This window comes from Lissotriton helveticus, chromosome 10, assembly GCF_964261635.1.
Source record: "Lissotriton helveticus chromosome 10, aLisHel1.1, whole genome shotgun sequence".
Classification (NCBI taxonomy): domain Eukaryota; kingdom Metazoa; phylum Chordata; class Amphibia; order Caudata; family Salamandridae; genus Lissotriton; species Lissotriton helveticus.
In genome coordinates, this window is record NC_136071.1 from 884,052,056 (window position 1) to 884,123,937 (window position 71,882).

General features: G+C 45.6%; 1 protein-coding gene across 1 annotated transcript; it reads right to left on the reverse strand.

Moving 5' to 3' along the window:
* Nucleotides 1-16,116: 16,116 nt before the first annotated feature.
* LOC144784132 (uncharacterized) lies at nucleotides 16,117-60,481 on the reverse strand. Its single transcript, XM_078662814.1, has 5 exons — nucleotides 60,453-60,481; nucleotides 20,461-20,788; nucleotides 18,727-19,164; nucleotides 18,157-18,372; nucleotides 16,117-16,404 (listed from the first exon to the last, which is right to left on the reverse strand). Exons 1-5 carry the CDS (start codon nucleotides 60,479-60,481, stop codon nucleotides 16,117-16,119), a joined length of 1,299 nt encoding a protein of 432 aa, XP_078518940.1.
* Between the last annotated feature and the right edge of the window lie 11,401 nt (nucleotides 60,482-71,882).

Genomic DNA, 71,882 nt, shown 5'->3' on the forward strand with positions numbered 1-71,882 from the left:
GGTAATCTTCCTCTCAGACCAGTACTGTTCATTGCTAAAACTCATAGAAGGATCTTAAGATGAGCAAACACAAGTGACTCACATAGGAAGTCAAAGCTATAAATTAACATGGGTCAACTAGAGGTCAATGATTAACCTGCTTTTAAATGTGACTGAAGGTAGCTCTCGTTACCAAATAGTAAGATTGCATGTAATAGTCCCACTACTCATTAAGCTTCTTGCACTAACGTAAGCAGCCCTAACCTGCACTGGAATTTGTACTTCAGAAGCAGTTCATTGGTTTATAGCCCCAAGAAAAGAAAAGTGTCTAATGGAGCACAGTAAAAGTGATTTTTTTAAAATATTTTTTTCCCCAGTTTCGAAGTCAGCAGCTCTGACATAATGCCACAACGTTTTCAATTAATTATAGTTATAAAAGCGCGCTACAACAAACTTTGTAAATCACGCATGAAAATGCCCTTTCGCTTGTAAAGTGTCCTCGCGTTTTTTGCACTGTACTTAGCTAGGCTGTGTGCTTCACCTATAAAATGACGATGGCACTGAACGCGAATCCTTCAGAGAAAGCCTTCCCCCTCCCCTCGGTACGTGCTACCCTGAGACCTGCTAATTTATTACAGATAATGGTGACCTGCCACTCTGTATTGCTATAAGGAGTTATTTTATCATGCATAATCCATAGGGTGAAACGCCATAGGCTACAAGTTCAACTTTACACATCTCGCTAATTCATTAAATCCAGCTTCCATTTTAAGACAAACCAAGCATTTGCAATGCAATGCAATAGGTCTGGCATTACTGAATGTTTGAGCTAATGGAGTTCACCCCTGTTGAGCCTTTTCTTAAATATAAGATATCTCGAGAGGGCGAGGAAGCACTAGCTGGTTATTGTCCAGGATTTGATTAACGTGGGTGTAGTGGAAGAGGTTCCCTATAATACCTGCAATAGCCCTATCCTTCCTATTTTGTACAGGTGGGATAACCATTTGGCCCACATCAGTGTCTGATCCAGCCAACAAAGTACAAGGTAGGGACGCCAGAGTGGCATCCTCATTGATAAGGTAAGATCTATCAATGATTGGAGAGTTGTCATTAAGGATAACGCGTACACCTGCTGTGGAACAGCGTATTGTAGCACGAAAATATTTTAGCATATCGATACCTGCAATGTTATCTGGAGTTTTAGGGGAGAGCAAGAATGGAAATGTTGAAGTGAATTTATCTAGTCCGAAATCAAGTGGCTGTGATAGTGGGCTAGGTGTAGGTGTTCCTTAAGACCCTATCGATGTTATCAATGTGCCAGACAGAGGAGCCCTAGGAACTAGTCTTTTAGACAGGGCACTACAGGTAGCCCATGTATCAACCAGAAATTGATCAGTAGATCCCAAGACATTTTCATCAATATAGGGACCCATTTGATCTACTGGCACCTCAACCGGTCCCACACCCTGTCCTAGGCATCCCTATGCATGATCAGAATCTATAGGCATATCAGCAGAGTAATCAGTCATTTGGTACTGGTGTCATTTGTCAAAGGTATTAGGATAGTTCGGTCCCTGTTTGACTGCCTCAAACCGGGGGAGAGTACCTGCACCTCCCCTGCTTCCTATATTCTCTGGGCGCCCTCTCATGCTTCCCCTTCCCCGTTGATATTGTTGACCTTGCAAACGGGGGACTCAGAACGCCAGTGCCCAGTCTCTTTACAATAGGCCCACTGATCAGGAGACAAATTTGCCTGAAGAAGAGGGAGTATTCCGGGTGTATGCATTGGGGGGCAAAATAAGCCCAAAGAACATATCTATTGTCATAGTGCAAGAGCTGATGGCTCCTTCCACCTCCTCATAGAAGGCGGTGGGATTTTTCCAGGGGTCGAGCAAGGCCGTCTTAATGAAATATCCCTTTGCATCATCAGAACCCTTATCATCACTTGTTCCTGCACCCTTTGGGGAAACATACAGAGGTGCGGCTTCACGCATTGCTTTCATAGCAAGCGTACTACTACTTGTATTATTCGCATCGATCAGGACATCTGCATTCTCCGTCTGTGACTTTTCAATTTCTACACTTTTATGCTGCTGTTTAGCTAATTCTTTTTCCTTTTCCAGTTTTAATGTGTCATCCCGCAGTTTAACCGCTTGTCTAATTGTATCAGTTATGTTTTTAAAAGGGTAAGTCCTATCTCCTAACTGCTTATAATCTGCATTCAAGTCTTTTGGGCCTGGTTTATCTGAGATATGTTGCCCATTATATAATACAACCCAATGGAATTTTCCTAAAAAATATAACTGTTTTGCGTCTTCCAAAGCCTGAACCATAGTTGTGAGGACCACGCTATGGTGTTCCATCGAGATTCCTCTCTAGCACTGTCCTTTAATTTATCTTTCTCTTCGCTAGACAGAGTGGAGAGAGTCTGTCATATGAGTTGCTTATCTTTGTCCACCTCTTTTGAGGGAAATATTTCCTCATCTGAAGTACCACCCTCAGGGGCACTCGGTTCAGGAGATTTATACAGGATGGGGGGTGCTCTAATAAGATACAATCATCCTGAGGCTTATTAAGTATTGGATAAACAGGACGTCTAATAGGGTACTGATCATTACCGGTAATCAACGTTCCCTATCTTTCTTTTCTATTTCTTCCTGCATCTCTTTATCTCTCAATTCGACACATTTCTGATATATCATTTTCCGCTGCTCTTTCTTTGCTATAGCTTCCGCTTTCCTCTCTCTCTCGCACTTCCTTATCCCACATACGCAAACTATCAAACATATACTGTCTACTCTTCCTTTCGAACAAACACTGTTCCACACACTGAACCTTCTTAGAATCAAATGACCCATTCACTGGCCACTGTAGATAGGGTTTTTAATTTGTATATTTGTTCCACAATGAGCCAAACATTATGGGAGAAATACCATATTTTAATACATACATATCTCTATTTGGCGTTCCCTCTGGAGGAGCCAGTTGACTTTGTTCCAAACCATTGTTTGTACTGCACCAGCAGCACCATTTACAAAACTTGCTAAAAACAGGCATGCTTTACAAATATGTGTAAAATATTACTATTCAAAACGAGTTTGAAAAGGAGAAATATCCCCACAATACCTGCCATCAATCTTTGCAAAGAATGAATATCAAAACCAAACCAAACAATCAAGAGTGCCACATCAGCAAACTTACTAAACTGAAGTCTTCAACTCCCACCTGCCGATCTCTGGTCGACCTAATGGTCACTGCAAATTCGCCAAAGAAGCCCCAGTGGAGACCGGCTACCACCCGGAGGGTCAAGTCAAGAAAACCTTAAAGTTCACGTTGGCTGCAAAGACAAAAGTCTTCTCATGCAGTGCATGTCCTTAGTGATTATTTCGATCTTCCGCTAACAACACTGCTTCAGACGGCCACGTCTCCGATGGGGCCCACATGCTGGCCGCAAATTGTAGAAATGTACCCCCGTGAGGGCACATTGGTGCAGGGTCACCCTCTCGTCCACGTGTCCGAAGACTAACAAAGAGAGATCGGCACCGGAGTTGAAGTAAAAACAAACCAAGTTTATTAATCACTGATGAGTGGGACTGCATCTGGACAACACTCTGAAGTGTTGTGGGAGGAGGTACATTGAACACAGAAACCATCACTCTTATATACAGTTTGCTGCAGTGTAATCGCATGGGAAGGAAAACTGGAGGAAACAGGTTTAAACACAGAAATAGCTACAGGCAAACAAGTGCAGATGGGTGACCAGGTGGTCAGGAGATGAGGAGGGGGAGTAAGGAATGTTTATGGCGGAAATAAGCAATCAATTAATAACATCTGAGACCAGGTGCACCGGCAGCTGCGTCCCCCCAGCACATACATCAGATTGACCATGTCAGAGAGGTCAGCTAGAGTTAAGGACACAGGCTGGGTGAAAAGGCGAACAACAGAGAGTAAAATTAACACAACAGAAATGAAATGGATGCGACAGTCAAAAATGGCTACCGCTTATGCAAACATAGAATTTACACTTTTCCACAAGGCAGCTGCATGAAATAACAAACGCCGAACAGCTACCACATAAACTGCAAAAAGCAGACCTGTGAGAATACAGCGCGATCCCCCACAACAAGCTGGGACTATGTAGTGCCTATTTAAGGGCACCAGACTCCAGAGAATGGGATGCAGAGCGGCATCTCAGGGTCAGACTCAGACCTCCATCCTTGGCGGGACAAACTTCTTCCAAACTCCCATAAACAACACAAAAGGGCAGATGCAGATGCTCTCTAAATGCCACTCCTTTGCTTTAAAGTACAGAGAACCACAAGGCTGAGCACGAAAAGTGGGAGCACAGCTCATTGGGACTGGGTAAATGCAAAATGAGCCCCTTAAATCACTGTAAAATCATCAGGAGTCGCATCATATGCCTCACACCTGCCTCCATGGGTGGTAATGAGAAAGTTCCTTAAGGTAACCCAGGAGAGGACTGTGACCATAGTTCACCTTAAAACATTCACCTCTGGCAAGAAGAGATTCAACAGGGTAAAGATGTGCTGTCCCTTCACAGCAATCCCATCCTCGTCACCAAAAATAAGTAATTGTGATGCAGGAGGTAAATCCAAAAGCTTTCTTCTTGTTCACACGATAGACCTCTTCAGATTGCCAGGGCAAACACCACAAACCCAACATTCTTAATAGCCTTCTTCTAAAGGTTCGACAGAGGAGACAACTACACAAAAGGAGAGGGGGGAGGAAGAGAAAGAGCAAGATTGCCTAGATTATAACAGTGCAACTGTGTGGTGGTCTGCCCAAATCTGCCCGAAACATTAGGCAGTCTCAACAAACTATAAAAAGTTATATAACAGGAAGTAATGCTACACATCTTTTTTCACCGATGACGCCATGTGACATTTAGAAAAGGATACCTCCAATCGGTCTAAGATAAATACACACAGCCATAAAATAAATACAGTATCTTAAATCTCACTAAATTCAGAATTTCAAAAATTGATTTAATTAACGAAGTTATACTGATGCTCTGTTGACACTTAGGGGTCCATTATGATGACGGGCGGACAAGGGGAACGGGACCGCCCGCCATAAGGGCGGGGGTCCCGTGGGGGGAATTAGGATGTGCCCGCCACAGTGGCGGGCACATCCTGTAGTTTAAGCATTGTGGCGGGCGGTGCACTCTGCACCGCCCGCCACAATGCTAAAAATGCTTTGTTGCATTTGCATATGCAAAGCGGCAGGCACCGCGCGGTGCCTGCTGCTTTGCATATGCAAATGTGGGGGGGTACCATAGGTACCCCCCATGTGCCCCCCGACAGTGGTGGCAACCTGGGGGCCCTGCAGGGGGCCCCCGCAGCAATCCCCGCCTGCCTTTCCGTGGCGGCATTGCCGCCGCGGAAAGGCCTCTACTTGGTGCCATTGTAATATGGCTGGCGGTGTCCATTGGACACCGCCACCATATTAATTCATTACCGCCGCGGTCGCACGGCGACCACGGCGGTAAAGCGGCGGACGGTCTTTCCGTCTGCCGCTGTCCCCTCCGCCATCCTAATCTGGCGGAGGGGAAAACGAGAGTGCTTGTCGGGCGGATTGCCTCCGCCAGGGTGGCGGTGACAACCGCCACCCTGTCGGAGGCAATCCGCCCATCATCATAATGGACCCCTAAGGCTCTTATGTACTTACGTTTTTAGCATTCGCACACCCCCTGATTCGGAAAACCGGAGGGTGTTTGATTGCTAAAACCCTTTTTAAAATGCACAAAACCCATTTAACATTTCAGAAAAGGTTTTCTGATTCGTAAAATGGATTTAAGAAGCCATTATGAATTGGTATTTGGAAGCAGCGTGTTCCAAGAGTCTCTTCCAAAGACCGATTTCTTATGGCATGTATTAATGTTTTGCAACCAAATACAGTCACAAATGTATTATATTTTACCACCACTTCAAAGGAGGTGATAACTGATTCACAAATGGGAAGGGTTCTGCTTACTAGCAAAACATGTTCATAAAATCATTTCATTTTCATTTTAAACATATTCCTTTTCTATTTAAGAAGATGGGCTGCATTTCAAAATAAAGATTCCTTTATTGAAAAGCAATCACAGACATGGTGGTCTAGAAGGCCACCATGTCTGTGACTGCAGCCTATTCAGTAGGGGTTCTGAGCAGGGTGATGAGCTGTACATTAGGCTATCGACTTGCATAATATTGACAAGGTAAAGAACATAAAGGGCAGTGTAGATTTACTCTTCTAGCTCCACATCTTCCTCCCTAGATTATATTGTGCAAGCAATATCTAGCAGCTGGTATTTTTACAAGTCTATATTTAAACGTTAGCATTGTGGTACCACAGGAGGTGATACAGCTAAGGGTGCTATCATTCATGATGCTGTTTAGGTTAGGTCTAGGAATGGTATTGCACAGTGGGCTGGTGCTTCTGCTTATGGTGCTGTTCACGCGAGGGAAGTGCAAATAAATTGGCAAAATCCTTCTTCCTACTTCTACAGAAAAATCTCCTTGTCTGTCTTGGTCACATCTTTCTGTAGCACACAGTTGCCAGGATGTGTGTCACTCTGTTTTTGCTTGGGAAGAGAAATCAACAGTTCTGGTCTAGTTATTTCCTAATTTGTTTTGGAAATCTAAAAAAGAAATGGCTGCCCGTAAAGGTAACAGCCTCAGCCATTTCTGACATATTTACTGAGCCAATTCATTTTTAGCTCAGTCAACTATAAGTGGTGAATTTCAATAGCTCATGAGCCAAAAGAAAGTAACAAATTTAAACCCCAAAGATATACTACACATTAACATTTAAACGCACTAAAAGAATATACCTCACAAACCCAAACAATAATGTACCCCAAGGTAAAGATGAAACTCACCTAACACAAAAAAAGAACCCAGCATATCCTCAAACTCCATTATTAACACCTAAACCTTTGAATAATAATTTCAAATACATATTCACATTAAATCATTGCCCACCAAATGCCTCAATAAACCCAATACCCCACTGAATAAATAAACAAGCATTGAAAATGCAATAGGTCTCGCAATAGAAGAGTTTGACATTTTTCGTTTTGCAAATGGATGAGTGGCGTTGCGTGGATGAGTGGCGTTGCGTGGATGAGTGGCGTTGCGTGGATGAGTGGCGTTGCGTGGATGAGTGGCGTTGCGTGGATGAGTGGCGTTGCGTGGATGAGTGGCGTGTGTGAGTGGCGTTGCGTGTGTGAGTGGCGTTGCGTGTGTGAGTGGCGTTGCGTGTGTGAGTGGCGTTGCGTGTGTGAGTGGCGTTGCGTGTGTGAGTGGCGTTGCGTGTGTGAGTGGCATTGCGTGTGTGAGTGGCGTTGCGTGGATGACTGGGGTTGGAATGCAATAGGTCTCGCATTAGAAAAGTTGTAGTTATTGGTCTTGTAAATGACATAATTTATTTATTTTTTCGTTGTTAAAATTGCTAAATTGATGGCTTTGTCATTTACAATGCCAATAGTTATAACTTTCGCGAATGTGACACCTATAGCATTTGGAATGCAACATGTTTTGTATTTACGTGACTTATATGGCAGCTCTGGTCGTTATGCTACATCTCTAGATAGTTTTATCTTTCGCAAATGTGACACCTATTGTAACACAATATGTGTTGTGAGTGAGGGTGAGGGGTTGAGGGTGAGGGGTTGAGGGTGAGTGAGGGTGAGGGTGAGTGAGGGTGAGGGGTTGAGGGTGAGGGGTTGAGGGTGAGTGAGGGTGAGGTGTTGAGGGTGAGTGAGGGTGAGGGGTTGAGGGTGAGTGAGGGTGAGGGTGAGTGTGGGTGAGGGTGAGTGAGGGTGAGGGTGAGTGAGGGTGAGTGAGGGTGAGGGGTCGAGGGTGAGTGAGGGTGAGGGTGAGTGAGGGTGAGTGAGGGTGAGGGGTTGAGGGTGAGGGGTTGAGGGTGAGTGAGGGTGAGGGGTTGAGGGTGAGTGAGGGTGAGGGTGAGGGGTTGAGGGTGAGTGAGGGTGAGGGTGGGTGAGGGTGGGTGAGGGTGAGGGGTTGAGGGTGAGTGAGGGTGAGGGTGAGTGAGGGTGAGTGAGGGTGAGGGGTTGAGGGTGAGTGAGGGTGAGTGAGGGTGAGGGGTTGAGGGTGAGTGAGGGTGAGGGGTTGAGGGTGAGTGAGGGTGAGTGAGGGTGAGTGAGGGTGAGGGGTTGAGGGTGAGTGAGGGTGAGTGAGGGTGAGGGTGAGTGAGGGTGAGGGGTTGAGGGTGAGTGAGGGTGAGGGTGAGGGTGAGTGAGGGTGAGGCTGAGGGGTTGAGGGTAAGTGAGGGTGAGTGAGAGTGAGGGTGAGTGAGGGGTTGAGGGTGAACGGTTGAGGGTGAGTGAGGGTGAGGGTGAGGTGTTGAGGGTGAGTGAGGGTGAGGGGTTGAGAGTGAGTGAGGTTGAGGCGTTGAGGGTGAGTGAGGGTGAGGGTGAGTGTGGGTGAGGGTGAGTGAGGGTGAGTGAGGGTGAGGGTGAGTGAGGGTGAGGGAGGGTGAGTGAGGGTGAGGGGTTGAGGGTGAGTGAGGGTGAGGGGTTGAGGGTGAGTGAGGGTGAGGTGTTGAGGCTGAGTGAGGGTGAGGGTGATTGAGGGTAAGGGGTTGAGGCTGAGTGAGGGTGAGGGTGAGGGTGAGGGGTTGAGGGTGAGTGAGGGTGAGGTGTTGAGGGTGAGTGAGGGTGAGGGTGAGTGTGGGTGAGGGTGAGTGAGGGTGAGGGTGAGTGAGGGTGAGTGAGGGTGAGTGAGGGTGAGTGAGTGTGAGTGAGGGTGGGGGTGAGTGAGTGTGAGTGAGGGTGAGTGAGGGTGAGGGGTTGAGGGTGGTTGAGGGGTTGAGGGTGAGTGAGGGTGAGGGGTTGAGGGTGAGAGGGTGAAGGTGAGGGTGAGTGAGGGTGAGGGTGAGGGGTTGAGGGTGAGTGAGGGTGAGGGTGATTGATGGTGAGGGGTTGAGGGTGAGTGAGGGTGAGGGTGAGTGAGGGTGAGGGTGATTGAGGGCGAGTGAGGGTGAGGGTGAGGGGTTGAGGGTGAGTGAGGGTGACTGAGGGTGAGTGAGAGTGAGGGTGAGTGAGGTGTTGAGGGTGAGGGGTTGAGGGTGAGTGAGGTGGAGGCTGAGGGGATGAGGGTGAGTGAGGGTGAGGAGTTGAGGGAGGGTGAGGGTGAGTGAGGGTGAGGGTGAGTGAGGGTGAGGGGTTGAGGGTGAGTGAGGGTGAGGGTGAGTGAGGGTGAGTGAGGGTGAGTGAGGGTGAGTGAGGGTGAGGGTGAGTGAGGGTGAGGGTGAGTGAGGGTGAGGGTGAGGGGTTGAGGGTGAGTGAGGGTGAGGGTGATTGAGGGTGAGGGGTTGAGGGTGAGTGAGGGTGAGGGTGAGTGAGGATGAGGGTGATTGAGGGCGAGTGAGGGTGAGGGTGAGGTGTTGAGGGTGAGTGAGGGTGACTGAGGGTGAGTGAGAGTGAGGGTGAGTGAGGTGTTGAGGGTGAGGGGTTGAGGGTGAGTGAGGGGGAGGCTGAGGGGATGAGGGTGAGTGAGGGTGAGGTGTTGAGGGAGGGTGAGGGTGAGTGAGGGTGAGGGTGAGTGAGGGTGAGGGGTTGAGGGTGAGTGAGGCTGAGGGTGAGTGAGGGTGAGTGAGGGTGAGTGAGGGTGAGGGTAAGTGAGGGTGAGTGAGGGTGAGGGTGATTGAGGGTGAGGGTGGGTGAGGGTGGGTGAGGGTGAGTGAGGGTGAGTGAGGGTGAGGGTGAGTGAGGGTGAGTGAGGGTGAGTGAGGGTGAGTGAGGGTTAGGGGTTGAGGGTGAGTGAGGGTGAGGGTGATTGAGGGTGAGTGAGGGTGAGGGTGAGTGAGGGTGAGGGTGAGTGAGGGTGAGTGAGGGCGAGGGTGAGTGAGGGTGAGTGAGGGTGAGTGAGGGTGAGGGGTTGAGGGTGAGTGAGGGTGAGTGAGAGTGAGGGTGAGTGAGGGGTTGAGGGTGAACTGTTGAGGGTGAGTGAGGGTGAGGGTGAGGTGTTGAGGGTGAGTGAGTGTGAGGGGTTGAGGGTGAGTGAGGGTGAGGGTGAGTGAGGGTGAGGGGTTGAGGGTGAGTGAGTGTGAGGGTGAGGGTGAGTGAGGGTGAGGCTGAGGGGTTGAGGGTGAGTGAGGGTGAGTGAGAGTGAGGGTGAGTGAGGGGTTGAGGGTGAACGGTTGAGGGTGAGTGAGGGTGAGGGTGAGGTGTTGAGGTTGAGTGAGGGTGAGGGGTTGAGAGTGAGTGAGGGTGAGGCGTTGAGGGTGAGTGAGGGTGAGGGTGAGTGTGGGTGAGGGTGAGTGTGGGTGAGGGTGAGTGAGGGTGAGTGAGGGTGAGTGAGGGTGAGGGTGAGTGAGGGTGAGTGAGGGTGAGGGTGAGTGAGGGTGAGTGAGGATGAGGGGTTGAGGGTAAGTGAGGGTGAGGGGTTGAGGGTGAGTGAGGGTGAGGGGTTGAGGGTGAGTGAGGGTGAGGGGTTGAGGCTGAGTGAGGGTGAGGGTGATTGAGGGTAAGGGTTGAGGGTGAGTGAGGGTGAGGGTGAGGGTGAGGGGTTGAGGGTGAGTGAGGGTGAGGTGTTGAGGGTGAGTGAGGGTGTGGGTGAGGGTGAGTGTGGGTGAGGGTGAGTGAGGGTGAGGGTGAGTGAGGGTGAGTGAGTGTGAGTGAGGGTGGGGGTGAGTGAGGGTGAGTGAGTGTGAGTGAGGGTGAGTGAGGGTGAGGGGTTGAGGGTGTTTGAGGGGTTGAGGGTGAGTGAGGGGTTGAGGGTGAGAGGGTGAAGGTGAGGGTGAGTGAGGGTGAGGGTGAGGGTGAGGGGTTGAGTGTGAGTGAGGGTGAGGGTGATTGAGGGTGAGGGGTTGAGGGTGAGTGAGGGTGAGGGTGAGTGAGGGTGAGGGTGATTGAGGGTGAGTGAGGGTGAGGGTGAGGGGTTGAGGGTGAGTTAGGGTGACTGAGGGTGAGTGAGAGTGAAGGTGAGTGATGTGTTGAGGGTGAGGGGTTGAGGGTGAGTGAGGGGGAGGCTGAGGGGTTGAGGGTGAGTGAGGGTGAGGGGTGGAGGGTGAGGGTGAGTGAGGGTGAGTGAGGGTGAGGGGTTGAGGGTGAGTGAGGGTGAGGGTGAGTGAGGGTGAGTGAGGGTGAATGAGGGTGAGTGAGGGTGAGGGTGAGTGAGGGTGAGTGAGGGTGAGTGAGGGTGAGGGTGATTGAGGGTGAGTGAGGGTGAGGGTGAGTGAGGGTGAGGGTGAGTGAGGGTGAGTGAGGGTGAGGGTGAGTGAGGGTGATTGAGGGTGAGTGAGGGGGAGTGAGGGTGATGTGTTGAGGGTGATTGAGTGTGATTGAGGGTGAGGGGTTGAGGGTGAGGGGTTGAGGTTGAATTTTTTTTTTTAATTTAAATGTCGGACGCAAAGCGCCACGTTAACGCTACCTACATTTAACAGGTTAGCGTTCTAGTTTTTTTTTATTTTTCCTACCGTTACGTCTTTTTTTTGATTGACTTTTTTTTAGCCAATCGGAGCGCTACGTTTTTGACGTCGCGTTCCGATTTGCATACGTAATCGGTCGAATTCTCCAGAACATGGAGAATAGCGGGATGCGGAAGGCGTGTTCCTGTTCGTGTGCTGTTGGTGCGTCGTATGATAGGTAAGAGATTTCCTCTAAGTGTTTTTTTAATCTAATTTAAAGTAGTATTGATAGTATGCATAAATTAGTTAATAATTATGAGTGTATTTAATAAAATAGTGACATATTTTGTTAGCGATTGTAATTATTTTAGTTATTTATTTAATTTATATGTAAGTAAGTGTTTTTATTTACTACCTATAGTATGTTTAAGTTAACGAATGAATAGGAGTGTATTTTTAATAATGTTGACATTGTATTTTTTTGTTTGTAATATTTCGAAATGAATATTATGTAATGTAATTAAAGTCTTGTTTTTATTCTTCGATATGTAATGTATTTGATTTCTTAAAGTGTTATGTAATGTATTATTAGCAGTTGTTTGTTATTTGACGTACAAGAGCTGTTCTTTGAGTTTCTAAGTACTCTTTTCGCCATGAATATTGTACACTTAAAAAGTATTAATTGTATTACGCGTTGTTTTGTGAATCTAAGAGACATATGTAATGTTTATTGATGATGTTAGCGCTGAATCCAAGTTGCGTAATATGTTTTTTATATTTGATGTAATTCCGTGTGATGAACTGCTATTGTTATATGCGTACGGCTTTTTGTGTAACTCTTGACAATTGTGTTTAATCCGTCCCATTTCCCGGATGAATAGTGCTTGTTTATTACGCCAGTTAAAAATAGGCTGTTTCACTTTTGTGTTTGTACATCCTCGTCCTCGCTTCCTGACAGATATTTCTTCGTTCTTTTGTTGGTGTTATTTTGTCCGAATAATTTTTGTTTGGTGACCTGAAGCCTGATAAACATCATTGCATGCTGTAGCTCACATTTGGGAAGTAGATTTTGTGTGTAACGTATCTGATGCACGACTCCGTTGCCCCCCTTTGTTTTTAATTGCGTGCAAAAATTTGTTTTTGTCTCAGAAAATGGCATAAAACTTATCTATCTGTTAAATGCACAATCATTTCTTTGAATAGGGTGGAATAGGAGGCTATTTTTTGAGTCTTTACTTATATTGTGTTTTGTTTAGTTTTATTTGATTGTTTATTTGGCTGGTGCATTAGGATGGCGTATTTTTCCTTTGGTTTTTATTTTCTAGGATGTCTTTCTGTTGCGTATCTTGAGGGTGTATTTGTAGGGTGAATTAGGCTGTTAGTTTATTAGGGTGAATTAGGACTCCGGATTTCTATCTTGGAGTTAGAGTGTGGATTAGGATAGTTTATTTCTATTCTTCCTTTTGTTGTTGTATGTGTGTGTGTGTGTGTGTGTGTGTGTGTGTGTGTGTGTGTGTGTGAGGGTGAGTGAGGTTGTGTGAAGCTGAGGGTGTGTGACGGTGTGTGAGGGAAGCTTGCACTGCTGCTGTCGGTGCTGTACCTGTTCCATGTGTAAGGGAAGCTTGCACTGCTGCCGCCTGTGCTGTACCTGATCTATGTGTGAGGGAAGCTTGCACTGGTGCTGCCTGTGCTGTACCTGCTCCGTGTGTGAGGGAAGCTTGCACTGCTGCTGTCGGTGCTGTACCTGTTCCATGTGTAAGGGAAGCTTGCACTGCTGTTGCCTGTGCTGTACCTGCTCCGTGTTTGAGGGAAGCTTGCATTGCTGTTGCCTGTGCTGTACCTGCTCCGTGTGTGATGGAAGCTTGCACTGTTGCTGCCTGTGCTGTACCTGCTCTGTGTGTGAGGGAAGCTTGCACTGTTGCTGCCTATGCTGTACCTGCTCTGTGTGTGAGGGAAGCTTGCACTGTTGCTGCCTGTGCTGTACCTGCTCCGTGTTTGAGGGAAGCTTGCATTGCTGTTGCCTGTGCTGTACCTGCTCCGTGTGTGATGGAATCTTGCACTGTTGCTGCCTGTGCTGTACCTGCTCTGTGTGTGAGGGAAGCTTGCACTGTTGCTGCCTGTGCTGTACCTGCTCCGTGTGTGATGGAAGCTTGCATTGCTGTTGCCTGTGCTGTACGTGCTCCGTGTGTGATGGAAGCTTGCACTGTTGCTGCCTGTGCTGTACCTGCTCCGTGTTTGAGGGAAGCTTGCATTGCTGTTGCCTGTGCTGTACCTGCTCTGTGTGTGAGGGAAGCTTGGACTGTTGCTGCCTGTGCCTCACCAAGATTTGTGTAAGTAAATGGAGATGGAGGGAGAGAGTTGGAAGAGAGAGTGAAAGAGGCAGAAACGTGGAGAGTAAAAGAAAGAGCGAAGGAATCTGTAAGCTGAGAGATGTGGCATAACAGAAGGCTTGGTAGTGCGGGCACAGCTGCTTGGGGTATCTGCGAGATTTGTGTAAGTAAATGGAGAGGGGGGAGAGAGTTGGAAGAGAGAGTGAAAGAGGCAGAAACGTTGAGAGGAAAAGAAAGAGCGAAGGGATCTGTAAGCTGAGAGATGTGGCATAACAGAACGCTCGCTAGTGCGGGCACTGCTGCTGGGGGTATCGGCGAGATTTGTGTAAGTAATTGGAGAGGGAGGGAGAGAGTTGGAAGAGAGAGTGAAAGAGGCAGAAACGTGGAGAGGAATAGAAAGAGAGAAGGGATCTGTAAGCTGAGAGATGTGGCATAACAGAACGCTCGCTAGTGCGGGCACTGCTGCTCGGGGTATCGGCGAGATTTGTGTAAGTAATTGGAGAGGGAGGGAGAGAGTTGGAAGAGAGAGTGAAAGAGGCAGAAACGTGGAGAGGAATAGAAAGAGAGAAGGGATCTGTAAGCTGAGAGATGTGGCATAACAGAACGCTCGGTATTGTGGGCACGGCTGCTCGGGGTATCACCAAGATTTGTGTAAGTAAATGGAGATGGAGGGAGAGAGTTGGAAGAGAGAGTGAAAGAGGCAGAAACGTGGAGAGGAATAGAAAGAGAGAAGGGATCTGTAACCTGAGAGATGTGGCATAACAGAACGCTCGCTAGTGCGGGCACTGCTGCTCGGGGTATCGGCGAGATTTGTGTAAGTAATTGGAGAGGGAGGGAGATATTTGGAAGAGAGTGAAATTTGCAGAAACGTGGAGAGGAATAGAAAGTTCGAAGGGATCTGTAACCTGAGAGATGTGGCATAACAGAACGCTTGGGAGTGCGGGCACTGCTGCTTGGGGTATCTGCGGGAGGGTAGGCCCTATCACGTAGTTGGGTCATTCACATCACTACACGGAGTTTTGTTTTCTTTAGCACAATGTTTTGATCCCCTTTACTTTTACGGTTGGCAACTGCTGATGATGATACAGTGGGGAGTCAAGCGAGTACCAGTTTGACACATCCTCCATGGTAGTTGCTCCCGTGAGGCGTTGCCAATCCCCCTCCCCCTTTTTTCACTAGAAAAGGGTTGAGGGACGGTGAAGTACAGCACCAGGGATTAATGGGCACACACACATATGGCTTTAGGAATGTATAGTTCAAAGTAAATGTGACAATAGACACTGAAACTAGTAGTAGGAGCTAACACATCCACTACTAGGCTTATCTCAATTTATAGAAAGAAAGGGATAGTTCACCTTGCAATAAGGTCAGGCACATTGTTCAGAGCTGCCTGTACTGTACCTGCTCCGTGTGTGAGGGAAGCTTGCACTGCTGCTGTCGGTGCTGTACCTGTTCCATGTGTAAGGGAAGCTTGCACTGCTGTTGCCTGTGCTGTACCTGCTCCGTGTGTGATGAAAGCTTGCACTGTTGCTGCCTGTGCTGTACCTGCTCTGTGTGTGAGGGAAGCTTGCACTGTTGCTGCCTGTGCTGTACCTGCTCTGTGTGTGAGGGAAGCTTGCACTGTTGCTGCCTGTGCTGTACCTGCTCCGTGTGTGAGGGAAGCTTGCACTGTAGCTGCCTGTGCTGTACCTGCTCTGTGTGTGAGGGAAGCTTGCACTGTTGCTGCCTGTGCTGTACCTGCTCTGTGTGTAAGGGAAGCTTGCACTGTTGCTGCCTGTGCTGTACCTGCTCCGTGTGTGAGGGAAGCTTGCACTGCTGCTGCCTGTGCTGTACCTGCTCCGTGTGTGAGGGAAATAAAAAAGTGGGTGAAAGATGCAGAGTGGGTGCAAGATGCAGAGTGGGTGCAAGATGCAGAGTGGGTGCAAGATGCAGAGTGGGTGAAAGATGCAGAGTGGGTGAAAGATGCAGACTGGGTGACTGAAGCAGAGTGGGTGAATGAAGCAGAGTGGGTGAATGAAGCAGAGTGGGTGAATGAAGCAGAGTGGGTGAATGAAGCAGAATGTGTGAATGAAGCAGAGTGGGCGAATGAAGCAGATTGGTTGAATGAAGCAGAGTGGGTGAATGAAGCAGAGTGGGTGAATGATGCAGAGTGGCTGAATGATGTAGAGTGGCGGAACGATGCAGAGTGGCTTAAAGCATCGGAGTTCGCGCAAGCTACAGAGTGTGTGTGTTATTGCCTGATTGTTCTATGTGTGTGTGACTATGTTGTATTAGTTGAGTGTAGTTGTAGTTGTATGTATCCTTCCTTTAGCAAAACAAGTCCAAAGAAGTTCAAAGTTTGTATTTCACACCTTTTAATTTTTATTAAAAACAATAATAATTACTTTGAAACTTTGTACAAAAAATGTGAGATCATGGCAACATGAGATTTTTAGTCGGAACATATGTCTTCATCGTCTTTCTCTTTTACAATGTTTATGATTTTCCCATTACAAAACACCACTTCACAAGTTTGTGGCAAATAATGTACAAGTGCATTTCCAATGTTGTCCACCTCATCATCCAACATAAACCATTTAATTAGTATGTCATTTTGAATTGGCATCAATTGATAAACGTCTGTGTTTGTCACCCTAATAGTTATAATACTTGTTTCATCTTTGGTGCTTTCGACGCCATGAATTTGTATGTCAATATTTTCCTGTGGTGGGGCTGTTACCTGTTGAGACAAAACAAATGCAACAATTAGTCCTTAGATTCTTATACTTTATGTTTTAGTAAGTCCAGTCTGAAAGAGAGATTTTTAGTTTGAGAGCAAGAGTGTGTGTGTGTGATAGAGAGTGCATGAAAGGTACAGAGTGGGCGAAAGGTACAGAGTGGGCGAAAGGTACAGAGTGGGCGAAAGGTACAGAGTGGGCGAAAGGTACAGAGTGGGCGAAAGGTACAGAGTGGGCGAAAGTTACAGAGTGGGCGAAAGGTACAGAGTGGGCAAAAGGTACAGAGTCGGCGAAAGGTACAGAGTGGGCGAAAGGTACAGAGTGGGCGAAAAGTACAGAGTAGGCGAAAGGTACAGAGTGGGCGAAAGGTACAGAGTGGGCGAAAGGTACAGAGTGGGCGAAAGGTACAGAGTGGGTGAAAGGTACATAGTGGGTGAAAGGTACAGAGTGGGTGAAAGGTACAGAGTGGGTGAAAGGTACCGAGTGGGTGAAAGTTACCGAGTGGGTGAAAGTTACCGAGTGGGTGAAAGGTACAGAGTGGGCGAAAGGTACAGAGTGGGCGAAAGGTACAGAGTGGGCGAAAGGTACAGAGTGGGCGAAAGGTACAGAGTGGGCGAAAGGTACAGAGTGGGCGAAAGGTACAGATTGTGGGAAAGGTACAGAGTGTGCGAAAGGTACAGAGTGTGCGAAAGGTACAGAGTGTGCGAAAGGTACAGAGTGTGCTAAAGGTTCAGAGTGGGCGAAAGTTAAAGAGTGGGCAAAAGGTAAAGAGTGGGCGAAAGGTACAGAGTGGGCGAAAGGTACAGAGTGGGCGAAAGGTACAGAGTGGGCGAAAGGTACAGAGTGGGCGAAAGGTACAGAGTGGGCGAAAGGTACAGAGTGGGCGAAAGGTACAGAGTGGGCGAAAGGTACAGAGTGGGCGAAAGGTACAGAGTGGGCGAAAAGAGTCAGAGTGGGTGAAAGCGCCAGAGTGTCTGAAAGAGGCAGAGTGTCTGAAAGAGGCAGAGTGTCTGAAAGAGCCAGAGTGTCTGAAAGAGCCAGAGTGTCTGAAAGAGCCAGAGTGTTTGAAGAGGGCCTGATTGTCTAAAAGAGCAAGAGTGTCTGAAAGAGCCAGAGTGTCTGAAAGAGCCAGAGTGTGTGAAAGAGCCAGGGTGTCTGAAAGAGCCAGAGTGTCTGAAAGAGCCAGAGTGTCTGAAAGAGCCAGAGTGTCTGAAAGAGCCAGGGTGTCTGAAAGAGCCAGAGTGTTTGAAAGAGCCAGAGTGTCTGAAAGAGCCAGAGTGTCTGAAAGAGCCAGAGTGTCTGAAAGAGCCAGAGTGTCTGAAAGAGCCAGAGTGTCTGAAAGAGCCCGAGTGTCTGAAAGAGCCCGAGTGTCTGAAAGAGCCCGAGTGTCTGAAAGAGCCCGAGTGTCTGAAAGAGCCAGAGTGTCTGAAAGAGCCAGAGTGTCTGAAAGAGCCAGAGTGTCTGAAAGAGCCAGAGTGTCTGAAAGAGCCAGAGTGTCTGAAAGAGCCAGAGTGTCTGAAAGAGCCAGAGTGTCTGAAAGAGCCAGAGTGTCTGAAAGAGCCAGAGTGTCTGAAAGAGCCAGAGTGTCAGAAAGAGCCAGGGTAGTTGAAAGCTCCATCGTGCTGGAAAGATAGAAAGTGCTTGAAAGGATGCAAGTGGGTGATATGTCCAGAGTGGGTGCGAGAGTGAGAAATTTGTATATAGTTAGTGAAATATTAGTTCTTATTTGCAAATAAATTTTTTTGTCTGCTTACCTCTATTTTGCTGTGCCTCGTTGTATTCAATATTTTCTGTGCATTAAATTCATGGACAGTTACATGAGTTAGCGTGACATAATCTCCAAGATGTATGTTAAATAGTGTAGCTTCTCTCCACAGTGTCACTTTGATGTCATCTGTTGCATCTTTTAAAGTAATCGATTTCAGTGGAGTATCTTCTCCATTGATAAAGACAGTCTTTACGTCCTCTTCCTACACCAAAGAAGCATTGTATTAAATTCCGAAAGAAAAAACACTTAGTAATAGTGCGTTGTATGAATGGCAATCTAAGGTGTCATATTTAAGGACCCAACAGAACCTCCTTTAGAAAAGATAGCATTGTTTATTTCCAAATATGGATTTGTAGAGAGTGCTTGTATTTATAGTAGACAGCGAAACACTGGCATATTATGGTTTAAAGACTTCGTGCTTTCTACATAGTGTGACAGAGTGTATAATGCTATGTGTTTTTAGCTTGTTAGTGAAGTTAGCAAAGGTGTAATGTGTGTGTAAGCTAACTAGGCATTTTTAGTTGAGACATGATGACATATTTGCGTTGATACTTACGCCACATATTGTCCCTGAAACGGTCATAAGACTTTTTAGACTTGCACGTTTTATTTCCTTAATGGGAGAAGCAGATGGTGCAGGCGGATGCAAAATGTTCTTCGCTTGTTGGATAAGGCCCTCCTCAATTTTCATTGCCGGAAATTTTGTAACTTTTGTTTGCTTAGTAATTAGAATTGTTTTGTTTTTGATGATGAAGTTGCGTATCAGTAGTCCACAGTTACTTTGAGTTTGCTCGTATAATTCTTCTTGATAACAAGTACATTTCATAGTACCAGTTTTATCTGCTAGAGCCAAATGAAATAGAATTTTTTGTTCTTGTTTTGCATTTTTGTAAGTAGTTTTTCCAGAGCAGTTGATTACATTAACTCGTATGGGTTTCTGATATGGTTTGTTGTCATTGGTATTAATGTTACTTAGTTCTTCAATAGACATCATCTGAAATATAAAATGCGTTATAACATGTTAAATACAAACCCATATTGCTTTATGATCACTGTAATAGCATTCTAATGTACCATAGTTGTGCAGTTTTCCATTTGTATATATATGATCTAAAATGGATTGGTAGTTAGTTGTGTAACTGGAAATGAGTTGTTTACATTGTAATTTAGCTTCAAAGAATCCAATTAATTGCTTAGTGTATGAATTTTGTTGAGATAGATCCACATTGAAATCCCCTATAATGATAAATTTGTGTGTGGGGTAAAAATCCGTAATATTTTTGATAAAATCCAAAAGAGAAGTTATACTTTTTTGTGGTGGTTTGTATAAAATAATAATAAGGTAATCCGTGTTATGAATATGTACAGTAAAATGTAAAATGTCTATCCCTTCATGTGTCTCATAAATAGGCAATATAAATAAAAAAAAATTGTAGTACATGATCATTCCATGGTTAGTGTTGTATGTATGAAATTTATCAAATATAATGTGATGGTATTGTTGTATCGTAAAATCACTATCTGTAGCCTTCCTTGGAGTGTTGATCTCAGTTAAGCAAATAATGTCTGCTTGCAATATATTCCTATCAGCTATCATAGAAGTAAAAATTTTCTGTAGTGATCTTATATTGTGTGCAATTATATTGAAATGTGCAGTGTATGTATGTAACTGTGGGATATGTATTTCAAGTGGCATTTCTGTCCTTAATCTGTGCATTTCATCATTAACTTTTGGATGTACTAAAATTTTACCTTCATCAAAATTCTGTACATATACATTTTGTATTGATTTGGCCCTGCTAATAGCAACATAATGCAAATGATGAATTTTGCTGTTATTAAAGTGTATATAAAGTGGTTCGATTGTTGCACCTTGTGTGCGATGTATAGTCCGTGCTGATGCTTGGCGTAAAGGAAATTGCTTCCGTATAATGGTAATAAATTTCTTAGTGTATTGAAAATGTCTAGCTATAGCATGTATTGGTGTCCATGTGTTTTGAATTTGTGAATGATATAAGTGTTTATATTGTTGTCTGGTTGTTTGTCCTATACTCTCATTCTCAAATAACAACCAAACAATAATAGGTGTATTGTTAATCAATTCAACTAATTGTACCACACCAGTTGCGCCATTTGTTAAACCATCATTTACATCCACATTGCAACTTAAATCATAACGAAGTTGTAAGGCTATGTGTAATGTATGTGAAAGGCCCATTGTTTTCTGTGGATCTTTGGGCAGTTGCTTCAGAATAGTTTTTTTCACATTTTCTGACAAATCAGAACTTACGGTATCGCTTGCTACTGTTATGTAGACTGGATAATGTTTGCTATGTTTTTCCAAAACATTTTGGTTAATTTCATTAACTTCTCTATTAGTTGACATGATATATGGGATTGTTTCTAATAGACTCTCATCAGGTTGTATTTCCCTTAGCTTAATTTGTGAAATATCTTCTTCAGTATGCTTGCCTTCTCTCAACCGGTTTAGTAGTTGAGCAAATTGAAGATCTTCTTTTTGGCGCATAATTTTTGTTAATTCAAAAATTTTAAAATGTTCTTTCCATAAGTTTGCACTTAAAGGACCATACAACTGTGTAGAATCCTGAAAAATGTATCTGTCAAATACAGGTTTTAATTGGTAAAAGTCACCAATGGCTAAAATAGAAATGCCTCCAAATGGTTCATTAGAAGATTTTATTTCTTGTAGCCTGTTATGTATAAAATTTAACATATTGTGCCCTACCATTGAAATTTCATCTATAATAACAACTCTAACATGCATCATTTCCATTTGTAGAGCAGTTCTATGTTCATGACTCAGTTGTTTATAAGTCAAACTTTGCGACACAGGTATTTTGAAAGTGTTATGCAGTGTTTTGCCATTAATATTATGGGCAGCCTTTCCAGTTGGAGCAGTAAGTAAGATATAAACATTGTCTGGATTTTCACCTGCCTTTGTGTTATAGTAACGTAGTAAAGTTTGATATAGTGCAGATATTACAAAACTTTTCCCAACACCAGCCCCTCCGGTGCAAAAAGTATAGCATGGAGTGCTTGTAGTTTTAAACCAATGCAAGTGATGGTAAACAAATTGTAGTTGTTCTTCCGTTAAGTTTTGCATAAGTTGTTGGTATTTCTCATTGGGTAAGAAAACGTTAGTTGAGCTTTGTTCATTGGTGGTAGTTCTAATTCCTAAATCTAGCTCCAAATCATATATATTATTTATTTCATTATTTTGGTCTTCTCTCTGTATATTTACTGTTGGTGATAGAGGAGGTGAAATTACGTTTTCATGACACTGTTCATGAAGAATGTTTGTAACTTCTCCATGCTGTTTGTTATAGATTTTTAGTTGTGCGTCAACAAATGTTTTAACTTCCAGATACCTGTCATAGTAAGTTTCCTTGTTTATTCGTATTTTATGTTCTTCCCTCCATGGATAGTGCAACATTAATATCTCTCTATAATACTCTTCTGGTTCATTATTTTTGTTAAATCTGCAAAAGCGTATTATTTTCCCTTGTGTGCGCTTATTTAAAGCATAATCATAATTTGTTTCTGTTGTTCTTTATTCCCGTGACTACATGCTATTTCTAATTCTTCCTCATCTGAGCTGTAAAAGTTTTGTTCTGCAAGTAAATCTTCGCTATCATTTATTTCTCTCCCATGTGTTTTTTTCTTCACATAGTTAAAATTAGCTGCATAGTCTGCTAACGTGCACATCTCTAATGATTGTGGGCGTTTGCAGTACTTTATAATAATATTTTCGCATTGAATGTCAGTTGAATTTTCTGGCAAGTTATTAATCGTTTCCATATCACGCATTAAATAAGTTCTTTTTTCTGGACGGCTAGTATTAATAAATACAAATGATCGTGAGCTTTTCCTTAATGGTATTTGAAGAATTAGATATGCTGCTTCTTGAGCACTAATTTCTGTGCAGTTGAGGAATTTGTTTCCTATGTGTTTAAGTTGATCTTTGACATTACTATTGCTTGGTACCTCTTTAGCAGCTTGCGCTAGAAGTTTGCTAATTCCTCTTTGAGATTTACTGATATATGAGATAATGTAGACAGCACAAGCATAAGGGTCCAGTATAAACTGCAAGTCTATGTTTGCTCGCCAAGCTTCTAAAAGAATACTATTGTAGTTATTGATGAAGCATTCGGCTGGTGTTCGTTTAAAAAAAATCGTTGTTTTTTGTAAGCTAGTTTGTATTGAAGTAATATATTCGTTATCATCCATTTTAATGAAGTCTAAAAATTCGTCAAAAGAAAGTGTATTAAAAGTAGTACTATTCATAGCTTCATGTATTATTTTAATATTATCTTGCCATTGCTTATTTGTCGCCTCAAGTGTTAATGGCTCTAATATAAGCGTTGTTGACATTGGGTATTTAGGATATTGATATTTGCATGTCCTTTGATGTTTACGCCTGCAATTTTTGGTATGACCATGCCTTTGTAGATTTATTAACGGTTGTAAACTAGGGTTCTCAGACTTATGACAAGTGATATATTTGTCAATGAAGCTATTGACTTCTTCCACTGGTGAAACACCATACAGTGGTGCTTTGTTTACCCAGAGTAATGCATGTATATGTGGAGAACCTCTTTGTTGGAATTCGACTCTGTAAAAGTAGTCTACTATTTCCCCAATAGGATTAGTGCCATTCATCAAAACACAATTAAATAATTTCCTAACTTGATAGTCAAACTGTCTTGCACATGTTATCGGATCTTCTTGTATTAATTTACTTTTAGTTTCCCAAGACATGTTTAAGAATTCTTCCTCTGTGCATTCCTTTAAGTTTCTAACTCTCAATAGTACATTTATTAAATGGTGCCATTTTGTTTCGGCAGCAGATAAAGTCAAAAAGAAAGTAGGTTTGCCAAGTTGCCTTATCATTGCAAAAATATCTTTTTTGCAACCTTCCCAATATGGAGGTGAACTGCGTATAGTTTTTAATACTTTGTAACCCTCATTAAACTGTAAAACATTCTCAATATTATATTTTATGTCTTTAGCAGTTATTTTATTTCCATCTGTAAATTTTTTCCTGATGGAAATGTTGATTTTACCGTGGATCTGCTTAATATGTAATTTCTTCAGTTTAAAAAAGACATTACTAATAGATTTAGCGACTCTTCTATCATAACTTCTTAACTCTGTTTGGCAAATAGTACTATAATGTACCGGTATGTGCCTTTCCTTATTGTTTGGCCTTCGTTCACCACAAAAAATAGTAGGGAAAGCCAAAAACTCAGAATCTTTATCCTCATATAAACCTCTTGGCGTGTTATGTTCAGCTGGAGCTAAACTTAACACATTCACCGAATTAGTAGTAATAGTTTCATTTGTTAACATAGTATCCAAATTTCCAGCTTCTATGTTGTCTGAACTATCAGATGAATTGTTTGTCTCCGAAGTCTCATTGTGAGATTCTATTTCTGGAGGTATATACTCCCAGTCAGGGTTAATAGTAACACCATATTCATTAAACATTGTACTATTTTTAGCTAGCCATGTAGCTGCCTTTTTTACTGTATTTGGTCTAATATTTTCATAATGTGTATATGATTTATAGACTAATTTCCTTTTTAATTTCACTGGGATTGTCATGGCGTCATTAATTTGCCTTGGTAAAATGGTAACAGTTGTCATAACATCTGCAGGTACATTAACTACTGCACCTGATTTTTGAAAACCGCGTGGCAGAGTCCGAATTTGTAAGAATGGTATCCTAGGTGAAACTAATCGTTCTTCTAAATCATATAATTCTAATTCAGCTGGTACATTTGGGAACCCCATGCCATTTAGAATTGAACATGGTGGTATTTTATCTTTGCGAATGTAATAATAGCAAGTCATACAAATTAAATTTGTTTTCTTCTTACTAATGTTACACTTTCTGAAAATTTCGGATTGGCTAACACTGCGTGTATTTTTCACCGTTGGTTTATGCCACAATTGATTGCAAAGAGTACAAATGTATTCTGGCCCATGCAATATTTCACGGTGGAATTTCCTAATAATTGTATGGATTTGTTTACCTCGTTTCTGCCTTTGACACTTCGTTAATTTTGGTCTGTTTTGATCAAGACCAATTTGTTTACTGTTGGTATTGTCTTCTTCAGCTGCATTAATTTGTTTCCTTTTTACAACTTTTTGTGGACATGTACTTGAATCCCTTTTTCTTTTCAGAGAGTGTTTCTTTGTTCCCTGTATAGATTTACCATTTGCTGGTAATTGTGATAAATTGCTATTGCCTGGCTTACTTTGATTCAGTAAATTATCTGAAGACATTGTAGTTGATGTTATAGTCTGATTAGGAGTACATTCAGTAGTATGTACCCAAATGTTTCTTTCTTGCGGTAGGTGACTATTTTTCTTGTGCACAGTAAGTGCTTTAGTAAAAGATTTCCTCTGAATGACTTTTATATCTATTGGTGTTAATTCAAATTGGACACATTGCTCAGCCTGATGTGTAAACTGATATGCTAGTTTCACAACATATTGAATCAGCCCTTCAAAAGAATGAAATGCAATTGTAACACATGTTCCGTTAGAATGAGGCATGCCTTCATCGTCCCTGCTATGTGAATCAAATACAAAGTATGTTTGCATATGTTTGAAAATTGCTATAACATATACATCCATACAAAGTATAACACCACAGTGCTTATTAAGAGTTACATTTAATGCTGTGCTAATATCTGGGTACGCTTTATCAAAACGTTTAAGGACATCACCGTAGTAAGCGTTCCGTAGCGTGAGTGAATATATCTCTTGATTGTGGTCTATATACCTTGGCAAGTCATCTGGATGCATAAGTGTTTCTTTGTTAATAGAATGCATTTGTAGATATAAAGCGTCCCCACGGTCCATGATATAATGCAGATCATTAGAGTTCCAAGTAGTTACTGGTTTGCATAAATTGTGCAAGACAGCAAAAACACTATTTGGTAAGCATTGCTTACCTTGTGATTTGCTATTAAATTTTCTATTCCCTTGATGGTAACTTGCTTTCAAGCATCTATGCATCTTAGATGTTATAATAAAAGTATGTTTGCACCAATTTTAAATTAAAAACCTTTACCGAGTACCTAATTTATTGGGGGGACTGTAAGGTATAAACTTTTGACAATCTTTCCCCTAACTGGCAAAGTAGTATTTACCTTAACTTGTGTTTCTTTCGTTGTTGTTTTAATAATCTGAAAGGAGAAGAAAGAAATGTTGGTTATAATATATCTTTTGTAAGTCTTCACGTGAAGTACTTAACATTTTGTTAATGCAAATCTTTTAAAAGAAAGAGCGAAGGAATCTGTAAACTGAGAGATGTGGCATAACAGAACGCTTGGTAGTGCTGGCACTGCTGCTCGGGGTATCTGCGAGATTTGTGTAAGTAGATGGAGAGGGAGGGAGAGAGTTGGAAGAGAGAGTTTAATAGGCAGAAACGTGGAGAGGAAAAGAAAGAGCGAATGAATCTGTAAGCTGAGAGATGTGGCATGACTGAACGCTCGGTAGTGCGGGCACTACTGCTTTGGGGTATCTGCGAGATTTGTTTAAGTAAATGGAGAGGGGGGAGAGAGTTGGAGGAGAGAGTGAAAGAGGCAGAAACGTTGAGAGGAAAAGAAAAGAAAGAGCGAAGGTATCTGTAAGCTGAGAGATGTGGCATAACAGAACGGTCGGTATTGCGGGGACTGCTGCTCGGGGTATCGGCGCCATTTGTGTAAGTAAATGGAGCGGGAGGGAGAGAGTTGTAAGAGAGTGAAAAAGGCAGAAACGTGTATAGTAAAAGAAAGAGCGAAGGGTTCTGTTAGTTGAGAGATGTGGCATAACAGAACGCTCGCTAGTGCGGGCACTGCTGCTCGGGGTATCTGCGCGATTTGTGTAAGTAAATGGAGAGGGAGGGAGAGAGTTGGAAGAGCGAGTGAAAGAGGCAGAAACGTTGAGAGGAAAAGAAAGAGCGAAGGAATCTGTAAGCTGAGAGATGTTGCATACCAACGCTTGGTAGTGCTGGCACTGGTGCTCGTGGTATCTGCGAGATTTGTGCTGTACCTGCTCTGTGTGTGAGGGAAGCTTGCACTGTTGCTGCCTGTGCTGTACCTGCTCCGTGTGTGAGGGAAGCTTGCACTGTAGCTGCCTGTGCTGTACTCTGTGTGTGAGGGAAGCTTGCACTGTTGCTGCCTGTGCTGTACCTGCTCTGTGTGTGAGGGAAGCTTGCACTGTAGCTGCCTGTGCTGTACCTGCTCTGTGTGTGAGGGAAGCTTGCAGTGCTGCTGCCTGTGCTGTACCTGCTCCGTGTGTGAGGGAAGCTTGCACTGCTGCTGTACCTGTTCCATGTGTAAGGGAAGCTTGCACTGCTGCCGCCTGTGCTGTACCTGATATATGTGTGAGGGAAGCTTGTACTGCTGCTGCTGTTCCATGTGTAAGGGAAGATTTGGAAGAGAGAGTTAAAGAGGCAGAAACGTGGAGAGGAATAGAAAGAGCAAAGGAATCTGTAAGCTGAGAGATGTGGCATAACAGAACGCTCGGTAGTGCGGGCACTGCTGCTTGGGGTATCTGCGGGCTTTTTGTAAGTAAAGGTAGAGGGAGGGAGAGAGTTGGAAGAGCGAGTGAAATTTGCAGAAACATGGAGAGGAAAAGAGAGAGCGAAAGGATCTGTAAGCTGAGAGATGTGGCATAACAGAACGCTCGGTATTGTGGGCACTGCTGCTCGGGGTATCACCAAGATTTGTGTAAGTAAATGGAGATTGAGGGAGAGAGTTGGAAGAGAGAGTGAAAGAGGCAGAAACGTGGAGAGTAAAAGAAAGAGCGAAGGAATCTGTAAGCTGAGAGATGTGGCATAACAGAAGGCTTGGTAGTGCTGGCACTGCTGCTCGTGGTATCTGCGAGATTTGTGTAAGTAAATGGAGAGGGAGGGAGAGATTTGGAAGAGAGAGTTATAGAGGCAGAATCGTGGAGAGGAATAGAAAGAGCAAAGGAATCTGTAAGCTGAGAGATGTGGCATAAGAGAACGCTGGGTAGTGCGGGCACTGCTGCTTGGGGTATCTGCGGGCTTTTTGTAAGTAAAGGTAGAGGGAGGGAGAGAGTTGGAAGAGCGAGTGAAATTTGCAGAAACGTGGAGAGGAAAAGAGAGAGCGAAGGGATCTGTAAGCTGAGAGATGTGGCATAACAGAACGCTCGGTATTGTGGGCACTGCTGCTCGGGGTATCACCAAGATTAGTGTAAGTAAATGGAGATGGAGGGAGAGAGTTGGAAGAGAGAGTGAAAGAGGCAGAAACGTGGAGAGTAAAAGAAAGAGCGAAGGAATATGTAAGCTGAGAGATGTGGCATAACAGAAGGCTTGGTAGTGCGGGCACTGCTGCTTGGGGTATCTGCGAGATTTGTGTAAGTAAATGGAGAGGGGGGAGAGAGTTGGAAGAGAGAGTGAAAGAGGCAGAAACGTGGAGAGTAAAAGAAAGAGCGAAGGAATATGTAAGCTGAGAGATGTGGCATAACAGAAGGCTTGGTAGTGCGGGCACTGCTGCTTGTGGTATCTGCGAGATTTGTGTAAGTAAATGGAGAGGGGGGAGAGAGTTGTAAGAGAGAGTGAAAGAGGCAGAAACGTTGAGAGGAAAAGAAAGAGCGAAGGGATCTGTAAGCTGAGAGATGTGGCATAACAGAACGATTTGCAGAAACGTGGAGAGGAAAAGAAAGAGCGAAGGGATCTGTAAGCTGAGAGATGTGGCATAACAGAACGCTTGGTAGTGCGGGCACTGCTGCTTGGGGTATCTGCGAGATTTGTTTAAGTAAATGGAGAGGGGGGAGAGTTGGAGGAGAGAGTGAAAGAGGAAGAAACGTTGAGAGGAAAAGAAAAGAAAGAGCGAAGGTATCTGTAAGCTGAGAGATGTGGCATAACAGAACGCTCGGTATTGCGGGGACTGCTGCTCGGGGTCTCGGCGCGATTTGTGTAAGTAAATGGAGCGGGAGGGAGATATTTGGAAGAGAGAGTGAAAGAGGCAGAAACGTGGAGAGGAATAGAAAGAGCAAAGGAATCTGTAAGCTGAGAGATGTGGCATAACAGAACGCTCGGTAGTGCGGGCACTGCTGCTTGTGGTATCTGCGGGCTTTTTGTAAGTAAAGGTAGAGGGAGGGAGAGAGTTGGAAGAGCGAGTGAAATTTGCAGAAACGTGGAGAGGAAAAGAGAGAGCGAAGGGATCTGTAAGCTGAGAGATGTGGCATAACAGAACGCTCGGTATTGTGTGCACTGCTGCTCGGGGTATCACCAAGATTTGTGTAAGTAAATGGAGATGGAGGGAGAGAGTTGGAAGAGAGAGTGAAAGAGGCAGAAACGTGGAGAGTAAAAGAAAGAGCGAAGGAATCTGTAAGCTGAGAGATGTGGCATAACAGAAGGCTTGGTAGTGCCGGCACTGCTGCTTGGGGTATCTCCGAGATTTGTGTAAGTAAATGGAGAGGGGGGAGAGAGTTGGAAGAGAGAGTGAAAGAGGCAGAAACGTTGAGAGGAAAAGAAAGAGCGAAGGTATCTGTAAGCTGAGAGATGTGGCATAACAGAGCGATTTGCCGAAACGTGGAGAGGAAAAGAAAGAGCGAAGGGATCTGTAAGCTGAGAGATGTGGCATAACATAACGCTTGGTAGTGCGGGCACTGCTGCTTGGGGTATCTGCGCGATTTGTTTAAGTAAATGGAGAGGGGGGAGAGAGTTGGAGGAGAGAGTGAAAGAGGAAGAAACGTTGAGAGGAAAAGAAAAGAAAGAGCGAAGGTATCTGTAAGCTGAGAGATGTAGCATAACAGAACGCTCGGTATTGCTGGCACTGCTGCTCGGGGTGTCTGCGCGATTTGTGTAAGTAAATGGAGCGGGAGGGAGAGAGTTGTAAGAGAGTGAAAAAGGCAGAAACGTGTATAGTAAAAGAAAGAGCGAAGGGTTCTGTTAGTTGAGAGATGTGGCATAACAGAACGCTCGCTAGTGCGGGCACTGCTGCTCGGGGTATCTGCGCGATTTGTGTAAGTAAATGGAGAGGGAGGGAGAGAGTTGGAAGAGAGAGTGAAAGAGGCAGAAACGTTGAGAGGAAAAGAAAGAGCGAAGGAATCTGTAAGCTGAGAGATGTGTGAAAGTCATGTTGTGCCTTGAATTAGTGGTAGAAATGTTCTGTGTGGTGAGTTGAAGTGTTATGAACGAAATCAAAAACGTGTAGCAGAGTGAACAGTTGGATGTACTTACATGATATATGTTTGGGCGCCGTTTCTTTTACCCTTTCAAGGAAAAGTTGAATGTGTCCGAATAACCTACAAGATATAACGATAAAAAAAAAAAACATATGTATCGGTATGTTCAAACAAAGCTATGACCTGCTTGATAAATTACGTATTCCTTTGATAAGTATTATCAGAGAACATTTAGTGTTCCAAAATAACATGTTGCACAATAATTTGACACAGGTGCAATGTGGAGATAGTAAACGTTATAATAAACGGAAGTTAATGTATCAATGCTGTCCCTTAGGGGTATTGAAATAAAAGTTCCATGCACTTACTTTCGAAGATTGAATGGCGGAGTTTTTCAGTGGCTGTTGGTCGTTATCAGCAAGTACGGCGTCGTTCTGTAAGTCCGAGTTCTGTTCTCGCAGGTAAAAACAGAGTCTGACTGAAAGTGATCCGTCCACCTGCTTAAATAGGGGCTAACGTTGAATAACATTTTTTTTGTTGTTTTTAGTTTAAGAAAGGATCAAAGGTTTTAGTCCTTCCCTTGCCCCAAGGAAAAGTCACACTAGATGATGTGTGCGACTTGGAAGTGTGAATGTTTGAATGTGTATGCAGATGGAGTTTCGACATTGGCGCGACAGTAGACTTCCCTGGGCAACTCCCTTAATGGCTCCTAAGAGTTCGCTCTCAACTGACAAAGCAAACGCCATTCTTTTTTCCCTTAGTCTAATTCGACTTGAACTGTGTGGTGCAAGTTACCCGTAAAAATGGCATATATAAAGCTTCCAAAGTATACAAAGTTGGCCTTTGTAACCTACAACTCTTGTAATATTCTGCCTCAAAGTTGTGACGTTACCTTTATTAGGAAAATAGAGAACATTGCAGCGGATGCGGACCTTAATGTGTGTGTGGCTACTTTTAAATACTGGAATCGTTGTTGTTGCTGTGTGTGTACGTGTTGTAAGTATGCATTAACAGTTGTTTGTATGTGCGTTGTTGAGGCATGCAGTAAGAGCTGCAGTTGTGTGTGGCGTGTGTTAAAATGTGCATAAACTGCATGTGTTATGTTTGTTTGTTGTGGAATTGTTATAATAAGTGTATCCCAATGAAGGCAACCTAGGAAATCTTTAGTATGTGCAAGCCTAGAAGTACAATCCCCCAATTTTCCATAGCACGCTCTAGAGGGAGGGTGTGCTCTAGAGGGAGGGTGTGAAATAGTAGGCATGGTAAAATTAATTAATAAAAGCCTGTGGCTTTTATTAAATTAGTACACAAGTATATGTTAAAAAAACTATCCATCCCTCTTGTGACTTGCTCTTGCTTTCACTTTAGTGTTTGTGGTTTTGCGAAGGAGTTTGAGCTTATGTTACGTAATGCTGCTGTGTGTGTACGTGTTGCTGGCATTTAAAATAATTGGTGTATGTTTTTGTAGAAGCATGTACTCACCAGAGCTGTTGTGTGTGCCTAACGGGTAAATGTGCACAACCAGCATGCTCTGTGTTTTTGTTCCGTTTGTAAAAAGCCATCTCCTTTATGTTCCCAAATACATACCGTAAATTTCCGCATGGGTCTATTGTTTCCAAGCATTGGAATTGTTCTAATAACCTTATCCCAATGAAGGCAACTTAGGAAATATTTAATATGTGCAAGCCTAGACGTACAATCCCCCATTTTCCCATAGCACGCTCTAGAGGGAGGCTGTGAAATAGTAGGCATGGTATGTGAACTATAGGAGTTTTCTTAAAAAAAGCATCACGTTTCCAGTGTTAGTATTTTCTTTCTGTGGGATGTTTTTTTGTTTTGTTGTGGTTCTCGGGCTAACAACCGGCTCGCATCCTGCTGTTCAAATTAGCATATCCCAAAAGCAACTTGACAACTGATTACAATCTGGACGACGGCGCTTAAAGTACTCTAGCATCCTGTAGTTTTGTTGACGAAAGCCTTGGAGTCTGGGGCCTGTCTGTTTATGTAAATGGAATTGAAGAGTGGTCCGAGCGGTAACGACGTATTGGTGGGTGTTGTGGGGTTTGGGTGGAGTGTTTACTCAAGTGGATGTGAGAGAGGCTCTGTGTTTGATTCTTTCGTAAAAATAAATCTCCCTTCTCAACAAACAGACATACTGTAAATGTTTGCATGTATGTATTGTTCGCAAGCATTGTAAAGGTTATAATAACGTAATACCAATGATGTCAAAAAAGGAAATGTTTTTTAGGTGCAAGCCTATAGATATAATGGCAAGAAATTGCGTAGCACGCTGTAGAGGGAGGGGGGGGAAATAGTAGGCCTGCTGAATGGGGGTGTTGAATGAGAGAGATGCTGGATGATTTGTGTGTAAAGACCGAAATGTAGACACAGGTGTGACAAAATGATATGCGCTGATGTATGCTGCAGAATGGGACAGAGGCTGTATGCAATATTTGCCCTCAAACTTGGGACGTTATGTTTATTCAGAAAATACAGAACATTGCTGCGGATGCGGCCCTTAAAATAGTAGGAAATAGTAGGCCTGCTGAATGGGGGTGAGTCTGTGTCTTGTGTCTGATCTACAGAGTGGGCGAAAGGTACAGAGTGGGTGAAAGGTACAGAGTGGGTGAAAGGTAAAGAGTGTAAGGGAAGCTTGCACTGCTGCCGCCTGTGCTGTACCTGATCTATGTGTGAGGGAAGCTTGCACTGCTGCTGCCTGTGCTGTACCTGCTCCGTGTGTGAGGGAAGCTTGCACTGCTGCTGTCGGTGCTGTACCTGTTCCATGTGTAAGGGAAGCTTGCACTTCTGTTGCCTGTGCTGTACCTGCTCCGTGTTTGAGGGAAGCTTGCATTGCTGTTGCCTGTGCTGTACCTGCTCCGTGTGTGATGGAAGCTTGCACTGTTGCTGCCTGTGCTGTACCTGCTCTGTGTGTGAGGGAACATTGCACTGTTGCTGACTGTGCTGTACCTGCTCTGTGTGTGAGGGAAGCTTGCACTGTTGCTGCCTGTGCTGTACCTGCTCTGTGTGTGAGGGAAGCTTGCACTGTTGCTGCCTGTGCTGTACCTGCTCCGTGTGTGAGTGAAGCTTGCACTGTAGCTGCCTGTGCTGTACCTGCTCTGTGTGTGAGGGAAGCTTGCACTGTTGCTGCCTGTGCTGTACCTGCTCTGTGTGTAAGGGAAGCTTGCACTGTTGCTGCCTGTGCTGTACCTGCTCCGTGTGTGAGGGAAGCTTGCACTGCTGCTGGCTGTGCTGTACCTGCTCCGTGTGTGAGGGAAGCTTGCACTGCTGCTGTCGGTGCTGTACCTGTTCCATGTGTAAGGGAAGCTTGCACTGCTGCTGCCTGTGCTGTACCTGATCTATGTGTGAGGGAAGCTTGCACAGCTGCTGTCGGTGCTGTACCTGTTCCATGTGTAAGGGAAGCTTGCACTGCTGTTGCCTGTGCTGTACCTGCTCTGTGTGTGAGGGAACATTGCACTGTTGCTGCCTGTGCTGGACCTGCTCTGTGTGTGAGGGAAGCTTGCACTGTTGCTGCCTGTGCTGTACCTGCTCTGTGTGTGAGGGAAGCTTGCACTGTTGCTGCCTGTGCTGTACCTGCTCCGTGTGTGAGGGAAGCTTGCACTGTAGCTGCCTGTGCTGTACCTGCTCTGTGTGTGAGGGAAGCTTGCACTGTTGCTGCCTGTGCTGTACCTGCTCTGTGTGTAAGGGAAGCTTGCACTGTTGCTGCCTGTGCTGTACCTGCTCCGTGTGTGAGGGAAGCTTGCACTGCTGCTGCCTGTGCTGTACCTGCTCCGTGTGTGAGGGAATCTTGCACTGTTGCTGCCTGTGCTGTACCTGCTCCGTGTTTGAGGGAAGCTTGCATTGCTGTTGCCTGTGCTGTACCTGCTCCGTGTGTGATGGAAGCTTGCACTGTTGCTGCCTGTGCTGTACCTGCTCTGTGTGTGAGGGAAGCTTGCACTGTTGCTGCCTGTGCTGTACCTGCTCCGTGTGTGAGGGAAGCTTGCACTGTAGCTGCCTGTGCTGTACCTGCTCTGTGTGTGAGGGAAGCTTGCACTGTTGCTGCCTGTGCTGTACCTGCTCTGTGTGTAAGGGAAGCTTGCACTGTTGCTGCCTGTGCTGTACCTGCTCCGTGTGTGAGGGAAGCTTGCACTGCTGTTGCCTGTGCTGTACCTGCTCCGTGTGTGATGGAAGCTTGCACTGTTGCTGCCTGTGCTGTACCTGCACTGTGTGTGAGGGAAGCTTGCACTGTTGCTGCCTGTGCTGTACCTGCTCCGTGTGTGAGGGAAGCTTGCACTGTAGCTGCCTGTGCTGTACCTGCTCTGTGTGTGAGGGAAGCTTGCACTGTTGCTGCCTGTGCTGTACCTGCTCTGTGTGTGAGGGAAGCTTGGACTGTTGCTGCCTGTGCCTCACCAAGATTTGTATAAGTAAATGGAGATGGAGGGAGAGAGTTGGAAGAGAGAGTGAAAGAGGCAGAAACGTGGAGAGTAAAAGAAAGAGCGAAGGAATCTGTAAGCTAAGAGATGTTGCATAACAGAAGGCTTGGTAGTGCGGGCACTGCTGCTTGGGGTATCTGCGAGATTTGTGTAAGTAAATGGAGAGGGGGGAGAGAGTTGGAAGAGAGAGTGAAAGAGGCAGAAACGTGGAGAGGAATAGAAAGAGAGAAGGGATCTGTAAGCTGAGAGATGTGGCATAACAGAACGCTCGCTAGTGCGGGCACTGCTGCTCGGGGTATCGGCGAGATTTGTGTAAGTAATTGGAGAGGGAGGGAGAGAGTTGGAAGAGAGAGTGAAAGAGGCAGAAACGTGGAGAGGAATAGAAAGAGAGAAGGGATCTGTAAGCTGAAAGATGTGGCATAACAGAACGCTCGCTAGTGCGGGCACTGCTGCTCGGGGTATCGGCGAGATTTGTGTAAGTAATTGGAGAGGGAGGGAGAGAGTTGGAAGAGAGAGTGAAAGAGGCAGAAACGTGGAGAGGAATAGAAAGAGAGAAGGGATCTGTAAGCTGCGAGATGTGGCATAACAGAACGCTCGGTATTGTGGGCACTGCTGCTCGGGGTATCACCAAGATTTGTGTAAGTAAATGGAGATGGAGGGAGAGAGTTGGAAGAGAGAGTGAAAGAGGCAGAAAAGTAGAGAGGAATAGAAAGAGAGAAGGGATCTGTAACCTGAGAGATGTGGCATAACAGAACGCTCGCTAGTGCGGGCACTGCTGCTCGGGGTATCGGCTAGATTTGTGTAAGTAATTGGAGAGGGAGGGAGAGAGTTGGAAGAGAGTGAAATTTGCAGAAACGTGGAGAGGAATAGAAAGAGCGAAGGGATCTGTAACCTGAGAGATGTGGCATAACAGAACGCTTGGTAGTGCGGGCACTGCTGCTTGGGGTATCTGCGGGAGGGTAGGCCCTATCACGTAGTTGGGTCATTCACATCACTACACGGAGTTTTGTTTTCTTTAGCACAATTTTTTGATCCCCTTTACTTTTACGGTTGGCAACTGCTGATGATGATACAGTGGGGAGTCAAGCGAGTACCAGTTTGACACATCCTCCATGGTGGTTGCTCCCGTGAGGCGTTGCCAATCCCCCTCCCCCTTTTTTCACTAGAAAAGGGTTGAGGGACAGTGAAGTACAGCACCAGGGATTAATGGGCACACACACACATGGCTTTAGGAATGTATAGTTCAAAGTAAATGTGACAATAGACACTGAAACTAGTAGTAGGAGCTAACACATCCACTACTAGGCTTATCTCAATTTATAGAAAGAAAGGGATAGTTCACCTTGCAATAAGGTCAGGCACATTGTTCAGAGCTGCCTGTGCTGTACCTGCTCCGTGTGTGAGGGAAGCTTGCACTGCTGCTGTCGGTGCTGTACCTGTTCCATGTGTAAGGGAAGCTTGCACTGCTGTTGCCTGTGCTGTACCTGCTCCGTGTGTGATGGAAGCTTGCACTGTTGCTGCCTGTGCTGTACCTGCTCTGTGTGTGAGGGAAGCTTGCACTGTTGCTGCCTGTGCTGTATCTGCTCCGTGTGTGAGGGAAGCTTGCACTGTAGCTGCCTGTGCTGTACCTGCTCTGTGTGTGAGGGAAGCTTGCACTGTTGCTGCCTGTGCTGTACCTGCTCTGTGTGTAAGGGAAGCTTGCACTGTTGCTGCCTGTGCTGTACCTGCTCCGTGTGTGAGGGAAGCTTGCACTGTAGCTGCCTGTGCTGTACCTGCTCTGTGTGTGAGGGAAGCTTGCACTGCTGCCGCCTGTGCTGTACCTGATCTATGTGTGAGGGAAGCTTGCACTGCTGCTGCCTGTGCTGTACCTGCTCCGTGTGTGAGGGAAGCTTGCACTGCTGCTGTCGGTGCTGTACCTGTTCCATGTGTAAGGGAAGCTTGCACTGCTGTTGCCTGTGCTGTACCTGCTCTGTGTGTGAGGGAAGCTTGCACTGTTGCTGCCTGTGCTGTACCTGCTCCGTGTTTGAGGGAAGCTTGCATTGCTGTTGCCTGTGCTGTACCTGCTCCGTGTGTGATGGAAGCTTGCACTGTTGCTGCCTGTGCTGTACCTGCTCTGTGTGTGAGGGAAGCTTGCACTGTTGCTGCCTGTCCCTCACCAAGATTTGTGTAAGTAAATGGAGATGGAGGGAGAGAGTTGGAAGAGAGAGTGAAAGAGGCAGAAACGTGGAGAGTAAAAGAAAGAGCGAAGGAATCTGTAAGCTGAGAGATGTGGCATAACAGAAGGCTTGGTAGTGCGGGCACTGCTGCTTGGGGTATCTGCGAGATTTGTGTAAGTAAATGGAGAGGGGGAGAGAGTTGGAAGAGAGAGTGAAAGAGGCAGAAACGTGGAGAGTAAAAGAAAGAGCGAAGGAATATGTAAGCTGAGAGATGTGGCATAACAGAAGGCTTGGTAGTGCGGGCACTGCTGCTTGTGGTATCTGCGAGATTTGTGTAAGTAAATGGAGAGGGGGGAGAGAGTTGTAAGAGAGAGTGAAAGAGGCAGAAATGTTGAGAGGAAAAGAAAGAGCGAAGGGATCTGTAAGCTGAGAGATGTGGCATAACAGAACGATTTGCAGAAACGTGAAAAGGAAAAGAAAGAGCGAAGGGATCTGTAAGCTGAGAGATGTGGCATAACAGAACGCTTGGTAGTGCGGGCACTGCTGCTTGGGGTATCTGCGAGATTTGTTTAAGTAAATGGAGAGGGGGGAGAGAGTTGGAGGAGAGAGTGAAAGAGGCAGAAACGTTGAGAGGAAAAGAAAAGAAAGAGCGAAGGTATCTGTAAGCTGAGAGATGTGGCATAACAGAACGCTCGGTATTGCGGGCACTGCTGCTCGGGGGTATCGGCGCGATTTGTGTAAGTGGGTGACTGAAGCAGAGTGGGTGAATATATATGTCTGATGCTTGTGGATGTCTGATGCTTGCATGTCTGCTGGGGTGCAGGGTCAGTACAAGTCAAGCTCTAAGTTGGTGTGTTTCAGAACTGGTTGCCTCGGGGCCAACGAAGTCTGTTGCGAGGCGTGGGGGGCAGCCTTTGATGTGCGAGAGAGCTGCCGTGAAAGAAGTAAACAGCAGGCATGTAATTAGGGGGGAGGAGAAGTCGCGCTGGGGTGAATGGAGGGAAGGCAGAGAAGGGGAGGGGGGATGAATGCGAAACGGCGGGCAGGGGAGGGGGTGAGCGGCATGAGGGTGTGAAAGCAGCAGGGGCCTGGAGTGCGGCTAAGATAACTGAAGAAACGCGACACGGCAGGCAGGGGAGGGGGCGGAGCGGGGGTGTGGGAGGAGTGCGGCTGAGGGAAAATACATGCAAGCAGGCGGCTGGGGGCATGTGCACGCGCTTTTAAGCTCAATGCACATGCGCATTAAGCTTGTATTTCACGGGCACTGCAAGGAATCGCCACGATTCCTTGCAACTTGGTTAAAGACTGTTTAAGCCCCAATAGTCTCGCAAGCTCGATGCGCATGCGCATCGACAGGCGAGACCTAAAAAGGAACACAAACCTCAAAATAAATGACTCCCTGAAAGGTAAAGCTGAATATAAGTCAAGCTTACCATAAAAATATAACCACTGATTTTTGACTCAGAACCCCATTACACTTCAACCCCAAAATAAATAGAAAATAATTACATTAAATCACTCCCCCCCTGATCCCTACAAACTCTATAAACAATACATAATATGAAATATATATTAAATCCCAAAACATAGAACTCAAATTCAAGAATGAGCATCATTATTTACACAAAATAATCAGAAATACATATTAAAAACAAGAACTCCCCCAAAAAGTCACATCCCAAAAATTATAAATGAATTACATTTAAAACACAACCATAACCCATAAATAAACATGAAAAGAGAAAAAAAGCATAAAAACCCCATACCTCAAAAATTGAAAATAAATTTAAATACAAAACTTTAATAGTAAACATAAACGTTTGATATTAATTCAAACTGTATTAAACACCATGATATTTTAATATACTATATTTTAAACCACAGTATTTTTGTCCAACATCAGATTTTCCCAATATGACTGAGCTGTTGCTGGGCAGATCATAAACTATGCAGTCTAGGCAGCTAAACTGGTTTCAGTCGCTACACTGTTCCCAGGCAAGTCTCTGGATGAATGTCTATTACAGCCCAGACAAGGGTTCTGAAGTGCAGGCTCCAGGAGCTAGTCAATGACAATTAATGAATAATGCCTAAAATACAAGATGCAGGTAATCACCATCCTGGGTGACATGTAATGTATTCTGACATAGTACTCTACTCATACATCACACAGTCTCGATATTTTTCATATAGTAACACATTCACACAGCTTACATTAAGGTAGTAGTGAATGTCATAGGGTTTTGAAGTTATTTTACTTAAGGGGAGGGGTATAAGCAGGCCTTCTCCCAGGGCTACAGCTAAAGAGGGCTATTCCCCTTCATTAATCAGCCTCGACCAATTGTCTGTCACCGTGTAGCCTGATGAGCGGCTAGTCTGTTAATGTCTTAAACCTGCCAACAAAGCTCAGCCATTGCATGGACTGTCAAAGTCACAAGGCTTCCTTAGCTTCAGTAAAGTACTATGGGATTTAGCAAGCCTACATCAAGATATAGAAGTGTGTTTTTCCAATTAATAAATGCCTTTTGGTGAGTTAACTGCGTCTGTACACTGGGTCCGTCCACATATAAATATACCTAGTTATAGGACTGAGAGTTTGGATTTAGTTTAGTCCCATAATGATGATTAATGCTTTTTCGGCATACTAGGCAGGGCTTACTGCCCTTTTACACTAATGACCCCTTCCTTTCTAAATGCAAAAGTATGTTAAATACTTTCCTCAGCCTGGTGTTAGTGAATGAGATATTACAACATTGAAGTGGGACTCCTGGGGCATTTCCTTAACATGGGGAGGGGGAGAAGGATCCGTTGCTCTCTTATATTATTTGCTGGGGTGTGCAAATATCTCTTGACAATGTACAATCCCAGGGAACTGTTGAAAGATACTATGTATTCATGTGGTACCAAGGAGGGAACCCCTCACATCTCAACTAAGTATTGGACCTGCCTGGCCACTCTGCTGGCTGCCAGGCTGATAATGGACATCAGTATGGTGGCGACCGCGCTGCCCTGTTGATGTATGTCACCAACACCATTCCCCTAGCATTCTCCAGACACCCCTGTAATGTAGAGCAATTGTGCTGTCAGCTTTAGTGAGAGAATGTCTCGGTGGTGGAGGTTAGGCCTCCACAGCTGTGGTGCCTATGACCAGGTCTAAGTCTTTTTCCTTGCATGCAGCAGAAATGCCAATAATGCAATTCACACGAAATCTAATTGACCGAGTCTAGACAGTTTGTTGTTTAAGCATTATTTAAAGGTAGTATCCTTTTTGTTAAAAATCGATGCAAAGCACCTTGAGCCAGATGTGTGAAGCTCCAGAATACTGAATTGCAAATTGCTATGAATTCTGAATCACAATTTGGGAATCACTATTTGCTATGAATCATATTGTTACATTCCAAATTAGCCATTCGGTATGATTCACAAACTGAATCAGTAAAGTGTTGAAACACAAGCTCTATGGAGGCCTGGGGAACACCCTGGAAGGCAGGCTTTGTTCCTCGGGCCAGCCTGTATGGGATTGTTCCATCAGTCTCTAAATACTGAGAACATGTAAAGAGAAGAGGTACAGAAAGATAGTGTGGAAAGAAAAAGAAAAATCAATTTAAGTAAGAAGGACAACACAAAAAGCTGTGGCTGGTGAATTAGGTGATGTAATATAGTAGTTTATTTTCAAGTATTAATCTAAACGAAATAATTCATATTTTAAAATCACACTTAAACATACAAAAGCTTTGGACACATAATCCTAAAATCTAATAAGCCTTACAAGCAATATAATTACACAACAATAATCCATATAAAAGCTCAAATTAAATTTCATGACATTGAACAATTAATCAGTCCAGTGCCAAATTATTTTTTAAGCTGTACTAAATATTACCAGCGAAAAAGTGTAGTGCTGAAAAACAGCTTTTACTTGTACAAAGTTTTGGGGGAATTATTTGTTCAGACCTCTAAAAAGAAAATTCATTTAAAATAGCGAAAATAACATCTAGTCTCACTCTACATAACAGCTAATAATGTGTTGAACATTGTAGACAATTTGCGACTTCTAGGTCTTAAGGTATAGTGATCTCTAAGGATAGTATCATTCTGTTATCAAGCTGTGTTTATCTGAAAAGCATGAATAAATCTCGCTCCTACAATTGCAACATCAAAGGTCTTGAGGTACTGGGTTTTTAAGAACCGGCACAGAACCGGCAACCCAGCGGTGTCAGGGTACACCCAGAGACCTCGAGTCCTTCCTGATTCAGACCACAGAAACTCAGAGTCTTCTAGGTGAAGTCAAGGATCGATTTTATTGGCTGCAACCAAGGTAACAAGTGTCCTAGAAGTACAACACACGGGAAGTATATTCTCAGGAGACTGCTCGAATTCACAAAACCAGGCTTTTCTTTTTATACAAAATATTCAGCTTCAGGCAAACATTCCTGAATTTACAGTATACTATTAACGTTTTTCGTTACAAGGGAAAAGCAGAGTCATGATGACATGTCCATATTTCACTTCGTCCAGCCCAAAACAAATTGCCCGGCAAGGTCCGGTATTTCCATCAGATATCAGTGGACCCCTAATAGAAACGGGCACCTCCCCATCATAAAGCAAGTGAGAGAAATGAGCAGGAAAAGATGTGAGCAAGATTTGGCAGGGTGTGTGTGCGATAAGAAGGTTTTATGGCTTGTTGAGCCTTGATGCTATCTTGTTCGGCCACTGGAGAGGAACTGACCTAACAGGTTCGGCCTGGGGCATTGGTTCCAACTTGCACAGGTCACAGGAAAGTCGATTAAGGTGTACGTGTCCTTTGGGATCGAATTTAGCTGGATTAAGGCCTATGTAAAGGGCAACTCACAAAATGGCTGCCATGCATAAAATGGAAGCCAAGGGTTCAGAACGAAAATGACGATTTCGAGGTGAAATCGTCACTCGAATATGCTGAAAATGCTTGCACATGGTGTACTCGTCATTCTCGGTCTTTTGATACTAAATTCGTCATGTTACGATGAAGTTTTTTTCTCGAGTCCAGAATTATTTACACGAGTTCAGAATTTTCAGAACCACAAACCCTCCTTTTGCCCTTACATAGGCAATTAATCTATCCTCGTGCTAATCTGAGTCCAGATCTATATTCCTAAAGTCATTGAGATGTTGCTGTAACATCATTCTAGTACTTAGTTCGTCTCTTGATACAGGCTTCCTTACACATGATGTAACACAGAGGCTACATATTGCAGGTGCACACTGTACGCACAGACAGAACAGGAAAAGAATGGCTAAGACCATCCCAATGACCATGAGAATTTTCCATCCCCAGGCGGATACCAGTTCCCAGAACCATCCCATCAACGACCAATCTCCTTTATCTACATGAATAGATTCGGAAATCTTATGCAGTTTAGAGATGGCCTGGTACACTGTTGGAGCGTTATCTGGGATGAAAACACAGCAGCTCGATTGGATCAATCTACATACCCCACCTCGGTCTGCAAGTATGACATCTAGTGCAACCCTGTTCTGAAGGGTCATAAGTCGATCCGACTGGAGCTCAGCAGTCAAGTTGCTAAGGGCACCAGCAGTTTCAATCACGGTGGATTCAACCACCCTTGTCAATTGCCTTATGTTCCTGCTGTTAGCCATGGATCCCCAGAACGGCAGAAAACCCTTTGCAAAGTCCCCAAATTCTTGACCTGCAGTGTCTTCTTCGCTCAAGACACCTCTAACTACCCTTGTCTTGTGGTAATCTGCCGCTGCTGTGTAGGTGGGAGGCAACAGGAATGAAACAAAACATGAGCCCGAAAAGTCAGGGGGCAACCATGTATAGGCTCTATCATGGCAGATGAAATAGGTACCCTTAGCTGCTAAGAACAAAGGGGAAGTCTGGGCTGCAAAAACATACGTTTTAGTGCAGATACTCTTCCCTAACTGAGCTCTGGGATTCGTGCCATTACCTTGCAGACATAGATGACCCTTATGGGGTACAATCCAAATCGGGGAAGATCTCTTAGCTTGCTGTTTCTCACTCAGAGTAGCTCCATATCCGGTTAAGTTCCATCCTATGTATACTAGTGTCTCATCTCTCGGGATAGTCTCGTAAGAAATACCTTCCTTAATCATGTCTACTATACCCTTAACTAGAGCACTATTTCTCGGATTGTCTGTTACAGAACGTAGGGGGTAGATTTCGTGTGCATATATGAACATTGTCCTATATGCCCACACAGAACCATTGTGACTGAATGGCAGGACCAGATAAGGGGTACCTTTATCCGTTGTGTGAGGCATAAGACCACACACCCAACAGTTAGTTGTGTTCATTACTAGTTGGTGTTGGTGCAAAAGCTGAACAAAGGAATTATTAATGAACTCTAATCTCCTAGCTGATTCGTGTTCAGGAAGGGGTTGAAAAGAGTGAGAGGAAACAGTAGGAGGAGGTATGGGCGATGCAGTGGGTGCAAAGGTTACACGAAAAGAGAACAAAACATAACTTATTAAAAATATCATCACACTGAATAACATACAAATGCACAATATCAAAAAGCTTTTCCTTGTCATGGTTTTACAGATCCTTGTTTTAAAGTTCACTCTTTTGGCAGGTCTCTCCATCTTGGAAAACTCCATCCTCTCTAAAGTGCTGCCCGCGACGGGAGGTTGATTCTGCTAAGAAATGCCTCTGTCAGTCCAGGGCAACTCCCTTAGACCAACCAGAACTGCCGACCTAACGTCGTCAGCTGCACCCCAAAGACTTTAAGCAATCGCGGCCCTAGCAGCGGAACCCGGATGGCGGTTCGAAAAAACAAAAATAAGCAAGTTTTCAGATGGGAGAGCTGCACTTTCAAAAATAGCACTTGAAGGGAAATTTTTTTTATTAGTCCATAGGTCTCGGCCTCAAATTATAGCGTTTCTTTCCTGGTACTGTCTGATCCTGGAACAAAAGTTCAGGCTCCAAAGTGTTCAATCGCTTTGATGGTGGCACAGCTTCTTGTCCTCACTTTCACGTTCAGAGTTAGTTCCTTTTACACGTGCATCACTGAAAGGTAGGAAACGTGGCACGGTGTTTGTTTCTGAGTCAGCGACACCCTTCTGGACCCACTGGTCGTATGGCAGAGGCAGAGGGATCCGTTTACAATGGATTCCGTGAATCCAGTTGGCCTTCCCTTCCACTCGTACTGCCGATCTTGTGGAAAGAAGGACGAGGTGCGGTCTGGTCCACCTGGGCTGGTCGTTCTTTGTTCTCTGGAAATTCTTGACCAAGACCCAGGATCCAGGGTCGATCCGATGTCCTGGAGTCTCAGAGACCGGAGGCAGGGTGACGTGAACCTGTTGATGCAAAACACGCAATTTAGCCGTCAATTCATACAGATAGTCAAGCAAAACAGGGTGTTCCAGTTCACTGAATTTAGTGGGCCTAGGCACTCCCCATATGTTAGCTGGGTGACCAAAAGCGATTTCATAGGGACTAAGTTTCACTCGTGAATGCACAGTCATTCTGGTGGACAGGAGTGCTAAGGGTAGAGCATCAGGCCATTTAAGACCCGTGCTCGCTTGAATTTTGGCCAATTTAAGTTTTAAAGTGCCGTTGTAGCATTCTACTAATCCAGCTGATTGGGGGTGATTTGCAGCGGTGAACTTCTGCTGGATACCTAGCCCTTCACACACTCTCTTCATCACACGACCCACAAATTCACTTCCGTTATCACTCCAGACCATTCTAGGCATTCCAAACCTGGGGAAGTACTCTTTCACAAGGGCTTTGGCTGTGGATAAGGCAGTATTGTCTTTTAGGGGGTATGCTTCTATCCATCTTGAGAAGGCACAAACAACAACGAGTACGTATTTTCAATTGTTGCACCTCTCCATGTGAATGAAATCTAGCTGCAAAACCTCGAACGGGTACGTAGGAGGTGCAAAATGACCAGCTGGAGTTGGGGTTCCCCTACCAGGATTGTGTTTCAGACACACCATGCAATTCTTGACGACATTCTCTGCACACTTGGGAATCCCTGAATTCTGCCATACTGGAGCCAACAACTTGCAAATCCCTTTCACACTGATATGAGCCATTCCATGAGCCATTGTAACCACTGCAAGCACATATGCATCGGGTAACAACCATCTCTGATGCTCTGACAATTCAACCCAACAACCATTTGCATCCATTCTACCCGTACTTTCTCTCCACGTGCTCAACTCTTTCTCTGTGGCTTCAGCTTGAATGGACTTCACACTCTCTATCGTGTCTTCACACATTCCAACATCACCAACCCATCTTGCAGGGCCTGCAACATGCATTCGGCTCATCATATTCCTTGCAGTTTCTTTCGCTATTTCATCAGCAAATGCATTTCCACGACCAACATCATCAGTCACCTTCTTGTGAGCACTACATTTCACAATCGCCACTTGCAGAGGCATGGTCAGTGATTCAAGAAGCTCATTCACCAACTGACCATGCTGAATCTTAGCTCCATGCGAAGTCAGGAACCCACGTTCTCTCCACAATCGCCCAAAACTGTGAGCCACACCAAATGCATACTGGCTGTCGGTATAGATAGTCACTTTCATTCCTTTAGACAACACACATGCTCTCGTAAGTGCGATCAATTCTGCTGCTTGAGCTGAATTATGTGGAATACGTGCAGCTTCAACAATTGTATGCAAAGTCGTGACAGCATATGCTGCAGTCGTGTCACCATTCGGGAGCTTGAAGCATGAACCATCCACCCACAATGTACCATCACATTCAGTGAGAGGAGTGTCCCTAAGATCTATTCTCCCTTTCGTTTCTTCTTCTGTTCTAAGAAAACAATCATGCTGTCCTGAAGCATCTAATTCCTCTACAATTGGTAACAACGTAGCTGGGTTTAATGTGCTGCATCTTTTTATGTGCACATAACTCGCTAACAATGTTAATTCGTAACCTGACAATCGAGCACTAGTTAAGTGCTGTGTCTTGGTTCTATTTAACAACGTTTCTACTGCATGTGGGACCATCACGACTAGTGTATTGTTCATTACCAGACCAGCAGACTGTCGAATAGAAACAGCTGCTGCCGCTGTGGGTCTTAAACAACTTGGCAATGCTCTAGCTACTGGATCCAAAGTCGACGAAAAATATGCACATGGACGCTGATTCCCCCAAACAACTGAGTCAAAACTGACAATGCACAACCTTCCTTCTCATGGACATACAATGTAAAGGGCTTACTGTAGTTGGGGGTACCTAACACAGGAGCCGAACATAATGCTGTGCGTAATTCAGAAAAACTTTTCTGACACTCTTCAGACCAAGGAATGGGATTGGGTGTATCTTTACACGTTAATGCCACCAAAGGTTTGGCTAATAACGAAAAATTTGGTACCCATTGTCTACAGTACGATGTAATGCCCAAGAAAGCACGCACTTCTCTCTGTGTTCTTGGCACACTCAATTTCGCTATTGCCTGAATTCTTTCTGGGGTCAGTTTCCTTCCCTCCTTCGATAAGAGGTGACCTAAGTAGGTCACTTCTTGTCGACAATATTGTAGTTTGGAAAGAGACACTTTGTGGTGCAACTCACACAAATGACGCAACAATGACAACGTGGCTTTCTTACATATTTCCTCAGTATCTGCAGCAACGAGCAAGTCATCCACATACTGAATAAGGGTAGCACCTTCAGGTAAAACAATCGTGTCAAGCTGTGTTTTTAGAGCTTGACTATATATTGATGGACTTTCACAGTAGCCCTGAGGAGCGCATTTAAAGCGGAAGCTTCGTCCTCCTAAACTGAATTGTTAGACCTGGCATCATTGGCATGAGTCTCTCCTCCATTTTTTCTGTTTGCCTCCTCTGTTTACGATGTTTTTGCTGGTAAATGCTTTGGGCACTGTGCCACTGCTGATCAGTGCCACAGTGCAAGTGCTCCCTATGTGAAATTGCTGTATTGATTGAATTCCATGTTTGGCTTATTTGGTTTACTGTCAGTCCCTAGTAGAGTGCACCAGGAGTGCCAGGGCTTGTAAATACAAATGCTGCTAGTGGGCCTGCAGCACGTGTTGTGCCACCCACAAGAGCGGCCTAGTAAAAGTATGTCTGAAGGTCTACCATTGCTAGACCACGTGCAGTCTGGTACTGTCACGCAGACTGCGCAAGTACACCTACTTGCCAGTCCCTAAACCTTCCCTTAACTTCATGTTAGTCACCCCTATGGTAGGCCCAAGGGCAGGGTGCATTGTAAGCATAAGGTAGGACAAGCCTGACAAGGTTGGCATGTCCTAATAGTGAATTACAGCCATATTCGTTTTTCACTATTGTAAGGTTACCTGCTCTCCATCAGTTAGAATGGGCTGCCAGGATTATTAATGCTATAATCCTAGCGGGCTCGGGGAGCATGGTGCAATGTCAAGTTTGGTATCCCTGAACTCAGGGTTTAATAACGCATCCGTTTGGGTGGATGGTTTTTGGACTCTGTGTTTGAAAATAGCACTTTTAGAAAGTAGCTATTTTCTTGTCTAACTGTCTACCGGTCTCTGCTGGTTCTGGTGTGCGTGTGACAGGAGCTGGGTGGCTCCAGAGGTCTGAATGAGTCAGTGTGGGGTGAGTGGGACATTTGCATTGAGAGTAGGGGAAGAGTAGCTCCTGATAGCCTGCCCTGCCTGATACAATGCTGGCTCCGCCCCCCTGCCGGGCGGCTGATGACTCTGTGCCTGCCTGGGACTTTCCTGGCCCACCTCCTGCCGGGCAACTGATGGCCCTGCCCCTGCCAGTGACAATGCTGGCTCCGCTCCTGCTGGGCGGCTGAAGACTCTGCCCTGCACAGTGAATAGGCCAGGTGCTTCGGCCTGGCAACACCCACAACAAACCCAAGATGGGGGGAAATTCCCCTGCATGGACAAAGGGATCAAAGCCAAAAAGGGGTATAAAAGAAGGACCCCTGAACCAAGAATTTAGATCACTTCTGACAAGGAAACCTGAACCAAGGACAAGAAGCCTGCTGATCTAAGGACTGCCTACCCCTTCTGCCAGAGTGCTGTTTGTTGGGGGAATCCTGCATTGCTTCTTTATTTTTGCCAAGGAACCAGGAGAGACGAACTGTGTGTGTACTCTCAATCTTTGCTAAGAAAATCTCCAAGGGCTGGAAGAGTGCCAGTCTCCTGTTGAAGTCACAGGGCTAAAGGACTTCATCTGCTTAAAGTGCTGTTTGCTGGAAATTGTGAATCCAGCACCTCTGAAAGAATCCAGCAATCTCGACGCCGATGGACGCCGCCGAATCCAGCTCGACATCGTGAGTAACGGCTCCAGTGTCCCGCTTCCTCGATGCTGGACGCCGGGCCCGATCGACGCCAGCAACAACGCCAGTGAGTAGTGAGTTCGGCTCCAGCTCCAAGTGACCTCGTGTCGGCACCGCTGCTGATCGCATCGACTTAGAGCCCTCTCGACGCCGTGAGCGCTGCTCACTCTTGCAACATCGACATCGACGACGCCGTATCCTGCTTCACCTCGTGAGCGCTGCTCCCGCCTGACTTTGGTCGACGCCGCTGCAGATCGCCCCGACTCCGAGGCCCGATCGACGCCGAAGACGCGACGCCGGACATCTCGACGCCGCTGATCATCGAGTGCTTTACTTTTCCAAGGTACTGTGTTGTGGGGGTCTGTGCGACTCCGGGCTCGACGTAGCGCTCCTCGCGGTCGACGCCGAACCTTTGGATTAACTTTGCCTCGACGTCGTGTGACTCCCGTGTGGGTTACATTGTTGCCAAGAACTGTGTTTTAGAGAAGAAGAGTTGCTTTTGATACTAAAGACTTTGTTCTAAGAAGAAACTACGCTTGAACTATTATTTTTCCTTCCAAGAGTATTTATTAAGATTGTGGTATATTTTTGTCGTTATTTGGTCTTGTGCTAAGCCTTATATAAAAATCCTTATTTTTATAATACTACTGTGTCGTGTCCATTTGTAGTGTATTCACTTTATTACTGTATGTGGTCATAAATGCTTAACGCACTGCCTCTGAGATAAGCCTGTCTGCTTTGCCAAGCTACCAAGGGGGTGAGCAGGGGTTATCTAAGTGTGTTATCCCCTTGCCCTGACTAGAAAAGGTGTGTCCCTATTTGTCAGAAGTGTATACCTCTGCCAACTAGAGACAGCCGCTTCTAACATTGGTGGCAGCGGTGGGATTTGAACTTTGCATGTGCAGTGATTAGTGTACGCTACATAGTGAAAGCAGACCATAGCGCATTCACAATCTACTTGGTTGGATATTCTATTTTTGTTCTCCAAATTTCCTGGAGCTTGATTTTTGAAACTGCCAGTTTTGACCATGAGTAATGCTGGAGGCACTACACCTGTTGTTGTGGAGGAATTTGATAGGAGTAAGATGAACGACTATCCGTTAAAGAAGCTGAAATCCTTTTGCAAGCAGTTGCAAGTTCCTACCACAGGCATTTCAAGGAGGCCAGATTATCTCAAAGCATTGCAGGCCTGGTTAGAGGCCAGAGATTCCTCTGATCCGGTGGTGGTACCGACAGGGGAAAGGGAGGAGGAAGTGCCAGTGAATGGGCCCGCATCCTCTCCTGGCAGCAGTGTTTCCTCCAAAGGTCTTTCCCCTGAAGAAAGAGAAGAAAGGGCGAAGGAGCGAGCATACAACATGGAAATGGCAAAACTTAAGATAAATGGGCAGTTGGAAATAGACAATGCAAGGGGCAGGAGAGAAGCTGATATGGAGATCAAAAGGTTAGAGTTTGAAAGAGAGAAGTTAGCTTCTGAGTGTGATACCAAGTTGAGGGAGTTGGAGCTCGAAGCTAAAAAGTTAGAATTGAATCCCTCTGGTGGCAGCATCCCATCTGTGCCTGCAGAAAGTAGGTTTTATTTTCCCAAAGATGTGATCAAAGATTTTCAGAAGAATGAGGATATTGGTCAATGGTTTAAAGCATATGAGTTAGCATTGTTGGCCCACCGGGTCCCTGAGAAGGATTGGGGAGCGGGGTTGTGGGGTCGCTTTGTGAATGAGGGAAGAGATACCCTGTTAGACATGCCTGTTGAGGATAGGATGTCTTATGCTCATATGAAAGATGCTTTAATGTTAAGGTATGGCCTAACCCCAGAAAAGTACAGACAGGCCTTTAGAGAATGTAAGAAATTGCCTGGTACCACGTGGGTGGAATATGTGTCATATTTTTGCAGAGCCATGGATGGTTGGGTAAAGGGCAGCAAAGTGGAAAGCTATGATGCTCTTTATGATTTGTTTGCTTGGGAGCACTTGTCTAATAACTGTTTTCCAGAGCTGCGCCAGCACCTTATTGATAGCAAGATATCTAACCCTAGAAAACTTGCTGAGGAAGCGGACCGCTGGGTCAGTACCAGGGTCCACAAGGGTCCAGTGGGAGACTCAGCCAAAGGTGGGCAGGGTCCCCAGCAGAAGAGTGGGGGAGACAAGGGTAAACAGAGGGAGTTCCAGAAAGGGCCCCAAAGTAATCCCCAAGGGAACCAAAGGAAGGGTTCCCAGCCTCCCCCAGAGAAGAAATCAGAGGCCCCGACAGGTAGACCTGTTCGTAGGGGCCCAATGACCTGCTTCGCTTGTAAGCAGGTAGGACACCGGTTTTATGATCCCCAGTGTCCCTTGAAGAACTCTAGTGCACCACCCAGTGCACCACCACGTGCTGCCCCCCGTCAGTTGGCGAGTGTAGCCCTGGGAGGGGAGGAGATGATTGCCCATGGTGGGGAGGGTCCCGCAGAGATGTCCCTGGTCTCTCTAGGAGACATGAAATTGGTCCCTCCACCCCTGCTGCCTAGTAACACTAAGAAATATAGGCAGTGGGTGACCATTAATGGCCATAGAGTGGAAGCTCTCAGAGACACCGGAGCGAGTGTGACAGCTGTCAAGTGTCACTTGGTGTCCAGAGAGCAGGTTGTTCCCCACGCATTCTACCCTGTGATAGCTGCTGACAACTCCCAGAGAGAGTGTGAGGTAGCTCAAGTTTCCTTTGAATGGGGGGGAGTTTCAGGTACTCTTCAAGTTGCTGTAAGGCCCGCCATGCCTGTTGATTGTCTCCTAGGCAATGATTTAGGAGACTCCCCTTGGGCTAAGGTGGAGAGGGAGACACATTTGAAAATGTTGGGTGTGCCAGAGTGGGTGTGTGCAACCACTCGATCCATGACAGCAAGTAAGGGTGTTGATGGGGTTCTGGAGCCTGAAAGTATGGCCCAGGACCCAGCTGTGAAGAGAAGAGGCAGGGGGCGCGGGAAACCGTCCCCCGTAGTTCCCGTGGTCCAGGAGGAGGCAGACCTTGAGGGGTATGCCCTGGAACCCACAGGTGAACAAGTTGCTGAACTGGGAGACCTGCCCGAGCTGACCCACTGGCAGCAGGATGGTGGTCCCTCCAGGGAAGAATTCTGTGCAGAACAGAAAGTGTGCCCTTCTCTTGTGGGTATGAGGCAGCAGGCCTCAGCCCAAACCTCAGGTGATCAGTCAGGGTCACATTTTGTTTACTGGGAGAACGACCTCCTGTATAGCGAGCCTAAGACTGCTGAGCCTGGGTCAGCCCGTGTGCTGGTGGTACCCCAGCGCTTCAGAGCCTTCCTACTGGGTTTGGCTCATGACGTTCCTTTAGCTGGACATCTGGGGCAGGACAAGACCTATGACAGGCTTGTCACCCATTTTTATTGGCCTCAGATGAGAAGGGATACAGATATCCATTGCAAGACCTGTCAAACTTGCCAGGCAAGTGGGAAAAGCGGGCGGAAGCAGAAGGCTCCTCTCCAACCTTTTCCCGTGGTCAGTACCCCCTTTGACCGGGTGGGGATTGACATTGTTGGGCCCCTGGACCCCAAGACAGCCCTGGGCAACAGGTTCATCCTGGTCTTGGTGGACCATGCCACACGGTACCCGGAAGCCATCCCTCTCAGAACAGTGACGGCCCCGTGGTGGGACAGGCACTGATGGGTGTTTTCCCCAGAATGGGGTTCCCCAGAGAGGTGGTGTCAGACCGGGGCACCAACTTCATTTCCAACTATATGAAGTCTTTGTGGAAGGAGTGTGGGGTAACTTACAAGTTCACCATTCCTTACCACCCTCAAGGTAATGGGTTGGTTGAAAGATTCAACCGTACCCTTAAAGGCATGATTATGGGTCTTGAAGAACCAATGAGGCGTAAATGGGACGTCCTCTTGCCATGCCTGTTGTTTGCTTACCGTGAGGTGCCTCAAAAGTCTCTCGGGTTCAGCCCCTTTGAGCTCTTGTATGGTCACCCGGTAAGAGGACCTTTGAGTCTGGTCAAAGAAGGCTGGGAGCAATCTCCCAGGAAACCTCCCCAGGATGTATACAGTTACATGCTGGCCTTTAGGAACCAGACTAGGCGCTTCAGAGATCTTGCTCAGGCAAATCTGGAGGCCAGCCAGGAGGAGATAAAGCGGTGGTACGACCAGAAGGCCACTCTGGTAGAGCTTCAGCCTGGTCAGAAAGTTTGGGTCATGTCCCCTGTGGAACCTTGTGCGCTCAAGGACAGGTGGACTGGACCATTTGAGGTTGTGGAGAAAAAGAGCGATGTCACCTACATGGTGGACTTGAAGTCTCCCAGGAACCCCTTGCGGGTCCTGCATGTCAACCGTTTAAAGCCCCACTTAGAAAGGTCCGAAGTGGGCATGCTCCTAGCTACAGATGCTGGAATGGAGGAGGAGAGTGAGCCTCTTCCTGACCTCCTGTATGCAAAAGAGCAAGATGGGTCAGTGGATGGTGTTGTCCTCTCTGACACACTGACCCCTGAGCAGCAGCAGGATTGTCGCCAACTGTTGGGACAATTCCCTGATCTGTTCTCCTTGATTCCTGGTGTCACTCAGTGGTGTGTCCTTACAGAGTGACTGACAAGGTCAGAGCATACATCAAGGAGGAGGTCTCCAAAATGTTTGCCTTAGGGGTGGTTGAGTCCTCTAGCAGTCCTTGGGCCAGCCCAGTGGTCTTGGTCCCAAAGGCTGCAGCGCCTGGTGCTTCACCGGAACTTCGGTTCTGTGTGGATTACCGAGGACTCAATTCAGTCACCAAGACTGACGCGCACCCCATCCCCAGAGCTGATGAGCTCATAGATCGGTTAGGGGCTGCCCGGTACCTTAGTACGTTTGACCTAACGTCTGGGTACTGGCAGATCGCCTTGACTGATGGGGCAAAAGAGAGGTCAGCATTCTCCACACCAGATGGGCACTACCAGTTCCGGGTGATGCCCTTTGGGATGAAGAATGCCCCTGCCACCTTCCAGAGGTTGGTCAACCAGGTCTTGGCTGGACTGGAAGATTTCAGTGCCGCCTACCTGGACGACATCGCAGTGTTCAGCGCCAGCTGGGAGGAACACTTGCACCACCTCCAGGAAGTGTTGTTGGCCCTGCGCAGAGCAGGCCTCACAATCAAAGCCAGTAAGTGCCAGATTGGGCAGGGTTCAGTGGTGTACTTGGGGCACCAAGTAGGGAGTGGCAAGGTGGCCTCCCTGCAACCCAAGATTGATACCATCCTGGCATGGGCACCACCCAAAACCCAGACTCAGGTGAGAGCCTTCTTGGGTCTCACGGGTTACTACAGGAGGTTCGTCAAGGATTATGGTAACATTGTGCACCCCTTGACTTCGCTGACTTCCAGGAAGCAGCCACGACTTGTGATCTGGACTGACGCCTGTCAGACGGCCTTTGACACCCTGAAAACTGCAATGTGCACAGCACCCATACTCCAGGCACCCGACTTTTCTAAAGAATTTGTTGTCCAGACGGACGCTTCAGAGCATGGCGTGGGGGCTGTTCTAGCTCAGGTGAATGAAGAGGGCCGAGACTTACCTGTAGCCTTCATCAGTAGGAGGTTACTTCCCAGGGAACAGAGGTGGAGTGCGATAGAGAGAGAAGCATTTGCTGTGGTCTGGGCGCTGAAGAAGCTAAGACCCTACCTGTTTGGGACTCACTTCCGGGTTCAGACAGACCACAGGCCCCTCAGATGGTTGATGCAGATGAGGGGTGAGAATCCAAAGATGTTGAGGTGGTCCATTTCCCTACAGGGGATGGACTTCACGGTGGAACACCGCCCTGGCACAGATCACGCCAATGCTGATGGTCTGTCCAGATTTTTCCGCCTTAGTGATGAGGACTCCCTAGGGTAAGGGTAGTTCTCCCCACATTTCAGCTGGAGGGGACACGTGTTAGACCTGGCATCATTGGCATGAGTCTCTCCTCCATTTTTTCTGTTTACGATGTTTTTGCTGGTAAATGCTTTGGGCACTGTGCCACTGCTGATCAGTGCCACAGTGCAAGTGCTCCCTATGTGAAATTGCTGTATTGATTGAATTCCATGTTTGGCTTATTTGGTTTACTGTCAGTCCCTAGTAGAGTGCACCAGGAGTGCCAGGGCTTGTAAATACAAATGCTGCTAGTGGGCCTGCAGCACGTGTTGTGCCACCCACAAGAGCGGCCTAGTAAAAGTATGTCTGAAGGTCTACCATTGCTAGACCACGTGCAGTCTGGTACTGTCACGCAGACTGCGCAAGTACACCTACTTGCCAGTCCCTAAACCTTCCCTTAACTTCATGTTAGTCACCCCTATGGTAGGCCCAAGGGCAGGGTGCATTGTAAGCATAAGGTAGGACAAGCCTGACAAGGTTGGCATGTCCTAATAGTGAATTACAGCCATATTCGTTTTTCACTATTGTAAGGTTACCTGCTCTCCATCAGTTAGAATGGGCTGCCAGGATTATTAATGCTATAATCCTAGCGGGCTCGGGGAGCATGGTGCAATGTCGAGTTTGGTATCCCTGAACTCAGGGTTTAATAACGCATCCGTTTGGGTGGATGGTTTTTGGACTCTGTGTTTGAAAATAGCACTTTTAGAAAGTAGCTATTTTCTTGTCTAACTGTCTACCGGTCTTTGCTGGTTCTGGTGTGCGTGTGACAGGAGCTGGGTGACTCCAGAGGTCTGAATGAGTCAGTGTGGGGTGAGTGGGACATTTGCATTGAGAGTAGGGGAAGAGTAGCTCCTGATAGCCTGCCCTGCCTGATACAATGCTAGCTCCTACCCCCTGCCGGGCGGCTGATGACTCTGTGCCTGCCTGGGACTTTCCTGGCCCACCTCCTGCCGGGCAACTGATGGCCCTGCCCCTGCCAGTGACAATGCTGGCTCTGCTCCTGCTGGGCGGCTGAAGACTCTGCCCTGCACAGTGAATAGGCCAGGTGCTTCGGCCTGGCAACACCCACAACAAACCCAAGATGGGGGGAAATTCCCCTGCATGGACAAAGGGATCAAAGCCAAAAAGGGGTATAAAAGAAGGACCCCTGAACCAAGAATTTAGATCACTTCTGACAAGGAAACCTGAACCAAGGACAAGAAGCCTGCTGATCTAAGGACTGCCTACCCCTTCTGCCAGAGTGCTGTTTGTTGGGGGAATCCTGCATTGCTTCTTTATTTTTGCCAAGGAACCAGGAGAGAGGAACTGTGTGTGTACTCTCAATCTTTGCTAAGAAAATCTCCAAGGGCTGGAAGAGTGCCAGTCTCCTGTTGAAGTCACAGGGCTAAAGGACTTCATCTGCTTAAAGTGCTGTTTGCTGGAAATTGTGAATCCAGCACCTCTGAAAGAATCCAGCAATCTCGACGCCGACGGACGCCGCCGAATCCAGCTCGACATCGTGAGTAACGGCTCCAGTGTCCCGCTTCCTCGACGCCGGCCGCCGGGCCCGATCGACGCCAGCAACAACGCCAGTGAGTAGCGAGTTCGGCTCCAGCTCCAAGTGACCTCGTGTCGGCACCGCTGCTGATCGCATCGACTTCGAGCCCTCTCGACGCCGTGAGCGCTGCTCACTCTTGCAACATCGACATCGACGACGCCGTATCCTGCTTCACCTCGTGAGCGCTGCTCCCGCCTGACTTCGGTCGACGCCGCTGCAGATCGCCCCGACTCCGAGGCCCGATCGACGCCGAAGACGCGACGCCGGACATCTCGACGCCGCTGATCATCGAGTGCTTCACTTTTCCAAGGTACTGTGTTGTGGGGGTCTGTGCGACTCCGGGCTCGACGTAGCGCTCCTCGCGGTCGACGCCGAACCTTTGGATTAACTTTGCCTCGACGTCGTGTGACTCCCGTGTGGGTTACATTGTTGCCAAGAACTGTGTTTTAGAGAAGAAGAGTTGCTTTTGATACTAAAGTCTTTGTGCTAAGAATAAACTACGCTTGAACTATTATTTTTCCTTCCAAGAGTATTTATTAAGATTGTGGTATATTTTTGTCGTTATTGGTCTTGTGCTAAGCCTTATATAAAAATCCTTATTTTTATAATACTACTGTGTCGTGTCCATTTGTAGTGTATTCACTTTATTACTGTATGTGGTCATAAATGCTTAACGCACTGCCTCTGAGATAAGCCTGTCTGCTTTGCCAAGCTACCAAGGGGGTGAGCAGGGGTTATCTAAGTGTGTGATCCCCTTGCCCTGACTAGAAAAGGTGTGTCCCTATTTCTCAGAAGTGTATACCTCTGCCAACTAGAGACAGCCGCTTCTAACATGAAGGAAAAAATATCCCTGCTTTCCTCAGCAATCGGGATGCTGAAGAAAGCATTCTTCAAGTCAATCACCGAAAACCAAGTGGCAGAAGCTGGAATCATAGTCAATATTGTAGTAATGTCGGGGACAACTGTAAATTGTGGCAGAACTATTTTATTGACCTCTCTAAGATCAATCACGAATCTGTACACAGGTGGCAGAGAGGGATCAACTCGTTTTAAAACAGGCAGAACAGGACTATTGCAAACGTTGCCTCTTGTCTCTTCGATCACATCTTTTTCAATTAGATCATAAACGATCGCTAGCAAAGCTTTTTCACCTTCACTAGAAATTTTGTATTGGGGAATTTGTGGCATTTTAACATTGGCTTTCAATGTTACAACATATGGTGGTATTTCCAAAAGACCTACATCATTAGGACCAGTAGCCCAAAGAATATCTGGAAGAAGCGACAATTCTGCTGGAAGTTTATCCCTTGACAAATACATTGGAGAAACCACTTTCTTACCTAAAGTAAGTTGTACTCCAGAAGGAGAACAGTACAAAGTCGCATACAACCTTTTTAACAGATCTAATCCTAACAAGTTTTCAACACAACCTGTTGTCAGAATAAGGGGTGCTTCGAATTCACAAGGTCCAACAGAAAGGGACAAAGGGTCAGAAATCGGATTTCTAACTGGGGCGCCAGAAAAACCTACAGATACATTCATTTCGCCAGACAAAGGTGCGCCAGGGAGTTTGGAGTGCATAATAGAACTCTTTGTAGCACCAGTATCCAACAGAAAAGGCTCTGACACACCTGATGTAATCACCTCAACGTAAGGTCCACTCAGATCTACTGGAACTGAAACAACTCCCTCTCTTTGTCTATGGCTGTCCTAGCAATCATTACCTTCCCAATGCTCATCTTCTGCATAGTAATCATCACCATAGTACTGAGCTGTCCTACCAGATGCGTTATTCTGCTGATCAAACCTATTCATCGAATTTTGAGGTGGAAGAGACTGTGTGTTCTGGGGGAAATTTCCACGTCCTCTACCTCTAGACGCTTGCTGAACACCTCTACCTCTCACACCAGAAGCACAATTTGCACGCCGTAATAAAATAGGACAACTATACTTGAAATGACCCTCTTCCTTGCAATATGAACACTGATTGGGGCCTATAGGGACACGTGGCTGAGTATACTCGACTCTTTGCGAGTTCCTCTGATACTGTTGAGGCTGCTGATAATTATTCTGATAGTTACTCTGACCACTATTATTTTGACCACCACCACCACGTGGCGGATATGCTTGCTTTAACAAAACCTTTGTTTTCAACTCTTTAGTTTTCTTTTCTGCTCTATCTTTCTCGTCTTTGTCTCTATTTTCGTAGTATTGTGCAGTGGCCAATATCTGTGCTGAGGAGGAAACTGCCCAAGAACTCTCTGAATCTTTTAACTTTTTACACAACTCTGGAAGCAAATTGTGCACGAATTTATCGACGAACAAACGCTGACCACCTTCTGTGCTCATATCTTGACCACTGTGGTCGACAAATGTTTCTTCAAACCTGGTGAAGAAATCTGACACTGTCTCATCTTTCTTCTGCTTACATGCAGACAACTTATCCCAATTTACACGTACTGCAGGCATTATCGTTTTCATGTAATCAATTATTTTACCAGGAAGTTCAGCTACTAAAGGCCCAGGCTTAGCACCACCAACTTGTCGGGCATCTGCAGCAGCAATATTAGCCCATGAGTCACCTAATTCCTGATCATGATCTGTATGACAAATCTTACCCCATAAAGGCTGTGGAACAACATTCCCAAATAACATATCGATATCGGCTAAATTCATGATACATGACCCTGCAGTCTGTGACAACTCTTTGTAATACCCTGCGGGATTTTTACGGGGATCAGGTAATGTCTGTTTAAGGGCTAAAACTTCAGCTCGCCTCCATGGGACATGTACCCACACACGCTGAAAGTGTGGCAGAATTGGTGGGACAGCAGTTGTGTCATCCTCTCTCCATTGTGGAGGAACCTCTCTCATAGGGTACTGTCGTGCCTTTTTCCTACCATGCTCAAATAGCGACTGAGAAGGGCCTCCCTTACTCCGATATGACAACAATATCTCAACCGCTCTTTTAACATCGTGACCTACAATCATGCCCTCTGCGAAATTGAACCGCACACGACACAACTCTTGTGGGTTGTATTCTAGATCATTGTCTTCCAAATCCTCACAGAGAAAAACACACATTTGTTCAAAACATATCTCTGCGTCGGTGCTTCCCATTGACGGAAAACTTCCATGACTGACTCTACATCATACTTTACAGTGTCCATAACCCATTTATGCGCTAAACGATTCAGTGAATCTCTCTCTTGATAGTCAGGCAGTTGACTTCGCAACTGTCTTCGTCCCATGTTAGGGGTCGTAGTAGGCGACCCGAAAAGAGGTGAGAAAATATTAGTAACAGTGTTGGCCATTCTCTGTCGAACGGAAGGGGAAACTGACGGGAGAACGGGTGGAAAAACAGGGTGAGACAAGGCAGGGGCAGAGACAATAGCAGAGGAAGCATCAGGAGAAATAGAAGGAGCACTAGGCAAAATCGTAGAGGGAGCATTAGGAGAAGTAGAAAGTACACTAGGCAAAATCGTAGAAAGCACAGGTGAAGCAGATGTAGTCGGTGGGCCTGGAGGAGGCTGCACCGAAGGAGCAGGAGCCAGCTGAAGAACAGCTGGTGGGTGCTGTGGAGGAACAAGAGGCAAAGCAATCACAGGTTGCGCAACTAAAGGTTGCGGAGGTGCCGTGGCATTTTGAGCATAGGGGGGTGGCGAATTTAATAAATGCGACATTAAGGGATCTTTTTCAAGCCCTTTTGCTGCATCTTGCTGAGGAGGTGGCAAAACTGGATAGCATTTATCTATTACCATTTTACGTTGCCTGTGCAACTGCTCACTCATCTGTTCTTCTTCATTGTCTTTAAACTGCATAGCAGCTTGTATTATCGAAATTTCCCCTTCTCTCTTATTTTTCTTCGCTAATTTAATTTCCTTCTGTTTGGCCTCCTTACGCCATAGGCGGAAAGAGTCAAACATCGCCGGCCGGGCTTTCTTTTTAAAGAGTTTAACTTCGAGGTTATCTAAGATTTCGGTCTCAAAGCTACCATATTGGGGCCATTTTAAAACACCATCTTTTCTGGTGTATTTGATCCATACTTCATTGTATGTGATGGGGCCTACCCCATGTTTCACATATAACTCGTAAGTTGGAGTTCCAACCGGAGGAACCGGACATGAGTCCTCCAATAGGGAGTCCCTATTATTACAAGCAAGACAAAACAAATTTCCAAGTCTAAGACCAGGCATCTTCGCTCTCTAGTCTAGCTCCAAACTTCAAAGGATTATCGATTACGATATTTCTCGTGAATACACGAGTCCTTCGACTTTGGCGCTTGCAAGCTCCAAATCAAAACCAACTAAGGACTGGGAGACGCTCCACTTATACTTAACTGAGATATCGATGACGTCACCAGAAGACTCGTCTTAGTGTTTCGCTCTACCAAACTTCAAGGGTCCAAATCAGGGCGATAGCCAGGGCAGCAGTCCTTTGTAGCTGTCGGGAAGCGGGGAACCTCGCAGCAAAGACCTTCGGACCACGTCGACATGCAGGGGTCGATGAAGTGGTTGGCCGTCTCCAGAATTTTCACACAAAGCTCCTCACGAACCTCTGGCTGGGCTGGTACCGCTGGAATCGCCCCAAACGTTGGGCGCCAATCTGAGGTACTGAATTTTTAAGAACCGGCACAGAACCGGCAACCCAGCGGTGTCAGGGTACACCCAGAGACCTCGAGTCCTTCCTGATTCAGACCACAGAAACTCAGAGTCTTCTAGGTGAAGTCAAGGATCGATTTTATTGGCTGGAACCAAGGTAACAAGTGTCCTAGAAGTAGAACACACGGGAAGTATATTCTCAGGAGACTGCTCGAATTCACAAAACCAGGCTTCTCTTTTTATACAAAATATTCAGCTTCAGGCAAACATTCCTGAATTTACAGTATACTATTAACATTTTTCGTTACAAGGGAAAAGCAGAGTCATGATGACATGTCCATATTTCACTTCGTCCAGCCCAAAACAAATTGCCCGGCAAGGTCCGGTATTTCCATCAGATATCAGTGGACCCCTAATAGAAACGGGCACCTCCCCATCATAAAGCAAGTGAGAGAAATGAGCAGGAAAAGATGTGAGCAAGATTCGGCAGGGTGTGTGTGCGATAAGAAGGTTTTATGGCTTGTTGAGCCTTGATGCTATCTTGTTCGGCCACTGGAGAGGAACTGACCTAACAGGTTCGGCCTGGGGCATTTGTTCCAACTTGCACAGGTCACAGGAAAGTCGATTAAGGTGTACGTGTCCTTTGGGATCGAATTTAGCTGGATTAAGGCCTATGTAAAGGGCAACTCACAAAATGGCTGCCATGCATAAAATGGAAGCCAAGGGTTCAGAACGAAAATGACGATTTCGAGGTGAAATCGTCACTCGAATATGCTGAAAATGCTTGTACATGGTGTACTCGTCATTCTCGGTCTTTTGATACTAAATTCGTCATGTTACGATGAAGTTTTTTTCTCGAGTCCAGAATTATTTACACGAGTTCAGAATTTTCAGACACCACAGTCTTCATTTCAGATAAAGTGTGTAGTGCTTCGATCTTAGTAATAGCTCTATACCTTTAAAGAACTGAGGGGGAGGATGTTTTCTGATTTCTTTAAAATATAAACAATCAAGGAGTAAATTAATTATGCTATGTTTCACACCAAGCGTGTAAGGACAACAAGGGAAACCCTACTGACAAGGAACCAGGGTACGTAAGCTATAACCAGAAACAGCGGTTCCTCGCAGTGGCGGCTGGTCCATAGGGGCACCGGAGCAGCACTCCACTACGCATCAACACAAAAAAGAAACTCACTGTTCAGGCAACAGGAATGTAAGCAAACGAATTGACAGCTTTCACAATTCGTCTGTTTACAATTCTGACCTGTGCTTCACACAGGTGAAAGTGCGCATGTCAACGAACAGCGCAGGCCAGAGCAGGAGTAGTCCCGAAAATGGTCTAACTGCACATGTGAGAGAGGAGCGCTCTTCATTTCAGCTCCCGTCTCACACTGACAAGGCATTAGACATGCTGCAAATGCCTAGTGTAGTGCAGCATTTCCTTAAACCCTGTGCACTCTGTTGCGTCAGTTGCGGTAGATAATTTGGGCAGAGGGGAGGAAATCCAAGGGTCTGGCACAAAGGAGGAGGAGGGGGGATCCCTGAAACAGTGCACTTCGACAAGCCACCCCCGCAGGAGGAGTTACGGCCACACAGGCTGAGACAAAGCGAACTTTGAGAGCTCAGAGGAGTCTGCCCTCGTGAAACTCCCCCTCTTCTCGGCCGGCGGTAGTGGAATCCAGCTATCCACTACTGCCTCATGAGGATGCCTGCAGGGGCCGGGTGAGGGACAGCTTCCTCAGGTAAGACCATTTATACTACCAAGCGGGGTGCGAGAAAAATGTCACCTCTGCACATTCTCACGAAATGTATCTGATGTAAAATGTACCCTCTGTAAATGGCTTTCGCTTTTCTGTAGGAAGTGTGTCCTTGTGTTCAGAAAGCCTATGTGATGCTATAGTAAATTGGTAGTTTTATAGTTCACTGTGCTGGTTGCCTGCATCCCCTAGCCTAGGTTCAAACCCAAAGGATGACCTAGGACCTCTCGTCAAATCCCTGGTTTGTTGTTCACCGCTGCCAAGTGGACCCATGCCACGTTTGGCACCATTAGCCAGCGTCTACTTCTTAACAAATAGTATTTTTCATGATGTGACTTTATGTCTATGCTTTTTAATGGGAAAAATACAACTTCAAAACCCAGAATTCCAAGGGCTGTTGGATAAAAAAAGGTGTTGCTCGTGTCACTTGGCCAATTGCTAGCCACAGTGGTTATTTGTAAGCTCACTGTAGTATTTCTGCTCGAGCAGCAAACACATCAATTATCACAGACATGAAAGGTGCAACACAACAGGAATGGCTGACAAGTGGGCCTATGTCATGTGCGACACTTTGAGACAGTGCTTGTCCTTTTTAGCCCTTTTGCCTCTGTCCAGGCAAGATGGCCGCTACATAGGAGCTCCGGTGAGAGCTCCTGGGTCAAGGATAACTATTTTTAGTTTAAATCCTTGTAAACCCAACCAAAAAAGTCATCCTTGCCCCCTCCCAACGCCCCCACAACACAAGGAATAAGTAAATAAGCGTCAACATACCTTGGGTTGACTGGTGGGGAGAGACGAGTGTCCACCACGATTGACCCCTGCTGGACCGGACCACCATCGCTGAGACTCGACTGCCTGGAAGATCGACCAGACTGCCTGACGGAGGATCGACGGCCCGGAGGACCGAATGCAGCGCTTCCATGCCCGGTGACTCGTGAGGGGAAGTGGACAGAGGGGCACTGACCGACCCCCACGCTGGAGCGGTGGTCACGAGGGAGGCAACGCCCATGGCGCCCTAGCTGCGCGATGTCCCCAGAGGTGGTCGAGAGAAGAGGGTCACTGGCGCCGACGACAGAGCGACACTGGTATCGGAGGCCCGGGACCGGGGACCGGCTGAGGTGCGAGGCGGTGAGGAACGGTGACAAGTGAGCACTGTCGGTGCGGCTTGAGACGCGGGTGAGGAGCGGGAGCCGGGAGCGAAGGAAGAACGAGGACAGGAAGCGGAGAGAGACAGCGGGTGAGCGGCACTACGGGAGGACAAAGGGAAAGAACTGGGACTAAGAAAACTAACGCGGGAGCATTCAAAAGCGGCGCGCCTGACCTTAAAATGGCGGCCGCTTGAGACATCGAAGCCTGCCCACACAGAAGGAAGTAAACAAACTGAAAACAAGAAACTGAAAAAGGACAAAAAGAACAAAGAAACACCAAATAACACTGAGACATCGAACCCTGCCCACTCAGAAGGAAGGAAACAATTCAATAACACAAGAAATTGAAAAAGGACTAAGAATTACCAAACAACACAGAGAAAGTAACCTGCAGTGTCACCAGAAACTACAACACTCAAGGCGCAAGAAATGTTTTGGAAGTGGAAGTATCAGCACTGACACATTGAACTAAATAAAGTCAAATAAAGCCAATTATATCGTGGATGTGGAAGTATCAGCACTGACACACTGAATTAACTAAAGTTAAATAAAGCCAATTATATGGTCACACTGAAATAACGAATGGGAAATGAAAGTATCATCACTGCCATATTGAAAACACTAAAGTTAATTATATTGACACATCGAAATAACCATAGTCAATATTCAGTCTGGAGTGAGTCACAACAGTGAACTACTCAACCCTAAATAGACAAAGGGCTGCTGGAGACCCACAACGTGAAGGAGAAGCGGAAATGGAGGGCAGATACCACGGGTCGCCCGGATCTCATGCAAAACATATAGAATATCCTTCCACCCTATCAAAAAATGCAGCCAAAAAATTCAAACATGCAACTCTGAGAAAAAACCCGGACACGTTGTTCGTGGACCCATACTTTGATAGAGTTAAAGGTATCATGATGAATGACCTAATATTCCACACAGACAAAACAGCTAAATGGCGTAATATCATTACAAAAAGACTGTTCATAAAAACGGTAAAAAATATACCACATGGCACGAAAATAACGACCTCATTAACTCAAAGAGGTAATACAGATGTATGCGTTACTATATACAAAACGGGAATAGTGCTTATACAAGGAACTAACAAAGAACTTGAGAAATTTGAGATAACTTTCCAAGCCTTAAAGGAATCCATAGTAGGACCAAATCGCCTGCAAAATACAGTGAGACTTAGTCATCAACAAAACGTGACCCCTCCTGAGACCACACCTGACAACAACCACCCAGTCATTAGAGATGTCAATTTAACTGACAACCAAACATCTAACACCGGAGATTTACCTGGAAGTGTGATGACAATACCGGAGAATGAAAATGAAAGGATAACGGTAGATAATATCATTGGAAACGAAGAGAAGAACTTGACAGTCCTAGAAGGACCGCTGATACCATCACACGTGGCCATTCCAACGGTAGAGGACAACTCAGATCAGAGCGAGCCCCTCTACGACGAGAACTACGAAAGGAACATAGTAGAGAATATTTACCTTCCCCTACACCCTTCGAATACGAGACTAGAGGCCCACGGATCCTCACCCACAAAAACACCCCCGAAACTTAACAATATAGAAAATAATGATGTCACCCTTAATAGAATCCAGAATCACACCCAAATTAAGGATACAACGATAAACTTTGGGACACTGAGAACAGATCGATCACGGAGGAGAGCCAAATACAGAACGCAAACTGCCAGACCTACCTCACTTAAGAAGCTACCCCGAACACAGAAAGAAATGAAGGAGCTTAGAAAACTAATAAGCTACATGGCACAAGACTCAATAAAAGTCTCACAGACAATTGAGAAAATTTGGGAGATGACGATAAACACGAACTCCAAGATCACACACATCCAGAATATTATACTTCGACCCAACCGACCAAACAGGACCAACCCCATTCCAAACGAAGAAGCTCAGGCCCTACTTCGATCTTATGAACAACAGGCCCCGAAAAAGGAAGAGATTATCGAAGTTGTACCTATTGACCCTAATAGAACGGCCTCAACAAAGGATAGGAAAGCAATCCTCCACAACCTACAACCCATCCAGATAAATGCAACCGAAGCTGAAAACGGAAACAACTTCAACTCACTGAAAACACTGAATTGCCTACTACTTAACTGTCGATCAGCTAATAAACATGCATCCGACATAGCCGCTCTAATACTCAACAAAGAAATCGACCTGGCAATCCTCACGGAAACTTGGCTCAATGAATCATCTTCCCCAACCATGGATCTTCTAGTACCACCACAATATAACATTATCAGGTTAGACAGACCAAGGAAAGTGGGAGGAGGTATAGCGTGCATTCATCGCTCAGAGATAAAGGTTAACCAATTCCAATCAGACCCTATAGAATCATGTGAATACCTTGGCCTTAATATAAGATCACCAAATAATCAGAGCTACAACCTGCATGCGATCTACCACCCACCTGGAGATAATGCAAAGTTCACAGAGCATCTCATGGAGATCATAACTGCTAATTCTAACCCAGACGCTAACAACATATTCCTAGGTGACTTTAACCTCCACTGGGACGATGGCAATGACAAAATGGTTAAATCGATCAAAGACTTCCTGAATGAGCTAAACCTCACTCAAATATGCACCCAGCCCACTCACTCACAAGGAGCGACTTTAGATTGGATAATTTCTAGAAACAAAGAAATTCTAATTACCGATATAGACCCATGTGACTGGTCTGATCATCACGCTATAACTTTCATGATACCTACAATGAAAAAGGGCAGGAACATACAACCGCACAGGGTCAAAAAATTGATACGAGATACTAAAGAAGCTAATATTGAAAGGTTGGTTGAAAGATGTGAGAAAGACCTCAAGCCTCCTAACAACTGGCAGAATGTGAATGAGCTGACTGACCATTACATAACTTCAATCGGTAATATTGTCAATGACACCTTGCCTCAAAAACTGAAAAGAGTCTCGGAAAAACCCAAAAATCCTTGGTTTAATGAGGCTCTGAACGAGGACAGGCGAAAATTGAGAATGGCTGAAAGGAAATGGAGACAACATCCCGCCTCCCCCGAATTGAAGGACCTCAGAAAAACGAGGAAACAATATAACTTAAAGATAACCAACGCCAAAAAAGAATTTATAAGGGCTGAACTTGACAATGCCACAAACAGACCCCGAAAACTCTTCGAGATCCTAAAACAACAGTCAAACAAACTAACTAAAACCGCCCAAGAGAACCCAAAAAACCCTATAAGCTGTGAGAAATTCTCCGCATTTTTCACGGACAAATCTAAATTGCTAGAAGCTGAGCTCACAAAATCAGCGGCTAACATCACGACCCCGCCCCCTTCAAAAAAGGAGACGAATGCGCCATCGATGGATTTTTTCTCAAAAAACAAGGCAAGCTGGGACACATTTGAACTATACACCCAGGAAATGATCGCCAAAACGCTAGCGAAACTTAAACCTAACAATCACTACCAAGACCCGCTACCCGCAAAATGTGTAAGAGAAATCAGTCACACTCTAGTTCCATTCTGGACGGAGATAATAAATGCTTCACTAATACAAGGGACCCTGCCTGACTGCCTAAAAACGGGGCAGGTAGCTCCCATTATCAAAAAACCGACAGCTGATGCAACAGACCCGAACAATTATCGACCAGTGACCAACATCCCTCTACTGGCCAAACTTCTTGAGAAATGCGTACAAGGTCAACTGAGTCAACATATCGCTAAGTTCTCACTACTAGACGACTGCCAATCAGGTTTCAGAACAGGTCACAGCACGGAAACTGCGATATTACACATTGTTGATGACGCTTTACAAGCCCTTGACCAAAATCATGCGTGCCTACTGATACTACTGGACTTATCATCGGCATTCGACACGGTAAATCATGCGATTCTGATGACCAGACTACATGACAGGATGGGTTTATCTGGTAACGTTCTGAAGTGGTTTAACTCCTTCCTGCAGAACAGGACTCAGCTATTCAGGGTCAACGAAGCAACCTCTTCCCCATGCCCTAACACAATAGGGGTCCCTCAAGGCTCAACGCTATCCCCAGATCTATTCAACTTGTATGTAGAACCTCTCACAGAGATTCTTCGGACCTCACAGATATCTTATCACATGTACGCAGACGACACCCAAATATACATGAAGATTGCCTGCAGTGAAGACATTGATCTTATGAATGAAACTCTAAAAAGAGCATTGCAGTGGCTTACAGCCAATCACCTGAAACTGAATGCCAATAAAACTGAATTCCTGTTAATCTCACCGACAAGGAGTTATACAGAGGCAAAGGAATGGGCGAAATTGGTGACTGCGCTGAACTGCACCCCGACCCTAGTTAATTCAGCCAAATCATTAGGAATTACACTAGACAAGAACCTAGACATGAAAGAACACATCAACTTGATGGCCAAGGGCGCCCGCTTCCATTTAAACTATCTAAGGAAACTGAAGCCCTTTATCTCCGAAGCAGACCTAAAACTTGCCATCCAATCGTTAGTTATCTCGAGGATCGAATATGGCTGTACCACATTAGCTGGCCTACCAAAAACATCCACTGCACCACTAAAAGCCTGTCTCAACGCAGCGGCAAGACTCATCACAGGAACTAGGAAATTCGACCACATATCTCCTCACCTGAAGGCCCTAAACTGGTTACCTTATGATGCTAGAATTAAAATGAAGATGGCCTGCATCACACATAAAGCGGTTCACTACAACACGCCGAGATATCTCGCCAAGAAAATTAAGTTATCGGGAAGTAACAGAACAACAAGAAGCTCCAAAGAGCTGCTATTGCGGCCGGCATTCTTCCAGAAAAAAAAGACCTATGACCGAGCTTTTTCAGGAGCGGCCCCCAGAGTCTGGAATTCACTCCCTCCTTACATCAGGAGGATTCAAAACATCGTAGCTTTTAAAAGGGAACTGAAAAGCCACATGATGAGTAAACACCCTATATTGAGATGACCACAGACTTGCGATACGAACATTTCTGCCAAAAAGGACTGGAGTCACCACGAACTCTTGGAAGACCAATTAGACAAACGACTGATGCCACTCAAGCATCGGCTTTACAACCTATTGCTACCTCATTATTAGGTGATATCTATTCCATACCGCTCACCGGAAGATATCACCCATACCTGAACCTGTTAATATTTATGTTTGATGCACCCAACGATATCCATACTACTCTTATGGCTTATTACGCCGATATTGACTTGTTAATAATATACTATACTACCTCATAGAACTTGACTGCATGACTATGACACTACCTAAACATAGGCACACCCTAATACTAACAACTTAGGCCTTAGGAATATATCTTACTTTAATCACCGTAGACAGCACACTACCTCCCTCATCTGATTTGTTTTTGCTGCTATAATTGCTATTATAATGTCAACTGTTTAATTCTTCTATGTCTTTAGGTAATCCCTTTTCTAAGCATACTGCCCCACCCCTATATATGTCTTGCTGTTATAAATGTTATCACTATGTCAATCTGTTTTCCATATGTTAAGCGCTCTGATACCCACGGGTCATGTCCGCGCTATATAAAACACTATAAATAAATAAATAAATAACATTTTGAATGTTTCTATTTGCTTTTTTAGAGTTGGATTTGGATGCAACAAAGGGAAGGCATGGAGGGATACTGATCAGAATTAGGAATGCATGGTCAAATGTGTATTTAAATGTCAAAATAATGTGCTGCATTTTGAGCCATAGTTTGTCATTTCTTGCTGCTTAATTTAGTCAACACTTCTGCATAATGTGGTCCTCCTATGGGACACAATTCCAGTGACCCTAATTGAATCACACAGATTGTGACACAGACACGAGCAAGACATATAATCGGAAACATAGACACCAGCCCTCCTCACACAAACACACTCACATTAATATCACACACATCAGTATCTCACGACACGGCAGTCACACAGTCCAACACCACTTTGGGGTACCAGTGTTATAGTCAGGGCCACACGATTTATTCGATGCTGCTGCATTTTAGGCATAATTATGGATTTGATACCTTAGCTATATAATCCATCATCTACAGCCTAAATTGAAGATTTTAACAAAAAACATCAGAAAAAGGACCGAATGTTACTAAAAATGCAGTAATATGTGGCTGCACAGTGGAAGGCCCTTCGCATAGTGTTAACATGTGCATAAAATGACATAATACTGAAATAATAATACCCTGCATTACACTGTAAAATGTAGTCAACCCTGCTGCATAATTTGGTATTTCCTGTTGCATAATTACAGAGGACCTGATTAAAGTGCTGCTACTTTTCCGGTCCTTGAGAGAGGTGGAGAGAAGCAAAGGACAACGATAGGAGGGTAATAGGGGTCATAAGGAGGAGGCTGGGGTATTGCATTATTAACCTTCCTACTTCCTCAAATTTGCTTGAAAATGCCCCATTTATCCAATCTTTTTTCTAGATGTTCTGGGGGGAGGGGGGTGGGGGCAACCCCTCGAGCGAGCCCAACGTAGGTTGTTCGAGCGCCCTCGCTTCACTCGCACGCCGCAGTGCAGTACGCCAAGAATTTTACGTGTCACCACTTTCAAATTTCACCAGCCACCACTGGGTTCCTGTGGAAACAATTACAGTACACAATATTGCAATGCACAATGGCAATAGGAATAGGGGTAGAAAGGATGTCAAAAAGACAAGTGAGACCAAATACAGCGTTATACTAGTAAGTTCAGAATGTTTATATACATAAATACTTACAGTAGTATTCAGTATAGGTGTGTAGTGTCCCCAAGTGAACAGGGAACTCATAACACTGTGTGTGAACTTTTGGGACATAGAAAACAGGTTTCCATAATGACAAAGTTGACCATTGATTTAGTACAAGATGAACACAGCCATCTGATATAATAATCGAGACTGGTAAATGGTTGACTTTCAATACTGTCGACGGCGTTTTAACCCCGTTAGCTGTGAGGGGTCTCTTCAGAACCTATCAATGCAAGGACATCTGGGGATTGATAACAAATTAGAGTAAATCACAAGGGGCCAAAACCAGCTAGCATGCTGGAAATATATGCAAATAGGCAAACTGAGTAAGTACCTGACGGAGGATTAGACTGTCACAGTGATATTAGTGATCCCCAGGGAAGTTAAGGTAGAGGAAAGGGTACTCACATGGGATCCCAGCCGGGAACTATTAGAATGGAAAAAGCATTGGAACTGTACATTAAACAATGCATGGAAAGCTGATGTGCATTGCACTAGTAAACTGACTGATCGAGATACTATATACAAGGAATTAATCGCAGGACTTGTATGGTCGCAAGGCGACAGACTTACCCCAGTGAGAGGAGGGCAGTCTTCAAAAAGGGCTAAGTACAATGACCTGCTTCTTGTTTCAGATATCACAGCAATTCATGTAGGCAATGTTCTTTGGAACACAAGGGAAACATGGCCGATGCGTGTCGTATCAACGTGTTTCTGTTAGAGAAGAAAATGCCACTGTAATCAACTATTGTAGCAGCCATCCTTCATTGTATACAAATATACCTCAAGAGGAGAGCATTTTGATAATTGAGAAATTACTAGAGACAAGACCCAAGCCAGTGCAGGTTCCAACCAACTTCATCAACTCCCTATTGAGGATTGCTTTAAAATGCAACTATTTCACATCCGAGGGCAAATACTATCAGCAATGCTCGGGGACATCGCTTCCAATCTAGCAAATATTTACATGGAACACGTGGAGCAGACATATGCCCTGTCCACATCAAATGGCTACATTTCCAACATCAGACTTTAAACTGTTAATTCTGAATTAACCAGTCACCAAAAGGATTTAGAGTTGTCCCTCATTATTGCAGGATCCAGTAGTTCCCACAGCTGGTCATGATACCATTATTACTCGCCAAGTGGCATTCAGATTCAAACCAGCCTGATGAAAGCCTTTCTGTTCTCCAGTTTTTAGTGGACGTGGTTTGAAACAGGCCTTCTATAGAGAAATCGATATTTTTTTTAAATAAGGCTATTATACCATTCTAAATCACTCTTAGCTGCTACAATTGTAAGCAGACTGTCAAGCTTTATAGCAAACATGTCTTGCAGATTCCCATTGGAGATCGTAACTTGCAATTGTTGCTGTAACTCAGATTTAGGTTGAAGGGAGCAGTAGAGGTCGGCAGTAGGTCTTTCTGTAGGGCGCACTGCATCACCAAATGTGATGCAGTGCGCGCAACAAAATTCGTTTTAAATGCTTACTTACCTGTAAAACTCCGTAATCCCTACATTACTACCCCCCACCCTGCCCCTCCCCCTGCCCACGTCACCGCCCTACAGAAACACCTACTGCCGACCGCTACTGATTCAATAAATCATCATTAGTTTATCAAGAGAATGCAATGACATTTAAACATTAAAATCGCCTGCTAAAATAAAACAAGAGGATAGAAAAAGAGCACACAAATTATACAAGTCGTTATCGAGTTTACTTAAGTTTTCTTGGAAAGCAGGAGCATTTGGGGGAATTTAAATATTAATAAAAAGCAAGGAACTGAGCAAACTCGAAGGGGATAGAAAAGTGCAATGTAACAAGCCAGCAACAAATCACCTGTGGAGTCATAATGACCATGTCCTTCACATATAGGACGGAAACTAATATGAGCTGGGTGACCATGTGCATTGGCACAAGCAAATTTTGCAGAACTAATAAAACAATTACAGTATGGGCTCACCCGTAACGAGGCTTCCTGGAGTATGAATATCGAATAGGAACTTGATTAAAATGGGCTTCCTGCGACCTATGAATTGTCTCTCTTGAAGTATGAGGTTCCTGGGGTTCGTGAGGGGCTTTGTTGTGAGGGAAACAAAGACGGTGGGCCAAACGACTAATGGTTGAAAAGGTCATTAGTAAAGGATACTTTAATGATCCTACCCATTGGGGGTCATAGACTCCTTGCTTGCCGTGTTTGCTGTTTTTGGAAATAGGGAAAGACAGATGAGTAGCCGCCAGCCCTCCATGCAGCGTCAGAACCAATGTTTGGGACAAACTTACAGGGCTGTTTGCCACCTCTACAAACCGACCCTCAATCGCCTTGACGCCCTCTGGGCTAAGGGGGTCATTAGGATGGCGGATTTCCCGCATACTCCGGGCCGGCGGAAGCCACCGCCGGCCCGGAGTATGCGGGAAATCCGCCGAGGAGGGCTGAAAGACCCACCGCCAAATCAGGATGGCTGGTGGGTCTCACAATCCGTCCGCCGCTTTTCCGCCGCGGTCGGAAGGCGACCACGGCGGAAAAGCACTAACATGGCTGGCGGTGTCTATCAGACACCGCCAGCCATATTAGGATGCAGGGAATGTAATGCTTTTCCGCGGCGGCTTTTCCGCCGTGGAAAAGCATACGGACAATCACTTTGGGGGCCCGTTGCGGGCCCCCTGGGTGAAGGTTGCATGGGGGGTGCACATGGGGGGTACCTATGGTACCCCCCTGCATTTGCGTGCACAAAGCGGCAGGCACCGCGCGGTGCCTGCCGCTTTGTGCATGCAAATGCACACCTTTCGTTTTTTGCATTGCGGCGGGTGCTGCTTCAAGCAGCATCCGCCGCAATGTAAAACATACAGGATGTGACCGCCAGGGTGGCGGTCACATCCTAATTGCTATGGAGGGACCGCCGCTGCCCATGCGGACGGTCCCTCCAACTCAGGGGTGGCGGACGGACGCAAGTCCGTCCGCCATCCTAATCGGCCCCTAAGATTGCGCTTTAGA

What these genes read in the sequence shown, in the direction of transcription:
- LOC144784132 (XM_078662814.1), bottom strand. Translation starts at nt 60,481, where the DNA reads ATGCGCACTTTCACCTGTGTGAAGCACAG. An exon ending in TTTCAGGGACAATATGTGGC is followed by an intron (nt 18,373 to 18,726) that starts GTAAGTATCAAC and finishes TCTTTGGTGTAG; the next exon opens with GAAGAGGACGTAAAGACTGT. An exon ending in CGAGGCACAGCAAAATAGAG is followed by an intron (nt 16,405 to 18,156) that starts GTAAGCAGACAA and finishes TTGTCTCAACAG; the next exon opens with GTAACAGCCCCACCACAGGA.